Genomic DNA, 72089 nt, shown 5'->3' with positions numbered 1-72089 from the left:
GTCTTCTTTATGTTGCATACTTTATATTTTAAATACACCAACATTTGGGGCATAAATATTTACTATTGTTATATCTTCTTGTTGGGTTGTTCCCTTTATCTTCATGAAGTGACCTTCTTTGTCTCTTGTAATTGATTTTGGCTTGAAGTCCTCTCTTTTGGATATGAGAATCAGTATTCCTGCTTCTTTTGGGGCTCCATGAGTAGCTATTCCTGCTTGTTGGGGGCTCCATTTGATTGGCCTATTAATTTCTATTCTTTCACTTTGAGCCTTATGATGTTTATACCTCTGAGGTAATTTTGTGAAAACAAAATATAGCTGGCTCTTATTTTTTAGTTCATTTTTGGAGCCTATGTCTCTTAATTGAAGGATTGATAACATTTATATTTATTATGAAAGAGAGAATTTTATGAATTTGTGCCATTTTGATTATGTTTAATTTGGTCCTATTTCTCATTTGCTTAGCTACCCTTCAAATGAGATTTTTTCCACTTGTGAGCTCTGGAGTTTGCTTTTGATTTCTTCTGTTTGTACTATTTCTTCAGTATCGTTCATGAATTCTTTCAGTTTCTGCTTATCTTGGAAGGTTTTATTTCATGTTCAAATCTGAAGATAGCTTCACTAAATGTAGCAATCTTGGTCAACAGCTATTTTCTTTCAGGGCTTGAAACACATCCTTCCAAGTCCAACTGGATTTTAGGGTTTGAGATGAATAATCACAAGTGATTCTGATTGGTCTGCAAATTGAGGCACATTTGGAAGGACACAGTTCTGAGGTTAGGTAAGAAACAAAATGGAGTTGAGAATAGAAAAAGAAAAGAAATGGATACTATTGAAACTAGCAAAATCTGATAAGAGCATCTTGGCTTTGATGAAAAATATAACATTTTTATGTGTAGTCCTAGGGAGGGAACCATGGGAAGTCTACTACTCAGCTATAGACCTAGTCATTTTTATCTTTTATCATGAGACAGGGTCTCACTGAGTTACCCATGTCAACTGGGACCTCAGAAGCCTCAGACTCCTCTGGGTTTTTGGGATTACAGGTGTGTGTCACCACACTTGATTTAAAAATAATATTTCTTGAGCATGTAATGTTTTCTAGGCACTGTGCTATGAGCTCTAAGTGAATTATTTGATTGAGTATAATTATTAGAAAAATTATTAGAAAAATTATTAGAAATATTAATATTTCTAATATTAAAAATTATTAGAAAAATTATAGGCAGAGTGGAACAATTAAATTTAGAGAGGTAGTGTAGCTTGCTTAAAGTCAAAAAGCTTGAAAACAGAACTAGAGTTAAAACTCAGTGTGACTCCAGATGCTATATTATTACTACTAATAATAATAACATTATATTATTATTATTATAAATGCTGTATATTCATTTCAACTTTTGGGGAAGACCTCTTATTTTAGTCAGCTTTTGCACTACAGAAACTAAAGGATGTGGCCAGAACAATTGTAGAGGATGAAAAGTTTATTTGAGTGTTTCAGAGATCTTAGTTCATACAAGGTCAGCTCTATTCCTCAGGACTCTAGCTGAGGTAGAACATCATGGCAGAAGAGTATGGCAGAGAGCACCAGTCCAAGCAGAATGAGACTCCACTTGCCAAATACAAATATATGACCAAAATCACACCCCAATTCCCACCTCCTCCAACCATACCCTACCACTTCAGTTACCACTCAGCTAATCCCTATCAGGGGATTAAATCACTGATTGAATTAAGACTCTTACAACCCAATCATTTCTCCTCTTAACTTTCTTGCATTGTCTCACATGTGTACTTTTGGGGGACACCTCACAGCCAAACCATAATGCTTCTCAACTTCTGCTAAGTGGTCAATCATGTACACATTCTATACAAAATCAGGAAGCTGTGATCCATCCTAATGCTTTATAAGATTCATGACTGACATTTCAATAACAAAAGACAGGTGAACAAAGAAATGCATGACAAATTTGACTTAAAGTTTTGTATTTCACAGAAATCTTTAGCTAATGATCCAAAAACCCATTTTTACCCTTAGTTTCAATGAGCATCGACAGGTGTGTTGGAATGTGATTGTAAAAAGGACATGACACAATGGTAATCCACCCAGTGGGGAATTCCAGCAAGGCCTGTTGTTAGGTCCATTTGGGAGGCAGCAGAGAGTCCCTATGTAGGAAAAGAGGTGAGCCTTCTAGATAATTCTCTTTTCTGTTTTGAAAAGTTCCCATATAGTCTTTCTGTGATGGACTGACAGATCTGACTCCATGAGAATGTTATAGGCCAGACTCTAAGGGAAATGACTACACAGCTCCATTTTGCTCTGAGACTCCATGTTATGTAGGAAATAAGCTTCTCCCATGGGAACACCCACCTCTGTGCCCATAATCAGTTATTTGGTGTGACATGTTTAATAATATACAATGGCAACTCCTATGTAGTAAAGAATTGCTCTCTTTTGATTCCTATTGCTCCTAAACAATGTACCAGGTGAACAGTGATTGTGTGGATGTTATCGACCATTCTTTAGTTTGTACCTAGGTAAGGGTCATTTTGACCCACTTCCCCCTCTGTCGATGATCTCATGATGTTAATGTGTAATTTCAAATCATAGCATCAGACACTTATGATTAATGTAATTTTTGGTATAAGAACCCCTACAACCCTGTGGTTGGGGCTGTTTTCCCAATAGCCATATCTTGGGGCATTGTGTGAGACAGACAGACGGCCAGCTTAATAAAGACTCTCAAATTTGGACTTCTCAGTGGTGATCAGTCTGTTCTTAATTGCACCCCATAACACTTTATTATGGATGTTAGGGCTCAGAAAATGAATCCCAAAGTAAGCTGTGTTGGTATGCTGAGTACTTTGAAGAACAGGAAACCAGAAAGCCCTCAGGAGCAAGATCTTTCTGACCTCTCTCACCCTCCTATCCCTACTTCCCTTCCCCACTGCAAAGTCAGTTATAAAAATGAAAACTCCTTTTCCTCAAAATTTAGGCATCCACCATGGAAATATTACTCTAACCTTTAGAACTTAGGTCACTTGCAATTCTCCTGGGAGGTGATTAAGGTAGATCTCCTGCTACCCTAATTTAGTTATGAGAGAGCATTATTCTGAAATTGAAGCTCAGTCCCTCCTGCTTCCTCTGGTTTCCTTTCTCAGTACCTCAGTCTATGGGTTTCATTTGTTATGTGGGACTGGGGATGGAACCCAGACCTTGCATGCATTAGGCAGGTGCTGTACCACAGAGCCACATCCCCAGCCTGCCTCACGGTATGATTTCTCCCACTTATGTGTGCTCCCATCATGCTGTTGCTATCCACCATGAGGACTTAACTACTCTCCAGATCTTACATGTCCCCAAAGATTTTGATGGACTCCTCACATCCAAAACACACTAGGTCATCATTTAAGACACCATCCCCCTTTCCTGGGTGCTTTTCTCTTCCTGTGCTTGGGAGGATGCCAGGGCAAGTCCTTCAGTCCTCATGATCCCAAAGTTATTTCAGAATTGCCAGTCGGAGGGAGACATATCACAGGCATGACCAGGTTTACCACTGCTATTACCCAGAGGTGAATATTACAGCTACTATGTACTAGATGTACACAGGACAAGTCACTAGCACATGTGGGGCCTAGGTTACCTCTTAAAGCCTCCTATGTCTCAGTGAGACACACATATCAGTGAGGAAACTGAAATGATTGGAGGTTCAGAGACTTGCTTGTGGTTGTACAAAGGGGGATCAGGGAAAGCAGAATTATAAATTCAGTCTTTTTGAAGTCCATGTTGTTTGACTCCAGATGATGTTGTTGTTGTTATTCGAGGTGGTGGTGGTCACCCTCAACTTTATTGGAAGTAATGCTAAGAGAAGCAACTGTGATTCCAGTCTGTTTCCATGAATAGACTGAAATCAACTTAAAGTATATGTCCATGGAAAAAGTTTGGTTTGGGACTCAGAGAAGCTCAGCAGCAAATGCTGTTCTGCTGCACCATGTGAGTTATTGGCTAGTTTTCTCATTTATAAAATGGTTCCAATTTTGATATCCTTCCAAGTTTGTCACCAAGAAAATAAGATGTCTTTTGAAAATACAATAAGCACTGTGCTTGGTGCATAGTTCTTCTGCCTTTGGGGAATATTCCCCTAGTAACATGGGATGCCAGGAACCAGGATTGTATCTTTTCTCAGTCCTAGAAATGTCTCATAGTGCCAGCCTGTTGAATGCACTCAGTAAATGTTTATTGGTTTCACCAGTCCTGAAAAACTTGTCAGCCTACTCCTGGGCTGCTTGTGACTGATTTGGTGCCCACGAGATGGGAGGCACTGTGGCAGAATGTGTGAATACAGGGGGTGACTTCATGGTAAAGTGCCTTCCATGGGGTACGTGACTGTGGAGACAGGGACAGGAAGAGAACCTGGACCCTGGGTCCCTGGGCTTCACTTCACACCACTTAGGTCATAAGGGGAAACACAAAGTGAGGATTTGGACAAGTAATAAAGCTGGAAATGTGAGCAAAAGTCAAGCCAACAGGAGACTTTGAAAGTTGTTTTCTAAAAAAAATCAGTCTTTTCTAAAGCATATATTATTGTAAAGATAAGAAAATTTAAATCCAGCTAGGTCCAGTGATGCACACATGTAATCCCTGCAACTTGGGACACTGAGGCAGGAGGATCCCAAGTCCAAAGCCAGCCTCAGACTTAGTGAGGCTCTGTCTCAAAACAAAGCTAAAGAAAACAAAACAAAAACAATGAAGTTAAATCAATGGAAAACTGAAAACAACTTCACTTAGTAACTCATTTGAAATGAATGGAAGCTGAAAGTTTGCAGATAAGACAAGTGACAGTTTTAGTAAGAACTGAAGAACTTTACTTAGGAACAGAAATTGGAAGTGTCCCAATTTCCTTCTTGCCTTTGGTATTTCATTCTCAAAATACTCAGTTTTTCTCACCCATTTCTAGGTCCTTTTGATTTTTCCTGCTTTGTCAAAGGGCAAGGGGCAGGAGATGATGTGCAGAGGGGACTGAAATGGGCAGGTCCACCTGATGGAGGGGACCTGACCCAGGGCTTTGGGTATAGGAAAGGGGTCCCAACCCAGTACCACTCTTCAATACAAGCAAGATCACAAAGATAGCATTGTAGTGCACTGCACTTCCTTTCTATGAAAAGCATGAATTTTTCCCTTCAATGTCATAATTAGTATTTTTTTCTTATTTATTTGAAAATTTATTTTTATTACACAAATGTGTTGGGTAGTGTATTACAATGTGATGCATGTACACATTATGTAATGATCAAATCCCCTTAAACATTTTAAATGAATTTAATCAACAAGTAATAATTGTAGGGATTTCAAGATGGCAGACTAGAGGGTGGATGCATTTCATGTTGCTCCAGGACACAGGATTCAAAAGAGGAGATATTGAGAGACTTGGGACCAACACAAAGCTGCCAGGTGAGTCTCTCCCATTGGGGAGGCGTCCTGGATGGGGCGGCAGCCCCGGAACGCAGGAAATTGTGTGAAGTAGAGTTGCCCAGCAAGACACCCCTCCCCTGCTGGAGCAGTAAACACGGACAACTAGAATCATCGTAGAGGTGGCTGCTTAGCACAGCGCTTGGACTTGGAGCAACCACTGGGGCTCCGGGCGGCTGCCTGAGGAGGAGCCGCATGGCAAGCTGTTTGGACTCAGAGTGATCGCTTCTGAACACCGGGGGGCTGCTCCGAGGAACAGGAAGAATGTGGTGGGTCGCTTGGTCTAGGAGTGACTGCATCAGAGCTACAGGCAGTTGCCAGAGGAGGAGCTGTGTGGCAAGCTGTTTGGACTCAGAATGACCACTTCTGAACACTGGGGGGCTGGCCTGACGAAGAGGAGGAGAGCGGCGGGTCGCTTGGTCTGGGAGTGACTGCATCAGAGCTATAGGTGGTTGCCAGAGGAGGAGGCGAGTGGTGAGATGTTTGGACTCAAAGTGACCACTCCTGAACACCGGTGGCCTGTCTGGAGGAGGAACGCGGTGGGTCACTTGGTCTCGGAGCGACTGCTCCTGAACACCCAGAGGGCTACCCAGAGGAGGAGGAGGAGCAGGGCGGGTCACTTGGACTTGGAGTAACTGCCTAGGGCTACGAGCGATTGGCGGGAGGAGGAGACACAAAGTGAGTTGCTTGGATTCCTAGAGACTGTGTTGGAACACCTGGCGGCTGTCCAGAGGAAGAGGCGTGTGGCGGATCATTGGGTCTCGAAGCAACTGTACGGCGCTCCAGGTGGTGGCTCAGAGGAGGGGCCCAATAGCCAGGCGATTAGGTGCAGAGCAGGGTCCCAGGGCCTAGGCGGCTTCTTGGTGGAAGAGCCGCACAGAGACATGCTTAGGGCGGAGCGAAGTTTCCAGGACTGCAGGCAGATTCTCTGAGGAGAGGCAGCCTAAGGAAACTCGGCTGCAAAGGGTGAGGCTCCCAGGCCCAGGAGGTAGGTCTGGGCCCTTGGGAACATTGCAGAGGAAGACAGCCCAGCCCAGGTGGTAGTTGTAGATTGAGGGGAACCTCTAGGAGGGGAACTGACCAGCGAGACCTCCCCACCGGGTGAGTCTTCCCTGCCGGGTGAGGTTTTCCCACAAGGATGGTAAAATCAGAGACACAGGCACAAACAGGTCTTGCCTCAGCCCGCAGCCTACTACCCGTTAGATGACCATTGGTCAACAAGTGGAGGCACCTCTGCCCACTATCAGGGAATATACCACACCTGAGTGTCACCACCCCTTAGAGAGGCAGCTTTCTTGTGGAGCACTGCATTATCAACTTCCTCCAAGACTTCAGTCTACTGAAGGATAAGAGGGGATATACTAGTAATCTTCAGGGACATTATAAGTCAATAGAGAAAATCTGCAATATCTTAATGATCCACTGATTCCTGAACAATATGAGAAAACAAGAGAAGAAAATGCCCCAAACAAATCTAGATGTTACATCAATAAAATCCAATGACAGCATGGCAGAAAAATGACAGAGAGTTCAGAATGTACATAATTAAAATGATCAGGGAAGCAAATGATGAGATGAAAGAGCAAATGCAGGCACTGAATGATGAGTTGAAAGAGCACATGCAGGCAATGAATGATCGCACCAATCGACAGTTAAAAGAGCAAGTACAGGAAGCAAAAGATCATTTCAATAAAGAGTTAGAGATATTGAAAAAAAAACAAACAGAAATCCTTGAAATGAAGGAAACAATAAACCAAATTAAGAACTCCATAGAAAGCATAACCAATAGGATAGAACACCTGGAAGACAGAACCTCAGATATTGAAGACAAAATATTTAACCTTGAAAACAAAGTTGAACAAACAGAGAAGATGGTAAGAAATCATGAACAGAATCTGCAAGAACTATGGGATATCATGAAAAGGCCAAATTTGAGAACTATTGGGATTGAGGAAGGCTCAGAGAAACAAACCAAAGGAATGAACAATCTATTCAATGAAATAATATCAGAAAATTTCCCAAATCTGAAAAATGAAATGGAAAATCAAGTTCAAGAAGCTTATAGAACTCCAAATACACAAATTACAACAGATCCACACCAAGGCACATTATAATGAAAATACCTAACATACAAAATAAAGACAGAATTTTAAAGGCTGTGAGAGAAAAGAACCAAATTACATTCAGGGGGAAACCAATACGCATATCAGCAGATTTTTCAATCCAGACCCTAAAAGCTAGAAGGGCCTGGAACAACATTTTTCAAGCTCTGAAAGAAAATGGATGCCAACCAAGAATCTTATACCCAGCAAAACTTACCTTCAAATTTGACGATGAAATAAGATCATTCCATGATAAACAAAAGCTAAAAGAATTTACAAAAAGAAAGCCAGCATTACAGAACATTCTCAGCAAAATATTTCATGAGGAAGAGATAAAAAACAAAGAAGCAAATCAGCAAAGGGAGGAATTATCCTAAAGGAACTGTCAAATAAAGGAGGAATCAAGTTGTGTCAAAAAATAAATAAATAAATAAATAAAATTTAAAAAATGAACCAAATGACTGGGAATACAAATCATATCTCAATAATAACCCTGAATGTTAATGGCCTGAATTCATCAATCAAAACACAAAGACGGGCAGATTGGATTAAAAAGAAAGATCCAACCATATGTTGCCTGCAAGAGACTCACCTCATAGAAAGAGATACCCATAGACTAAAGGTGAAAGGATGGGGAAAAACAAACCATGCACATGGACTCAGCAAAAAAGCTGGAGTATCCATCCTCATTTCAGATAATGTGGACTTCAAGCCAAAGTTAGTCAGAAGGGATAAAGAAGGACATTTCATACTGCTTAAGAGAAGCATCAATCAGCAAGATATAACAGTCATAAACATCTATGCCCCAAACAGTGGCTCATCCATGTATGTCAAACAAATCCTTCTGAATTTTGGAAACCAAAAGACCATAACACAATAATACTAGGTGATTTTAACACGCCTCTCTCACCACTGGACAGATCTTCCAAACAAAAATTGAACAAAGAAACCAGAGATCTCAGTAACACAATCAATAATTTAGACTTAACAGACATTTATAGAATATACAATCCAACCAAGAGCGAATACACTTTCTTCTCAGCAGCACATGGATCCTTCTCTAAAATAGACCATATATTATGCCACAAAGCTAATGTCAGCAAATACAAGAAGATAGAGACACTACCTTGTATTCCATCAGATCATAATGGATTGAAGTTACAAATAAACTAAAGAGTAAAAAACAGAAAGTACTGCAAACCTGGAGGTTAAACAATATGCTATTATATGATGAATGGATAACAGAAGATATTAGGAAAGAAATTAAAAAATTCTTAGAGGTAAATGAGAACAATGAAAAATCATATCAAAATCTCTGGGACACTATGAAAGCAGTACTTAGAGGAAAATTTATTTCATGGAGCACATTTAATAAAAGAAGTAAAACTCAACAAATAAATGACCTAACACTACAGCTCAAAGCCCTAGAAAAAGAAGAAGAGTCCAGCACCAAAAGTAGTGGAAGACAGGTAATAGTTAAACTCAGAGCTGAAATCAACAAAATTGAAACAAAAGAAATAATACAAAAAATTGACAAATAAATAGTTGGTTCTTCAAAAAAATAAACAAAATTGATATACCTTTAGCCACACTAACAAAGAGAAGACAAGAGAAAACCCAAATCACTAAAATTCAGAATGAACAAGGAAATACCACAACAGACACGACTGAAATACAAAACATAATTAGAAGCTATTTTGAAAATCTATACTTCAACAAAATAGAAAATTTCGAAGACATCAACAGGTTTCTAGAGACATACGAATTGCCTAAACTGAACGAGGAGGACATACACATTTTAAAAGGACCAATTTCAAGTAATGAAATAGAAGAAGTCATCAAAAGCCTACCAACAAAGAAAAGTCCGGAACCAGATGGGTTCTCAGCCAAGTTCTACAAAACCTTTAAATAAGAGCTCATTCCAATACTTCTCAAAGTATTCCATAAAATAGAAGAGGAGGGAACCCTCGCAAACTCATTCTACGAAGCCAATATTACCCTGATACCTAAACTAGACAGAGACACATCGAGGAAAGAAAATTTCAGACCAATATCCTTAATGAATATCGATGCAAAAATTCTAAAAAAAATTTTAGGAAGTCGCATCCAAAAACATATTAAAAAGATAGTGCACCATGATCAAGTGGGTTTCAACCAGGGATGCAAGGTTGGTTCAACATCCAGAAATCAATAAATGTAATTCACCATATCAATAGATTTAAAGTCAAGAATTACATGATTATTTCAATAGATGCAGAAAAAGCATTTGATAAAATACAGCACCCCTTCATGCTCAAAACACTAGAAAAAATAGGGATAGTGGGAACATTCCTTAACATTGTAAAGGCCATCTATGCTAAGCCCATGGCTACTATCATTCTAAATGGTGAAAATCTGAAAGCATTCCCCCTAAAAACTGGAACAAGGCAGGAATGCCCTCCTTCTCCACTTGTATTCAATATCATCCTTGAAACTCTAGCCAGAGCAATTAGACAGACCAAAGAAATTAAAGGGATTCGAATAGGAAAAGAAGAACTCAAACTATCCCTATTTGCTGATGATATGATTATATACTTAGAGGAACCAGGAAGTTCCAACAGAAAACTTTTAGAACTCATAAGTGAATTCAGCATTGTAGCAGGATATAAGATCAATGCACTTAAATCTAATGCATTTTTATACATAAGTGATGAATCTTCAGAAAGAGAAATTACGAAAACTACCCCATTCTCAATAGCCTTGGAGAAAATAAAATACTTGGGAATCAATCTCACAAAAGAGGTGAAAGACCTCTACAATGAGAACTACAGAACACTGAAGAAAGATATTAAAGAAAACCTTAGAAGATGAAAAGATCTCCCATGTTCTTGGATAGGAAGAATTAATATTGTCAAAATGGCCATACTACCTAAAGTGCTATACAGATTCAATGCAATTCCAAATAAAATCCCAATGACGTAGCTTACAGAAATAGAGTAAGCAATTATGAAATTAATCTGGAAGAAAAAGAAACCCAGAATAGATAAAGCAATCATTAGCAGAAAGAGTGAAGCAGGGGGTATCGCAATACCAGATCTTCAACTCTAATACAAAGCAATAGTAACAAAAACGGCATGGTATTGGTACCAAAATAGAAAGGTTGATCAATGGTACAGAATAGAGGACATGGACACAAACCCAAATAAATACAATTTTCTCATACTAGACAAAGGGGCCAAAAATATGCAATGGAGAATATATAGCCTCTTCAACAAATGGAGCTGGGAGAATTGGAAATCCATAGGCAAGAGAGTGAAACTAAAACCCTATCTCTCACCATGCATGAAACTAAACTCAAAATGGATTAAGGGCCTCGGAATCAGACCAGAGACCCTGCATCTTACAGGAGAAAAGTAGGTTCAGATTTTCAACACGTCGGCTTAGGACTAGAGTTCCTCAACAGGACTCCCATAGCACAAGAAATAAAAGCAAGAATCAATAACTGGGATAGATTCAAACTAAAAAGCTTTCTCTCAGCAAAGAAAACTATCAGCAATGCGAAGAAAGAGCCTACAGAGTGGCAGAAAATCTTTGCCAATCATACTTCAGATAGAGCACTAATCTCCAGAATCTATAAAGATCTCAAAAAACTCTACATCAAGAATGCAAATAATCCAATTGACAAATGGGCTAAGGATATAAATAGACACTTCACAGAGGAAGATCTACAAGCAATCAACAAACATATGGAAAAATGTTCAACATCTCTAGTAATAAGAGAATTGCAAATCAAAACCACCCTAATATTCCATCTCACTCCAATTAGAATGGCGATTATCAAAAATACAAGCAACAATAGGTTGTGGCGAGGATGTGGGGAGAAAGGTACACTCATACATTGCTGGTGGGGTTGCAAATTAGTGCAGCCACTCTGGAAAGCAGTGTGGAGATTCCTTAGAAAACTTGGAATGGAACTACCATTTGACCTAGCTATCCCACTCCTTGGCCTATACCCAAAGGACTTAAAGTCAGCATACTACAGAGATACAACCACATCAATGTTCATAGCTGCTCAATTCACAATAGGCAGACTGTGGAATCAACCTAGATGTCCTTCAATTGATGAATGGATAAAGAAATTGTGATATATATATATATATATATATATATATATATATATACAATGGAATATTACTCAGCCATAAAGAATGATAAAATGATGGCATTTACAGGCAAATGAATGAAATTGGAGGATATCATGCTATGTGAGATAAGCCAATCTCAAAAAAAAACAAGGACAAATGATATTGCTAATAAGTGGATGATGACCCATAATGGGTGTTGGGAGGGTCAGTTTTAGGGTTAGAGTTAGGGTTAGAAAGGGGGGCAAGAAGGGAGGAAGGAAGGACTGTATAGATGGAAAAGAGGGGTGGGAGGGGTGGGGGGAATGGAAAAAATAACAGAATGAATCAAACAACATTGCCATATGTAAATTTATGATTACACACATCGTATGCATTTATGCCATGTACAAACAGAGAAACAACATGTATCCCATTTGTTTACAATAAAAAAAAATAGAAAAAGAAAATGTGACATATAAGAGCAACAAAGATTTATCCAGCCAAAAATAAAATGAAAAATATCATAGATGAATCTAGAGACCGGTATGTAAACAGAAATAAGCCAACTTAGAAGGTCAAGGGTCATATGTTTTCTCTCATATGTGGAAATTAAAGAGGAAAAAGGAAAAGAAAGGTGTGTGTGTAGCAGGGTGGACTCTTGAAAATCAAAGTAAGATCAGCAGAGGAAAGAGATCAGTGCGTGGAAGGAGAGTGGAAGGGTGGAGAGCCTGGGAGTGATATTGCTCAAATCATGGTGTTATGGTTTAGCTACTAAGTGACTCCCAAAAGTTTATCTGTGAGTCAGGGCAAGTTATGAGAGCCTTAACCTAACTAGTGCATCAATCCACTGATAGGGATTAACTGGCTGGCAACTGTAGGCAGGTAGGTTGTGGCTGGAGGAGGTGGCTCCCTCGGAGTTTGCCCTTAGGGTTTATATTCTGTCTTGATGAAGGGGGTTCTCTCTCTCTCTCTCTCTCTGCTTCCCTCCTCCATATCCTTCTGTGGTGATGTTCTCCACTCTGATGAGTTGTTAAAAATCAACTCAAATAGGCAATTAATTGCCTCTGTTATCTCGTGGTCTATGTACCTTGCTCAAGCAGCTGATCACTAATAGCAGACTCCCACAAAGAGTTCATCTCCTCTCAGCTGCAGCCTGAGTAATGATCAGGATGATCACTTTGGCAGTTTCTTAATAAAACCAAACATATACTCATCATTGAAACCAACAAATCTCACTCCTAGCTAATTATCCTAGAGAAATAAGAACTTAGGCTCACACAAAAGCTTACACATGAATGTTCAGACAGCTGTCTTCATAATCACCCAAAATGGAAACAAATTCCCAAGTCTTCAACTGTTGAATGGGAAAACAAATGATGATACATTCATATGAGTAACAGGCAGCAATAAAAAGGAACAAATTACTGATAAGTGTAACATCTTGAATAAATCCTAAAGGCACTGTGCTGCATGAAAGAAAACAATCTCAAGAGTTTACATGCTGTTTTTATTAATGTCTGTTCAAAACTTTTGTAAAGAAGAAAAATCATGTTTGCCAGGGATTATGCAAGCAGCAGGCTTACTGCTAAAATGCTGGATTGTGGTGGAGTTTGGGTAATAACAACTTTTTCTGTAACCTTATTGTGCTGCTCTTGCATGCATCTCAATGTACATTGGAATTCAAAGAACTGTAAGCCAAAAGGAAAGTTCATTTACAGTAGGTCACAGGGGCAAAAAAAAAGGTGAAGAGGAAAATAGCTGTCAAAAGTGTTAATTTTATAAAAGACCAAGAAAGGCTGTGGAAAGGTCCAGGTAAAGGAGCCTGAAGAGACATGACTAATGCAAAGGGGAAAACCCACAGTGAAGGGAAACAATGACATATGTCCTTTATATGAACAGATAGAAATATAGCCCTGACGTTTCAGTTCTAACCTTTCTCAAAACCCGGAAAATGTTGACTAGTGATCTTGACTTCTGTTCTGATTATCCTTTTTTACATTAATTAGTTGATTCCATTAAGTATCCATGTATAGATAAATTATGACCTCTCATATTAAACGCAATGTATTTGTGCACATAAGGCAGAAGACATTCCTCTGTTCCTTTAAGACTGTTGAATACTTCATGCAAACCATTTATCCACTCTTTTTAAGACTACTTATTATCGTAAAAGTATGAAAAATTTTGGTTGCTCTTCGTTTTCTAAATAATCGTTTGAGATTATTTTTCTAATCCCACAGGGAAGTTCACAGAGTGCAGAATGTCCAGCTTTGTGAACATTTTTTCAAACAGTCTCACTATTAAGAGATCTTTGTTTTGCAAGTTGGAAAACTCTTCTTCCCACAACCTTCTATACACTGACCAAGTAACAGAAAATCCCACTGCTAATTGAGTCACTTACCAAAAGGAATTTATTGACTCACTGATCATAGTGGACATGGACTCCACCTTCACACCTCTGTGGTAGTCTTTTCCCTGCCTTATTTCTCTTAGAAATTTTGTCTTCAGTCTGTCTTCTACTGTAGTGGCAAATGTACGCTAGTGCAATCAGAGCTGCTGTGTTTCTTCAACCATATCCAAAGGGCAAAAAACATTATGTCTAAATCTAAACAGTAAAAGAAGTCCTGCACCTCACTGTCTGTATACCTTACAGCATGTGTTATCCCTGAACCAACAACAGCCAAACACACACCGTAGAAGACAAAAGACGATATCAGGGAGGGCACCATCATATCTCTCTGCAGGAATAATACTTTCTCTTAGTTGACACTTCCGTTTCCTGGAAAAGGAATCAGCTACCATTTATTTGATCCCTACTCTGTGCTGCCTCTTTGCATCCTTTGGGCCATTTCAAAAAACGGGGAACTGAGTTGTCTTTCCGGGTTCCCTTAGTTGATGGGAGTGTAAGGGAAACATCAGTGGAAGGTCAGGGTGACAGCCAAGCCTTGAGCAGTAGAGCAGGTGGGCTTCTGGGGAACTGGAGGCCCACCAGGGCACAGCAGCAGCTCTGATGGCTCCAAGGCCAATCTCATGGTGTGCCTGGGGAGTGAGAGTCCTGGCTGTCTCTTGGTGCAGGTTCTCTAGGTGCTTAGTGCCAGCACCCTGGAACAGTGTCTGTTTTCTACCACATGCTTGTCAGTACAGGGCCACCGCTGGGCAGTGCTACCCAGAGAGAGGTGCCTGCTTGAGGGAAGGTCCCACTTCTGTCCTGAGGTTGGGGCTGAGCTGACAACATATGCCCAAGAAAGCCCTTCCAGCACCTGACTGTGCCACAGGCCTTGGAGGCGGTCCCCGCACAGCCAGCAGATTGGCAGGCGCCCTTCGAGGCACTTGTCGCGTGCAGTCGTCTCACCACCCTGACTGACAAGCTGCTCCAATGGGAACCCGAGCATGGGGTGTCCACAGGATCGTGGCCACGATGAGGCAGCCACAGGACTCACACCGACTGAGTTTGTGTCCAGGCAGGAGGCCTGATCCTGCCGCACCCTGAGTCCGCTGGCTGAGCTGACAGCTAGGCAGGCGGGGCACCCCGGGGAACCGCCTCCAAGGCAGAGGCGGAAGTGGAAGCGCGCGGGCCGTTGCACGGAGATGGGAGGGGCGGGGCCTAACCCAGGGCGCGAACTTTGACCCGCAGTGGAGCCTGCTGGAGCCCAGGCGGTGGGTCTGCAGGCGGCTCGCAGGTCCCGAAGGGCAGCGTGGAAGGTGAGCGGGCGGGAGCGGCCACGGACTCGTCGCCGAGAACCCCGCTCCAGGCCTGGGGACGGGTGGGACCCCGGAGGTAGCTGCCACCGCCCTCGCAGACTCCGTAGGGGCTGCCTGTCCCTCAGGCCCGCCTGGTGGCCTCCGCACTGAAGGCAGCCCAGTCCCGTGCTTCCTCGTTGTCCCGAGGGCGGGTCCTCCGTGGGGACTCCAGTCACAGCCGGGTGTGATCTCGGCTCCAGGGTCCTGTCCAGGGTGGCCCGTGGCCGCAGCAGCCTCGCCTGGGACCCGGACTCCATGTGAAGAGGATGCCCGGCCAGCAGGCGCCCTGGAGAGTGGAGGGCGACAGAGGAGGACCCTCCGCTAGGGTGAGGGAGGCCGCGTGGGGAGGAGCCGCCTCCAGGTACTTCGGTGTCCACTGAGGCCACCGGCAACCCGCCACCTTGTTTCTCTCACGCGACTCTCTTTCTTCCCCAACTTCCAGCCTCGAAACCCCTGCTGCTTTCTTCCTGCTCCTGGCTGACAGCCCCAGGAGACCCTCCCGTGTTGCAAGCATTAAGTGAAGCAGTGTAACATAGGAAGGTGTCTCTAGTGGAGCAGTGGGGAGAGCAGTGACTTAGGGAGGCAGAAAGGCGCTCGGTCCTGTGGGCTCCAGGTTCCACACTGGGAGAGAGTTGGATCAGATCGCTTTTGGCCCCATGCGATATGTAACATGGACTGATTCCCAGTGACTGGGCCTTATCGCTAAAATGTATTGTTTGCATGCCACCTTTCAGGCTTGCCTGAACACTCGGTTCCTTTATTAGACTTCAGGAAACCATGAGATAGTCCTGTTGCACTTTTTGTTTTACAGATGAGAAAACTGTGCCCACAGGGGGTAAGCAGTTTCCAAAATGGCGACGCCTAAGTTTTTATTGAAAACCTAAATGTTTGCTGATGCATGGTGTGTGTGGAAATATGCTCACATTGCCATGTGAGCAGGGATGTGTATTCAGCTTGGATGAGAATGAATTTGACAGCTCTAAGGAATGTGAAGTAGCATGTGTTAAAGAAATGAGGATCTAGGAAATGTCAGTCCTAGATTACAACAGGATGTGTAAGAGGTTATGCTTGCTTTTTCCCTAATAACGAATACTTTTTGAGTTGAAATTGCTTTTGCTAATTTTGAGATATGGAACAAAGTATGGTGTTTGGTCCAGTTCAAGGTTTATTCAGTAGAATATCAGACACTTTTTTTTTTTTTTTTTTTTTTTTTTTTTTTTTTTTGCGGCAGTGTGGAAATGTGAGAGCAAGTTGATGACATCTTTCAGCTGGATACATTGCCCAAAGAAAACCTCAAATGTGTGCCAAGAAGCCAGTGATTCTATTGCAGAGAACTCCACGGAAATGTACAGGTATTGTGTTGAAAATATTCATCTTGGTTAAAAATGAGGTACTTTAAAATAGTATATTGTCCTTCTTTTTTTTGTTGTTTTCCAGTGACTCTGGATGCATCTTGGTAACTGTGGTGGAATCTCACTACTTTATTTTCTGTTTACCTCTGTGTTGTTTTGTGTGTCTGTGTGTTTTAAATTTTATATGTCTAAATTGCAGTTACCTTTATGTTGAGAGAATAAAATCAGGGAGACCTATTTAAAATTTTTTTGTAAAATTAAGCATTTTCCCCTGTTCATATAGATTGTAGATTGTTTTAAGTGTTGTCTCTAGCGGAGTCGAGTTGAAATGTTACAAAGTTGTATGCCCAACGACATTAGAGTCTTGCAGTAGAGTAATAAAAGGATACCATTCCTGAAAATCAGAAGTGTATACATTTTCCTGAGTTGGTTGATTATTGCATTTCGAGTTCTTTCTATCTATCTATCCTTTTTTCTTTCTTTCTTTCTTTCTTTCGTTTAACCTAGAGGAAATAAATGATAGTGCTTTATACTAGTGTAACTGGGTTATCTATTTTGGGGACTGGGGTGCATACCACGAATTGAACTCAGAGGCACTCAATCAGTGACCCACATCTCCAGCCCTGGTTTGTACTTTATTTAGAGATAGTTTCTCACTGAGTTGCTCAGCTCTTCGCTTTTGGTGAGGCTGGCTTAAAACTTGCAATCCTCCAGCCTCAGCCTTCTAAACCACTGGGATTACAGGCAAGGGTCAGCATGCCTGTTTGTGGATAAGCTCTTGAAGAAAAGAAGATAAGAAAACATTTTCCTGTGATAGAGGAATAAAGTAGACCATGATTCCAGGAGGACGTGATGCATAATTTGCCATGGATACTGCTTCCCAACATCCAATGTGGTGTAATGGATACCTTTTTCTAGCACCGTGTCATCAAATTTCTTTCCAATCAGTTCTGCCATATTTCTGCCAGCTTCTGAATTTCATTGTCTGCACTCTATGATGAGAGTCAAGAGAAAAGTAAAGATGTGATATAAATTGGTGAGTGTGGAAAGAATATTGAAATGGATTAATGACAATCACTGGTAATGTATCATGTGTTAGGAATACAGAGCACTTATCTCACAAATGGTCAACTTTCTATTTCTCTTTTGATACTGGAAATTGAAAACAGAGGGGCCTTTAAGACTGAGCATATCTCCAGTCCCACCCCCTTTTTTTTTTCAAGAAAGGGTGTCAAATTTCTTAGAAACTTGCTAAGTTTTTGAGGTGGACGTGGAACTTGTGTCTCATTTTTAACATGTCATTGGATGCTATTTTGTTTTTATTAATTGGGAGTAAGTACCTTTTCTTCTTAGTTGGAAGCATTAAGCAGGTAGGGTCATTGAAATGTTCACCAGACTTTGCTCTACAGTGCCCGGTGAATGTTTCTCTATGAAATTGTGTCCAGATGCCCTGCTCTGGCCAGGGCATCTAGGTCAGCTCTGCATCTAAGGGGGAGATCCCTTTGACTGACTCAAAGGAGGTTGTTATGTGTTTCTCACATTGATAGAAATGTCCACATACCACAGAAGTAGTCATGTCTTGTGGTGTCAGGAGGCAGGGGGAGATTTTCATGTCTCACAAGACACCCCTGGTTAGAGACTCTGGAGCCCAGCTTGATGTGGTGTTGAGGTGTTGTGTGGGAGTTAGTTCCACCATAACCACTACTGGGTCCTCAGAGGGACACACAACTGTGTGACACAATGTGGCTCTCGGAATTCCCTGAGGAAAGAGAATGTAGGAAGGCTCAGCCTGAGCACTGTGTCTGGTGTGGGCTTCTGCTCTAAACTGTGAATATCAAATGTGCTTAATTTCACTGGGCTCCCAGAATGAGAATCAAAATGAGTAGTGTCACCTGTGAGCCATGTGTGAACTATCATCAAGGTACATTTTAGATGTGATCACAACAAGAGTTTGAAAGGTGTTAGGGAGTCAGAGTTTAGGTTTCCTATTGTAATAAAAGTTTCTTTTTGTTACTCATAGTGAGTTGCATATATTCCTAAATACATACCCTCTCTCTGGCACTGCTCTGGTGCACAAGGGAATGTGGACATTAACTACAAATAGTTTTCTTATTCTAATTTTCATATGTAGACTTTCCTTGCTGACATCATTGATCTGGGACATCTAGTCGTAGAAGAAGAAAGTGTGGTAGCATCTTATAAGTTGCCAACAAAGTAGTCTTTAATCTGGAACCTAAGCTGTGATGCTTATTCAAATCCCTGAGAATGTATACAACTCCAGATTCTGACTTACCAGGGCTGGATTGGTGCCAACCGCCCATTCAGCCATTGTTTGAAGCACCTGTAGACTGTGAAGACTTTTGATGATGAGTTCATGTATGGAGGCTGAAATTCTTCATAGGTCTTTGCATTTGGCAAGTCACGGACAGTATCTCAGAAGGTAATCATTTACAACCATGTCCACAAAAGTCTCCTGTAGTGGGCATAACAGCTCCTGGATGGGTAAAGATTATATTTCCTGTTTTTGTACTTCAGAAAGCTAATAATGACATAGTATTATATCCTTTTTTCTTCCTTTTTTTTTTTTTTTTTTTTTTCTGTGCTGGGGATTGAACCCAGGGCCTTGTACTCTACCGACTGAGCTATCCCCCAGCCCTGAATTCAGGAATTTTACTGGTATCTTTTAATTTCCTGTTTCTCAATGATTATTTTAACATATGAAGATTTGCCTCCACTACAGTTTTAGCTCTTGACTTTCCCAGCAGCGGGCATCCAGGTCATCCTCAACTTCCAGTGAGCTAGGTGAGGGTACTGCAGGGAACATGAGCATAAATATCCCTCTGCATGTTTCCTTCTGAAGCTGCTTAAGCCTCATTAGGTTGTGTACCCACAGGTGGAATTTCTTGGTCAAAGAATGTATGTTTACTTTTTTTTTTTAAATGAATAACAAATTTTATTCTAAAAATAGGTCTCAGTAACAATGAAATACCAAAAGCTGGTCATTATAAAAGGAAAAAAGGTAACAGGAATTAAAAAAAAAAACTTCCAAGAATACAAATTTTATTACTGTAATATACTGCCAACTTTCTATCTGAATTATTCCTTTTATGGATCATCCAAGGAGGTTTTAGAAATCAAAGCATGGGCAAACAGCTTCTGCCTGACTGATATTTAAACATTTAAGTAAATACATTTTAAAGGAATGCAAAGAAAGTCAAACATTTGCTTAACAGAAGATAAATTTGTTCTTGAAATATATTTCAAAATAATAGTTTTGTATCATTGATTTTTTTCAATTTCTGCAGATTAAAAAAAAAAACAAAAAGTTTTACTGAAAGTACTGATATTTGAAGGTAACAAATTATACTGCTTACATACAGAGAAAGAACATAACTACATTCCAACCTAAAAAGCAGAGTAAACTCTCAAGGCAAAGTTTAAACAGTATTTTAAAAGTGGTTTTATATCTTCAAAGAGCTAAAGAAATAAGTATTCAAGAAAAACTTCAGACTGGTACTGAAATATCAAAAATGCAGGAGATAAAACAAGTTCAACTGAAAAGGCCCTCATCACTATAAAGTATTTAACTATAATATGTTGTAAAGATATGAATGCAGTGTTGTGCACATCCAATTAAGGCCTATTAATAACATACAACTTACCCATAAGCCCACAGTTCAAACTAATCTAACCATATGTTTCATAAAATTTCCTCCATATTGCATGTGTTGTGTAGATCCAATAATTTCCATATTTTGGATCATTTTTATCCATATCATCACATTAGTTGGCCAAAATGCACAGTAAGTAAACATGATTCTTGACATTTGTTTACTTTTTTTTAATTTGTTTTTCTTGTACACAAATGGAATACATACTTATTCTCTACATATGAAGTAAAGTCCTACCATTTGTGTAGTCATATTTTTACATAGAATAATAGTGTTTGACTCATTCTGTTATGTTTTTCTTCACCCCCACCCCTCCCAAATCTCTTTTCCTTCTATATTATCCCTCCTTCCTCCATACTTACCTCCCTACACCCCCACTTTGTGTCATCATTCATTGATCAGGGAGATCATTTGTCCTTTGGTTTTTTGAGATTGACTTATCTCATTTAGTATGATATTCTCCAATTTCATCCATTTGCCTGCAAATGCCATAATTTTATTCTTCTTTATGGCTGAGTAATATTCCATTGTATATATATACCACAGTTTCTCTATCCATTCATCAATTGAAGGACATCTAGGTTGGTTCCACAGTCTGCCTATTGTGAATTGAGCAGCTATGAACATTGATGTGGCTGCATCTCTGTAGTATGCTGATTTTAAGTCCCTTGGGTATAGGCCAAGGAGTGGGATAGCTGGGTCAAATGGTAGGTCCATTCCAAGTTTTCTATGGAATCTCCACACTGCTTTCCAGAGTGGCTGCACTAATTTGCAACCCCACCAGTAATGTATGAGTGTACCTTTTCCCCCATGTCCTCACCAAAACCTGTTGTTGCTTTTATTCTTGATAATCACCATTCTAATTGGGGTGAGATGGAATCTTAGGGTGGTTTTGATTTGCATTTCTCTTATTACTAGAGATGTCGCACATTTTTTTATAAATCTGTTGATTGTGTGTAGATCTTCTTCTGTGAAGTGTCTGTTCATTTCCTTAGCCCATTTGTTGATTGGGTTATTTGTGTTCTTGGTGTAGAGTTTTTTGAGTCCTTTATAGATTCTGGAGATTAGTGCTCTATCTGAAGTATAAGTGGCAAAGATTTTCTCCCACACTGTAGGCTCTTTCTTCACATTGCTCCTAGTTTCCTTTGCTGAGAGAAAGCTTTTTAGTTTGAATCTATCCCAGTTATTGATTCTTGCTTTTGTATATTTACTTTTTTGACTAAGTACTTCCAGGTGACTCTTCTGAATATTTCAAACTGTCCACATGTCACCTGCATTCTATCATCTAGCTTTCTACCTTTTGATGTGTAATGGATACAAAGTGACAGCACACTGTTTTCACTGGTATTTTTTCTTAACATGTCTCAAATGCTTTTCACTTTGGGGGGATTTTCTCTTGTGAAAATGAGGTTCCTCTTGATCCCCATGTCCATTCCTCTACTTGACTACTTTTTTCTTTTTGCTCATGAACGTTGTGTGGAGTATGTGGGATAGTTTGTCCATTACAAGCCCTATCAGGTCCTCTAGAACTTTCCTTTAGTAAAATTCCTAAACAGTAAGTAAGCACAGTAATTGGTGTACCAATATTAGAAGAAAAGTGTTGGATGATAGATTCAAAACACAAAGTTATACCTTATTATTTACAAAATAATAACAGTATTTACAAAATAATAAAAGAATGAAGCCATGACATAGACTGACATAAAATATATCTTCAGGACCTTAGATATTCTGTAATAAATCTGTATCTCTTGAAGTGTGGAATTGATCGTCTTTTGGTAATGAAAGGAAGCAAAGGTAGCAAAGCAAATGATAATCTGTTTACAATTTTCTGTGATTTGGTTGAAGTGGTAAAGTTGTATGTATTGATTAATAGGTCAAATAAGTTGATAATTGTTTTAGGTGCCATCAAACTGAGGTTTGTTGGCTGTGCATCAGGTTTCTGAGGAAAGCTAGGACTGTTCAGTGACATGGAGTCATCACTGTTGGGATAGCCATTTCAGACTCCTGCAGCCTGAGTGCAATCTTCAACAGGCAATGTATTCATTCCTTTTCCTAAACTTCAGGCTATATGTGCACATTTAAGAATGATTCCTAGCCATTTTCTCATCCTTTGGGTCATTCCTGCCATATATTTTGTGAGGCATTTTATGTGTGAGGCTTAAAAAATAGCAGAATATTTTCTAAAGAAAAACCTTGTGACTGTTATCATATAATATTTAATAGGTTTGTTCAGAAATCATAAATTATATTCAGAGTTATTTGCATCTGAGCCAGTTAAACATATTTGTAGGCATCCTGCAGAAGTGGAAGGTTTTATCTTTACATCTGTCATCGTGTTTTTTTTTTTTAATTCACAAATTGGCAGACCATTATATCAGATATGTAATTGGATGCCATTTAAATGACCCACTTTTAGATTTTAGGTATTTTTCCATTAATGCTGCATTTTTCACCACTTTGAAAAGCAGAAGGTCTAGGGTCAGCCTTCCAATGGTTAGGTGGAACCTGGTCTTCAGTTTGGCATATCCCTCCCTCAGTATCCCAGAGGTCATCTGCCTAGTCAGCGTCCTTACTCCTATTACTTCCCCGGCTTCCATAGTTACCACATGCCATATGTGAATCGGGGATCCACGTGTTACAACATTGCATTCTCTGATTATCACAAGTCCACCTTTCACTTAGCCATGCCTGACACAGCCGGTAATATTTACAAGCAAATGTTAGATTTTAAAAGATTCTATTTTATGTGCTCCTTTCTAAAAGAGAATTAGCACACATAATTATTTGTTAAAGTACACTGTATTGATTGTCGCCCTCTTGCTCCAGTCTTCAGGTGGATGCTCAGGGGCCCCTTGGCTCCGCCTGCAGGCGAGATGCTCCTGGGGAGCTGGCTCGGCTCCCAAGTGCCCAGAAATGCCACAACTTCTCATCATCATACCCATGAATCTCCACCAGAGCAGGGAATAAAATATTTATTTCAAAAAGTGATGAAAGGAAGGTATGGAAATTGGAACTTTGACTATTTACAACTAAGAAAAATACAGGAAATTTTAAGTGTGAGTGAAGATTAAAAATCATATTACAGGGACAAAACCAATTAGCAGTGACTATTCATAATGAAAACTTCATTGCCAGCAGACATGAAGACAATTTAATTCTCAGAACAGAGTTCAATTTATGCCAGTTACTTTTGAGGACCTATTTATGTCTTTAATTATATATCCACAGCACTTTTTGAAACATATCCTCTGAAAGGAAATGTGGAAATTTGAAAAGATATCTAGTCCATGTTTCAATTTTTAACTTGACCAATTTCAAATGTAGCATTGAATTAAACTTCTGGTCAAAAATTTGTATAGATAAGACATTTAAAATTAAAGGACAAGTTTCTAAAAGTGCTCCATTTGAGAGTGTCTTTACAAAATGTCTATTATTCTTAAATTAAAAAATATTTCTTCTTGTGCCCAAACATAAAATGTTAATGATTGTGGGGAGGTTCTTACCCACTATTGCTTAATAAATATTTGGATATAGGTTTCTGGGAAGTATGCTACATGTGTAATTAAACTTCTCTAGCCAGGTCTCTACCCTGATTAGTTACCAGTGTGTTTATATTGGTGGTAAAAATATGAATATAGTGAAACTCATCAAAACTTTAGTATTGGTTGCAATGCCAGAAATCATCAATATGCTCCTTTTTCAAAGAACCCTTACAAAGATGAACAATGGGGGAAAGTGCTATTATAATGCTCTAAGCTTAACTACCATCCAAATAATTCATAGGCAAAACAAGCCTTGCAAGTATAAATTATGTAAAGGAGCACTTAATCAAATTGCAAAACTTACTCAATAGAAGAGAATTCATAGTGGAAGGGAGCCCTATGAATTTAAAAAATGTATTACAGCATTTCATTGTTCAAACCTTTCTAAACCTCATAGATACCATGATAGTGATAAGCCCTACAAATCTGAAGAATGTGGCAGAATTTTTAAACAATGATCATCCCCTGTTAAGCATCAGAGGATTCGTGTTTGGGTGAAGCTCTGCAAGAGTAAAGAATGTGACAAAGCCATTAACAATTGCTCAACCCTTTCTAAACATCTCAGGTGGCATAGCAGTGACAATAAAAAAAGCTCATGTGATACTCAACACCAGATACTTTGTACTGGAGACAGATCCTACAAATGTACACTATGTGCCAAAGCCTTAAAGAATTTTTCAGTCCTTACTCAACGCCAGAGTACTCATGCTGGAAAGAAGAAGTACAACTGTGAAGAATGTGGCAAAGTTTTTCATATAAGATCATTGCTTACTGCACACCAGAGAATTCGTATAGGAGAGAGGCCCTACAAATGTGAAGAATGTGGAAAAAGTTTTTTTCAAAGCTCAAAGCTTACTCTGCATGAGAGAATTCATACTCGAGAGAACTCCTACAACTGTGAAGCATGTGGCAAAGGTTTTCGTTACAGATCAAACCTTTTGATACACAAGAGATTTTATACTGGAGAAAAACCCTACAAATGCAAAGAATGTGGCAAAGCTTTTAGTCAAAGAGCAGGCATTGCTGTACACCAGGGAATTCGTACTGGAGAGAAGCCCTACACATGTGAGGAATGTGGCAATGGTTTTAACCAAAGATCATCTTTTAAGGAACACCAGAAGATTCATACAGGAGAGAGGCTCTACACATATGAAGAATGTGGCAAAGGTTTTAAATGTAGATCATATATTAAGAAACACCAGACAATTCATACTGCAGAGAAGCCCTACAACTGTGAAGCATGTGGCAAAGGTTTTTGATACAGATCAAACCTTTGGATACACAAGAGATTTCACACTGGAAAAAAACCCTACAAATGCGAAGAATGTGGCAAAGGATTTAAGCAAGGAGCACATCTTAAAGAACACCAGAAAATTTGTTCTAGAGAGAAGTCCTACAAATCTTAAAAATGTAACAAAATTTTAATGAAATGCAAAAACGTATTCATACTGGAGAGAAACCCTACCAATGTGGAGGATGTGGCAAAGCTTTTAATCAAGAATCCTACCTTATTTACTACCAGGGAATTCATACAGGAAATAATCCCCTAACATGTGGAGAATGTGGCAAAGGCTTTCATTACAGATCAAACCTTACTGTACACCAGAGAATTCATACTGGAGAGAAGCCCTACAAATGTGGAGAATGTGGCAAAGGTTTTTGTCGAAAAGCAAACCGTAATAGCCACCAAAGAATTCATACTGGAGAGAAGCCTTACAGATGTAAAAAATGTGGTAAATGTTTTTCTCAAACATGGCAACTTAAAGTACACCAGAGGACTCATACTGCAGAGAAGCCATAGAACTGTAAAGAATGTGGCAAAGCTTTTAATCAAAGATCAAAGCTTGCTGAACATGAGAGGATTCATACTGGACACTGGTCCTACACATGTGAAGAATGTGGCAAAGATTTTTGTTACAGATCAAACTTTATTCAACACCAGAAAATTCATACTGGAGAGAAGCCCTAGCAATGTGAAGAATGTGGGAAAGGTTTGAAATAAAGAGCACATCTTGAAGATCACCAGAAAATTCATACTGGAGAGAAGCCCTGCATATGTGAAGAATGTGGCAAAGGTTTTAAAGGTCATATTTTGAGAAACATAAGAGAATTTATACTGGAGAGCAGCCCTTCAAATGTGAAGAATGTGACAAAACTTTTTGTTGTAGGTCAGTACTTGCTCAAAACCAGAAAGTTCATACTGGAGAGAAACCTTTCAAATGTGAAGAATGTGGCAAAGGTTTAATCCAAAGCTTATACTTTATTGATCACCGGAGAATTCATACTGGAGAGAAGACATAGCATTGTAAAGAAAATGGCAAAGATTTTGATTGAAGTTCATGCTTTACATCAAAAAATTCATACTGGAGAAGACCTTTGTAAATGAAACATTGTGCCAGTGACTCTAAGGATGTTTAAACCATTATTCCACACCAGAGGAATTATAGCAAGTAGAAATAGAAATGTTAAAAAAAGTGACAAAGTTCCCCACAGTTGTTTATTCACACCTTATTTCACCCCTGAAAATTCATACTTTGAAAGTGTAAGTGGAAAAATTATCACCAAACTTTTAGTCATCATTCAAGCATTACTAATAATTCAAATTCATAGTGCATAGAAACCCTAAAATTGTAAGTAATGTGTCCAAGCAATTAATCAAATATCAAACATTCTTCAAAATATGAAATTTCATACCTGTAGTGAACGTGGAATAACATTTGTCCAAAATATATACCATTGATACAAAATACTTAAAATAAAAATCCTTTTCAAACATAAAAAAAAATTAAAAATAAAAAAAAAAGAACACTGTGTTTTAAGTGTCCTCCATTGAAAAGTTGACACGTCTCTGACACACTTTTTATTTGGGGGGTATTATTTATAGGGAATTACAGCAGGTATGTGATAGTGAAATAAGAAGTCTTCTATCCATTTTATTCTTTTCCTCATCATTTTTGTGAATGATGTTTCCCACTTGTATGAAGCAGCTGGTGTCGCCTGCTGCTTGCATGTGTGCATATTATGCTTGACACTATTATTGTACTTGGTGAGTGGCAGGAAGTCAGTACTGAAGTTGAGCTCTTATTTTCTAGCAGCTGTGCTCAAGATCTTTGGTGTGCCTTCTGCAGTTTTGGCCGTGCTCTTCAAGTTCTTCAAGGTGAATGCCTGGTCCTCAGAATCATGGCGTCTGCCCTTAGAGCATGTAAAGCATTGTTTCATGAGTGTGCGAAATGATCATGTGCAAGGTTCCTGAGAGGAGAGATCATTGATAATGGACTCTGTGTGCCTCACCAATGAACTGTTTTTTCTTCTTTGGTTTTCAGGAAGAAAGTGCCTTCAAACACCTGTGCACCTGGGAATCCAGGCATCTGCTTCACTTCAGAAGAAGCATTCATGATTCATTTCAAGAAGACTTGAGCAGGAAGAACTGAGCTTCAGGTATACCGCAGGTACCTTGCATTGCAGATGGGTTAGAAGAGAGAAGAGCTGCTTCATGGGATTTTATCACATTTTTCCTGAAAGTCCCACACACAGGTGAGTCCCCAACATATTTAGAAGCCATTTCCCAACCTTTTTAATGGAATTGAATCAGAACCCCTGATGCTGTGTAAGAGCCATAATTAGTTTGGATGTTAATTATGTATTTCATTCCTGAGCTCATTGCTCAATCCAGCCTTTTTGCCTTGAGTACGTGAGCTTCTACTCAAATCACAGGCAGTGCTCTTGCTTTGTGAGAATATCACCCTGATTCAGTGAGCCCAATGCAGGCTGCAGCCACTCAGTGTTCTTGTGAAGGCCTATTTGTGTGGCTGGTCTCTGGCATCCTCGTCCAGCCCTGCTTAGAGTCGGGGGTTAAGGGTCCAGGCAGGTACCTTGTTACTCTTGACCTACCTTGCCATTGGGCTTCTCCAGTGTCCCTGGACTTTAGCCTGCCCTTGTGACCTGGGCTCAGTGAATCTGAGGTTTGGAATCCCACTGTGTGTCCAGATTCTAGGCACTCCAGCAGCCTCATAACTGGTACAACCTTTCCTAATTTTGTTTGAGTGTGAGAATTCTCCCACCCATCCTCCTCCATACTTATCACACATTTTATAACTTCACACATGAGGACCTTTATTCATTGACTTAGGTTTTTTTTTTTTTTTTTTTTTTTTTTTTTTGCGGTGCTGGGGATTGAACCCAGAGCCTTGTGCTTGCAAGGCAAGCACTCTAACAACTGAGCTATAGCCCCAGCCCTGTCTTATTTCTTAGTGATGATGGTTTCTAAGACTTTGTCACTAATTCAAGGTCATACCACTTGCATGGTAGGTCTAGAGCACTGATCTTCCTAATATAGTTTGCATGACTCTCTCATTTAGACTATGACTACCTCTGAAACACACACTACATTTGGAGTGTCAAAACTCTTGACACTGCTTCTTTGGCAAGTATGCATTCTCTTCCAATTTGGAATGTCTTAAACATTGCTGTTTGGATGTTTGTGTAGGTAATGCAGAAGAAATTTCATTTAAAATATAGAAAACACAACAAATAACAGTCCTATTTTTTACACTAAGCACCTGTACTTAATATCCCTTTCTTTTTGCTTCTATGAGTTGCTCCTTTGAACTTTTGAAGAAAAATTTGCTGGAGAGCAAGGTCTCAAGAAGTAAAAGTCAAGTCATTCTCAGTGTTTTGAAGTGAAGAATGTGTTCAGGATGTGAATGCTTTCCAGCCAATACCCATCTATGGCTTCATCACAGATCAATTAGAGGGTTCTCTTGGGTAAACTGTTCGATCCCAGTAACAAAGGCACCAGCCCCTGTAGTGTGTGCCTAGCTGTTTCCCCACATTGGCTGACTTGGCACTTTTCATGCCTCATGACTGACACTGTGTAGTCATTAGAGTGTCTGTGGCCCAGATGTGATCTGCATGGCCAACATGCCACAGGCCTGGTGCAGGCAGGTCCTCGGCTGCTCCAACAAACCCTGCAAACTAGGTGCCATACAGCAGAAGAGAGGCCTTCTGTCCAGTTCCAGACGCTCCAGGCAAGAAATGTGGGCTCTCCCAGTACCACAGTCCCTCACAGGGTTCCCAGGTAGTGTCCTCCCCAACTCTCCCAGCTCTTTCCCACTCTCCTGCTACTGCCCACAATTTGTTTTCCTTTCTGGGCTGTCTAATCTCTGCCTCAAACCTCACATACCCTGTTTACCCGAGCCTCCCTGGGTCTCTTCATCCAAACTCCCATTTCTACAAGAATTGCAGACATTGGATTTGGGACCTGTTTAAACTGTGTTCCTTCATATGAACTCTCCTTAGCTTGATCAGTGTGCAAAGACTGTTTCCCCACAAGCTTGCACCCACTTTTGGGCAAATGAGAACTTTCAGGGGACACTCTTCTCTCAAGTACACTGGCCTTATTTCAGAGCTCTCCCCAATGAGGCTTCCTAGTATCCCTTGTCCTAATTGGTGTCATGGTAGGTTTCGTCTTCCTGACTGAGAGGATATAGTGACCTGGCAATTCACTCTCTCTGAAAACAGCAGCTCTCTGCAGTGTTCCCCAAGGGCTCTGCAGAGCTTTGCATTTGAGCTATTCTCTGACATGTGCAACGTATCCTAGAAAGTGGACTCACCCCCTCCTTCCTGAAAGCCCAATGCTTGATACTCTTTGAAGTAAGTTGTTATTTTGGATTCTTTCTTTAATGGGCAAGTGCTTAAATCCTCTCCTTGAAAGTTTGCAGGCCTAAAGACCAGATGTGTCCGGAATTTGACTTGAAGGATATCAGCTCCTCTAAGCCCTCATCTTGGTGGTAGTTGTTCCTCCCCTGGATGCAAAGCAAGAAAATGCAGTTGGTCCTGTGTCCATCCTCCTCCTTCCACAGACCCAGCAGCTGCAAATCAAAAGTATCAGGAAAGAAATTGTATCTCTGTGGACATTTACTTGTCATTGTTTCCTAGATCATACAGGGTTATGGAGAATTACATAGTGGTTTTACTGTATTAGGTGCGAGAAACATCATTATGGGTAGAAGATATGGAAATACTCTGGCATTTTTAAAAGAAACTTGAGCATGTGAGGACTGTGGCATTCTCTGTGTACTTGGAACAGACCTCCCATGTATTTCCTGTGATGTTTCTGATTTCCAGACTTGAGAACCTTTAGGGCTTCACTGTGAGTCAGCCCCATTGAAACGCAGTATGTGGGCAGTCAGAGGTGATGTGCAGAACCTCAGTAAGGGCTTGAAAGGCCACATCCCACACCGTGACCAGGAACAGAGAAGGGAGCCCTCTCCCCATGTTGTAAGTTTATCTATTGTTTAATAACAAGATCATGTCTTGGGAAATTTTGAACACATTCTGAATAATTCCCATTCATTTGGATGATCTGGGAAGCATAGGTTTCATTGCTTTTTCTCCCGTATGATGTGTTACCAGGTGGGAACTTGAAGACATGATCAGGCCATGGAGTCTTCTCATTTGGGATGGGGTTACTCAAAGAAATCCTTGTTCCTGTTTTACCTTCTGCCACAGGAGGACACAAGAAGGTTTTCAGATGTGGGTACCTGACTTGCAGCCTGCAGAATTTGAGAAATAAACCTTGTGGTATAAATTACGCAGTTTTCTGTATTCTGCCATCTTAACCCACACAGTTCTTTGAGAGTCGATCAGCAATTCCCTTATTTTTAAATTCTGGTAAAATACACCAAACATCCCTTTTTAATTCAGAGGCTTTAAGCATAGGCATGTTGCTGTCTAGACATCACCACCGTCGCTCTCCAGAACTCAGGTGGACATACTGACCAGACTGACTTCGAGTCCCTTCCACAGGCCCAAGAAAGGAACATTCTTCTTTATGTTTTTATGAACAGGATTATTGGGAATCTGAGTTAAATCCTACAAAATTTGTCTTTCTTGAACAATGTCATTTTCAAAAGGGTATGGCTCACCCCCTCTCCTGGGGATCCAGGTCCACTACCAATTCTGCAGGTGTGTCAATCTCGGTCTCAGTGTCAGGCAGTGGTCATTTTGCATATGAGCTGTGTGAACAAGTCAGTGGGCAGCTGTGACCCCAGGATCTAGGCTATTGGATCCCAGTCTGTGGGTTTCCCCATCCTCCAGGTCTTTGCAGACTGATGTGCACCAAGGTCGTGTGCAGGGTGGGTTCAGGAGGTTCTTGTAGGATGTGTCCTGAGATGGTAGGAGGGGCCATCCCAGTGGTGGAGAGGACGCTTTTTTCTAGCCAGGTGTTGTGTCATGGGTCATGTTAGACTAGAAGTATGAGCAATGCCTAGATTGTCCTGGTCTCTGTGGGCCCAGCCTAGGAGCTGACAACTGGTGTGGCCTCCTAAATACTAAGACTCAGGAATCCCAGAGTAAAGGGTAGTCCAGAGCCAGTGGAACCTGAGCGTCTTTAAGAGGACTTTTGTGCTGGGAGGCAGGTTAACATTGTTGTGATGATACCTGAGGCAGATATGCGTGCTTCAAGGCCAGGTGGAGTTGCTGAGGAGCAGTCTGGGATGGCATGTGGCTTCCCCACCTCCACACACCTGGGGCATCCCGGGGCTCTGAGAAGCACAGCAGCAGGATGAGTACTGAGGGAGTCCACTGTCTCTGCAGAGTGAATGGGCTGTATTCAGGGCCCCCAGCAATTCCATGTCACACCATCTGATCCCAGAGTCCTGAGCATCTTGTTGAGGCTCAGTCTCTTGCCACATTTCTCTACCTTGCAGAACCCTCTTGGCTCCCTCTGCACTCATTTCCTTGAAAATCAAACTGTGTACAGTGGGCTACACATCATCCAGAGCTACCCAGACATATTCCACAGTGCCACCATCTCTTTGTGGGACATGGACAGTTGAACATAGCAGATTGGTGGGTGGGCCACAAACACCCGGGGATCCATGTTCAAATCACATCAGGAGAATCAAGAAACTGAGGAAGCAGAGAGGGAGGATTGATCAAGGCAGATGGCTCGGGAGGTCAGAGTACAGAGTGCAATGGAGAGTTCTGTTAGGGGCGGTTTTGTGATTTGGAAATAGTGTGCTGGTGGTGGCTGGGGTGTCTCCATGCTTCCCAAAGCCTTCACACGTGGAAGATGCCCCAGAGTGTTCATGAACAGATACAGTGGGAGGTCCATCGGTCACCTTTTTCCTGTTGAAGTATGATGCCCCCTTTGTGTTTAGGAGCATTCTAAGGGAAAGCCTCACTTCTGTTTAAAAAAAAAATTGTGGGGAGAAAAAAGGTGCAAGGACCTGTGACCCAAGGACAAACATGTTCCCAGAATTTTCTGGTGGACGTAGTTGTCCATTCGTCCATCCATCCATCACCACTAATCTTCTTGGGTATTTCAAAAGTGCTCTCCTTTTCCTGGGTTTCCTGAAGAGAAATCATCTTGGGGTCTCAGTGGAATAGGGACGTGTTCAGCAGAGGGCGTTGGTACACTGAGTATCTCAGAGGCAGTCCTTTTTGGAACCCAATGGTCCTCATTTTGAAATGGGCTAGGGTACTAACCATGGTTAGGGTGAGGACACCCTGGGACCTGCAGAGGGAAAGAGGGACAGTAGAGACTGATATTGCCCCTGGATTTGAGAGGACTTAATTTTGCGCCTGGGAACCTGAAACCTCATTACCTTAGGACACACACACTCAGGTCAAGGTTTTGAGAGCAGTGTCCTTTCTGGGGTACAGGGCTGGTTTTAGCACCAGGAATTTCACTGCTCTCCATTGTAGTGGAGCAACTGGACCCAGGGAAGAGAGCCTGTGGTCTTGCTTTGTCCACAGCAACCCATGTCATGGGTCCTCTCATCACCAGCATTTCTGGATAAAAGAAGCCACTCAGACAGGGCTTTCCAATGAATTCTCTTCTGTTCACTCATTAATGTGGTCTGGCAGTTACCCATCCAAGGGTCCTGTCTGCATGGACATGACTCAGTCACCACCATGAGTTCTACCCTACAGTGGCTGCACATATGCAACATCTGAAAGCAAATGCACATGAAAGAAAAGAGCAATATCCAAGGCCAAAAGAGGATCAGGTGTGACAAGGAAAGCAGGATTCACTGGGGTGTGGGGGATGGGCTCAGTGTGGTGGCATTGCCTCTGGAACCAGAATGATATGAGGTGGTCAACCCTGCACATTGTGGGAGCAGTGTGTTGGGGAAGGTGTAGCCATACAGAAATTGGGAAACAGGATTGAATTTGGCCATAGGAGGAGGTTGGATTCATGGCCAATGTGGCTTGGAGGGCACAGGCAGACAGGGATAGGCTAGTGCACACCCCAAAGCATGGAGGCTGCCTTGATGTTCACGGTTCTGAAACACCAGCCCTCTAAGCCATGACTAACAACTACAGGCATCGATGAGGTCAGTTTCTGTGCACCTGCATCCAAGGGTCTCAGCTGGATACCTGTTTTCAGGAGGCTGGAACTAAAGCCTCCTTTGAGGCTCAGCTGGGAGGATCTGCCTCTGGGCTCATGCCTGTGTTCCTCAGAGGATCCCATTTGGCTGAGACTTAGTGGTTCTCTGAAGGGAGGATGGGACACTGTCATGTCTTTCTTATAGGACGGTGTCCACAGGACAGCTCATGATGGATAAATGTTGACTGCCTGGATCAAGAATGAAAATGAGACTGGGAAGCAATACTGGAGATAGGGTTCCAGACAGAAGCCATAGGCTTCCCATTCTCCCATCCTGGAGATGATATGCCATCACCATTTCCTGCTTCTAGTCCAATGGATCCAGAGACAGAGTCTGATCCACCTCCAGGAGAGGATGTTCTGGCTTTGGGCAGCAGGGTGCTGTGGTACCACAGAGTATCTGTGAGGCCCCCCCCCCTCATAGCCTGAAAAGAGGCACTTGGGCAATTTGAAGTCTCATGAGAGGCCTTGGGTGGTCTGTGTCAGAGAGGTCCGCCTCTGAATCTCCATCCACTCCAGCTTGTCATGGTGTAGAGTGGGAACAGCAGCCAAAAGGGACTAACCTTGTCCAGAATTCTATGTGGGACACAAGCCTGATTGAGTTGGGGTGCATTCTTTGTCCAGTTCTTGTGGTTGTACCATTTCTAAGTTTGTGCCTTCATAACCTACGATTCCTGTCTATTGTTTTCAGAGATAGTACAGTTATTTATAGGCAAATATATCCAATGACAACCTAGAAATAGAAGGCTACATCCATACCCTGAAATGTTGGGGACACTGGGGAACCCAAGAGAGGCACAAAGTTTGGTCCAGCATCACAGAACTGGTGAGAAGAAGAGTCTGCTCGTGAATTCAGATTTGAATCCTCACACTGGAACTCTATTGGGAGCCAAGGTGGGTAGTGTCTGGTGGGTGTAGTTGTTGGTGAACATGTGTTCAGTTGTGCACTTGATGTGGTTTGAGGTGGGAGCAATCAGCAGCCCTTGTGGTTTTGGGAGTATTCTTGTGTCAATAAGAGGATCAGGTAGAGGCAGCACAGGACGTGACCTCAGTGCCTTGACAATGGATCAAATGGAACATGGAACCCAGGTAAACAGGCACCCACTTCACTGAGCAACCCGTCCCAGCTCAGTGTGTTGGAGACACTGGAGTGAGAGGGATGTTCTCTTGTTGTTTCAAAAAATGTTGAGCCTTAGGCCCCCAGGAATCTCACGGGGACCACCGTGCTCTTGTGTGGGAAGAGGGGGTGAGGTTTCGTTTTAGACGCCAGAGTCTGGGGACACTTTCCCAGAGAAGCTCAACAGCAACACTGAGCAGCACAGGACAGGTGAGCAGAGCAGGCCCTCATTTAGGATCCCTCATGAATGGCCCACCACTCACACTCTGGCTCTGTGTGTGTGTGTGTGTGTGTGTGTGTGTGTGTGTGTGTGCCAATGAGAACTGTCCCATTCTGATGTTACTTCATTATATTGGGATAAAGCATTTTTCTGTTTGCTACCATTTCCATTTTTGATCCCACCATTCTTGGTCCCAAACCAGGGTGAAAATGATCTGGTTCCGAACACGGATGAGCCCTGTGGGATAGAGACCCTTGAAGGTAACAGAGAGGCAGAGCTCATGAACCAGCTGGTGCCTGTCTTTTTTGGTAGGAACCCAGACTGGGGCAGCACCTTCAGGTCTATTTACTCAGGTTTCATCACCAGCCAGCAGGTGCTGGAGCTGCTCTTCCCAAGGTAAGACCGTACCTCCGAGACCAAGTGTACCATCACCTCATGCTTGGGTCTTGAGGAAGCCATGTATCTCTCAGAGAACCAAATGCTTTGTGAGACCTAGAAGGATCAGAGGACCAAGCTCATAGTATACTGTCGGCACCAAATGGGTGGCGGTGGGGAGTGACCTTGCCTTCTCAGGCAGACGAAAGCACCCTCTCTCGCCACCTGGTCCACAGAGGTGTGTGGAGCAGCCTACACACATTGGGCTCTACTGTTTGAGGCTGTGTACTCAGCTCAATTCCAGGTGGGCTCAGTGAGCCCTGGGGTTTCTTTCTGGCTGCTTGTTCCCTTCTTGCATGGAGAAGCTCTGTGCTAGGGGCCTGACTTTCTTTAGGCCTTTGGGAAAGCACTTTTGCATTAGAAAAGATGTTCCAGATTCCATAGTGCTGCAGAACTTCCCTTCTTAGTTACAGCCAGACAGGAGTTGGGGGCTGGAAGCTCCCATGCCCAGTGAGATATGTGTGAAGTAGATGTTTGGTCTCCCTCTTGAATGAACATACAGAAAGCACCCACTGTGGGAAGACATGTTGAAAGGCATTATGACAATTCAGTTGAAAATGTGGTAAAAATCTGCTATCTTGTCTCTTTTGATGGTATCAGAAGTAGGCTATCTGCATGTGTCACCATCCGTTCCTCCTTTAGACAGGACTGCATCTTGTCCTACCCCAATGAACATAGTAGACCAAGAGACCATCGTCAACATGAGGTGGAATGTGGCCAAAAGTGAGGGCTGCTGTTTCCAGATTAGTAAGCTGCCAGGTTGTAAGTTTTTTGTACAGAGAGTTGTCCTGTCACTGTGTACAGCCACCGTGTCTTGGCTGTGGTGGACTGGCCTGTGCAGAGACAGTAAGGCAGAGGCTGCCAAGGCCAGTTTTCGTGGTGGGGACTGTGGGGAAGAGCGTCCAGGCTTCTGCTGACTGCAGACCTGCTTGTTCACAGTGCCGTGCCCATCAACCCGGGTACCTGGATGGAGCAGTACAGCGAGGCTTTCCATCAGCCTCCAGGCCTCATGATTCTCCAGCTGCTGCTGCCTTACCTTCAACTGTACATGGGTGGCTTGAATCTGGAGCGCCAAGCACACCACCTGCTGGCACAGCTGGAGGATGGCAAGTCCAGTGAGGCAGAGCCTGAGTGCCAGGAGGCCCAGGGTGTGTACATAAGGGTGTAGAGAGGTCAGAGTTTGGTCCCAGAGGGGGGAATGCATATGGTTGCTGTTGGGCTTGGAACAAGGAGAAGCCATTGCCCACTCAGGCCATGCCCCTGTCTGGGAAGAGGACCAGCGTGGGCTCAGGGGCTGAGGTCTTCATGGCAGACAGTGTGGATTATCTGTTTTTGCAAAGCTCAAGGCTAGCCTGTCATGTTGGAATCTTTTCTCCTCTAGTGACAGGCTCACTTCCAATGCCCAACCCAGGGCTAGAGCCTCATCAAGGAGCTGCTCTGGTGGCCAGTGAAGGAGCAGCACCATCACCAGAGGCAGAGCTCTAGTCCAGTTCCTCTGAGGTCTCTGCTCCGAGCTCCACAGTACCTCTGTACAACCAGCGAGTGGGAGACAGCTGCTCCATTCATGTCCATCTAGAATATCAAAGACAAATGGAGTATAAGAACATCGTGGTGAGCCATTCAGCAGGGGATCCCCTGGGCTCCCTCCCTGGGGAAGGCAGAGAACATAGCTTGGACTAGGCCTGCCTTCATGAATTAGAGCTTCTGGAAGGTAAATAAGATTGAAGAGGATGAAGAAGACAGAGCTCAGTGTTAAGAAGCTGACCTGAGATGAGGGAGAGCAGCAGCATGCCCCAGCTCCAGGTGTGAGTGGGCCTGCAGGGTGTGGGATTTGCAGTATGGAAGTGCAGGAGTAAGTGCTTGCTCAGATGAGGTCAGAGGAATGCATAGGGTGCAGGCTGCACTCTGAAGCCTGGTGTCTAGAGTGAGTTGGACACTTGGAGGTTTGTGCAGAGGATGCAGCAGTCATAACTCCTGTGTGCTGGAAGGCATATGTGGAATGGAAGGGATCCTCCTTAGCATAATGAGATTAGGTTATTGCAGGTCACAGACAACTGGGGATTTTCAATAAAACATGAGTGTCATACTTTGCACAGACCTAAATAGGGAGCTAGCAGCTCCCTTTGCACAATTTTTCTGGATGTGGGGTTTAAGCCCTAACTCTCCATGTGTCCAGTGACAGAGAAGCCCTCAGTGGCATCCATACCACATTACAACACATCGAGGAATGAGGCCATGGAGCCCAAAAGTCTCCTGGCTATCATAAAAGAGTCACAAGCATACTCTAGTTGCTGTCTGTTTTATATCCTGTCTGTCAGGACTAAGGGGTCTAGGGTCCTGCCTGGACCACCCACAAAGGTATCATGATTCTCAGAGCAGAGATGGGATACAGGAGCATACTGAACCATTCCTCCCATCTTGTTGGGCCAAGTGTGTCTTTAGAAAGGCTGTTAGGTATTTGCACCCTTTTATCAGAAGGACATAGCAGGGAAACCTGACTGTTGTACCATGATGGGGCTAGAAGCACATAGGAAGGTCCCACATGAACTCTCGAAGGCCCCACGTAGCATGATAACACATGGCGCCCTTGTCTTAAGAGTTAAGCTGTCTCCTGAATGACTTTGACCATTGTGCTCTGGGTGGCTACTCCAAAACTCATTCTCTGATGTGTTTCTCCAACCCTGATCAGGTGACCTGCCAGGATAAGGCTCCTGCGGTCATACGCAGGGCCTTACAAGAACACTTGCTTAATGAGGAGGATCCGGAGGACTTTGAGCTGCTTCAGATTGTGTCAGAGCATAAGAGTAAGTGGGTCCACCCGATGGTGGGGAGAAGTGACTTCCTGTGGGCTCAGGACAACTCAGCAGCCAAAGAAAGTGTGCTGTGGCCTGAAAAGTAACCAGAGTATGGTGAACCATTTGTAGAAACAAAGTGCAATGATGGGAGTGTAAATCAGTCCACCCTGGGACTGCTGGGCCTCCCTATCCAGTGTCCTCCCCTGGACCTCATCAGGCTTTGTAAACTTCATATCCATGAGGGGCAGAGGAGATAAGCAATGCCTGGCTGTCTATTTAGGCAGCCTTTCAGGACAGTGACACGTAATTGAGAAAAGTTCTTGAATGAAGAATTCTTGCTTTAGGCACCTCACTTCCAATCTTTCCGTTCGTGTGAATGGACACCATTTAAGTGTTTTGGGACAGAGGTCATATCTGGCAGAAACGTGTGAAGCAATAGAACACTTCACAGATTGGCAAAAGGGCCTTGGAGAGAGATAAAGGAAGGATGAGAAGCAAGAAGAAGAGGAGTAGGTGGACATAAAGGAAAAGGAGTTAAAGGAGGAAAAAATGAAGACGAAGAACATGAAGAAAACCACACCGAGATGTAGAAGATGAAGAACAAGAACATCATTAAGTAGAAGAAGAAGAAGAACAACAACAACATAAGATTGAGAAACACAAAAAGAACAAGAATATAACAAGAAACAGATTGAATATATGCATTGTTCTGCTCTCTGAAGGAGCCTATATTGATGGTATGAACTCCTGTACATTTCTCACTTCTGTACATTACCAAACAGGATCTGTACAATTTTATTTTCCTTTCACCTTCCTGATATCAGTTGCCCAAAAGTAGTTAGTAATCTCATGAAGACTTGTTGTAAGTCATCACAATTGAAAATTTCTCAAGTGTTTCCTTTCTTTTTCATTGTAAAATTAACTATTTGGGGTAATTGTATGCTAGCAAGAAGCTATTTTGGGTGTTTGTCAGAGGAGTCCTCTTCATTTGTGTTAAGTAATGTTTACAAGAGCAAGAGGTGCTGATAGAATAATTGTGTTATTCTTCCCACTTCATGATTTCTCTATTATAAACATTGTTTTGCATTATTGGGCTCCACGTTTCTTTTTCTCATCAGATATTTTAAATATATTTGTCTAATTGCCTGAGACACTGTGCTCCCATAAATTTAAATTGAGTTTGGTTTGAATAAACTCTGAATGCAAAGGAGAATGATGAGGAGGAAATGAAGAATCAGGTGATTCAAAAAATAAAAAATAAAAAAATGGTTCCTGAAGGCACAAGCTTCCTGTAGACATCCTTCATCCACGCCCAACACACCTCAAATTTATACCACCTCCCATTAGTGTCTTCACATATGACTGGATTATTTCACTGCAAGGTCAAAGCATCCACCATCACATGATTTTCTGATCCCCGTATGTGATCACTGCAGCTCCAACACAGGAGCGACTGATGGTAAATCATGATGCAAACTCCAGCATGGTCTCCGTGGTAGGTTCTAACTGAACAGAGAGGTCCTGGGGTCCAGGGTGCTTTCTGTTGGAAGCCGGTAGTTTGGTTTAGATCCTGTGCATACTCTTTCCTCAGGGAAAGTCCCTGAGGATTCCTTCGGTGCAACATTATCTAGATTGGAAGGTCCTCAGGACTAGAGCTCAAGCCTGACCTGCCAGAGGCTGTCAGTCTTGGGCCATGTTCTGTTGTGTACTCCTTGAGTGTCACTCACCTTCCAACCTCTGCCCCACCCTCTCCAGTGCTGAGGATCCCTGCTGATGACAATGTGTTCTATGCCATCAATCCCCACGTGGACTTTGATTTTGTCCTCAGGAAAAGACTCACCAGGAAGTGGGCCAACAGAAAGACAAAGGAGGTAAACACCCACCTTACTTGCTCTTTACCCCTGGTGCTTCTTCACATCCACCAGGGTGACAAAAAGCCTCAGCTCCTGGACATATGTTGTAGAATGCCCATAGAGCACCCTGACAGGTGGGGGTGGCTGAGAGTTTCTGGGCTCTGCTGATGTTTCCATCCCCCACAGTTCTTGGACTCCACTTCTTCAGTGACTCCCAGGATCCCACGAGCTGTGAGCAGCAGCTCTTCAGTGGCAGCCAGACCACTGCCCCAGACCACTGAAAGCAAGAACTCCGGTACCAATAGTGTCACCAACAGCAGTTCCCTACTGCCTCGTTACAACGAGCAGGCAGAAGACAGCAGCTTCGTACAGGTCCACCTGGAGGAGCACACCAGGAGGGATTCACAGCGCATACTGATAAGCCTGCTGGCAGTGCTGTCTCCTGCATGAGCACAGGTGGGGGTGGTCATCAGTTTCTGGTCTTTGCTGATATTCCATCCCCCACAGTTGTCAGAATCAACTTCTGAGGCCTCAGCCATGGAGTGTAACATCAGCCCAGCCTCCAGTCACATCTCTTCTCAAAAAGCTAAACCCAAGCCAACGGCCACAAAACACATGAAGAAATCCAGGGCCATCGGATACATAACGGGCAGATCCTCATGGCCCTGGTCCAAGAAACAGGTGAAAGACAGCTGCCTCATAAACATCAGGCTAGAGCACCAGAGTGCAAAGGATGGCAAGACTGTCCTGGTAAGACTGGCGAAAGAGGTGTCCCCTGGTGCTATCCCAGGTCAGGGAGCAAACACAAATCGCATACCATGGGCCACTCTTGCCCTCTTGAATTGGGAGTCAATGGTCAGGAAAAAGAGGTGGAAATAAAGAAGAGAGAGGTCACTGTTAAGGGCTTGACCTGAATTGAGGGAGAGCGTGACCATTTCCACCCCCATTTGTGAGGGAGTCTGTGTGTTAGATGGCAGTGTGCAGACCAGAAGTGCAGGGGCACGTCTTGGTGCGAGATGAGAAAAGGACAGCATGCAGGATGCAGGCTGCAGGCTGCACTGTGTGGGATGGAGAATGCCGGTGCACATGGAGGAGGAGAGCAACACGAGATTCTTCCTACCCCTTGAACAGGGCGATGAGGGTCTCGCTGTAGAAAGGATATTCATGTGGATGGAGCACACTCCACCTCCAGGGAGGTGCTGTACAGGGGTCCATTCCCATGCCACTCTGGCTGAGTGAGGTGTCCTCCTCCATCCCAGGCAGTACTGAGCCTCTGGAGGCCAGGAGCTCTCACGGCTATCATTGGTCTTCCCTCTGAGTGTGTTCTGTGCCCTGGCAATCACAACCAAAGTCTCTTGGGTTTCTGCCTGGGCCACCCCCAAATTCACCCTGCCTTCTGCAACAGCCCTGGGAGAGAGGAGGTCACTGGTCCATTCCTTCCATCATGGTGGCATGAGAGTTTTTCTCTACCCAGGCTGTGGTGTCCTTAGACCCTGAGTGAAATGTGGCTCCACAAAGGGCAATGGCAGGGCCAGGCATACCTTTGTAGGAGGATTGGTGTCATAGCCCTGAGGAAGGCTCCAGACAATTACCAGGAGGCTACCCTCAGGTAGTGGAGTAGTGAGTAATGATGGTGCCCCTGTATTTAGAGCTGAACTTCCCCCTGAATGTCCCTGACACTGTTCTTAGGTAGCCACCCCAAGGCTCATTTCCTCAAGACCTATCTCCCACGTTGATGCAGGTGACATGCAACGACAGGGCTCCTGCCATCATTCGCAGGGCCGTGGAACATCACTTGCTAATGGAGGAGGAGCAAGAAGACTATGAACTGGGACAACTCATCTCCCAACAGCACAGTAAGTGGGACAATCAGATGGTGGGGAGCCATATTGAAGAAGTGCACTCAGGTCAACTCGTAGCCCAAAAGAGTAGAATCTGACCAAGAAGAACACTCAAACAGGTATGATGGGCCTGGTGCACAAAGAAAAACACACTGGCACTGCTGGGAAGGTCTCTAGGTTCTCTGATCAGTCCCAGGGGCTAGTGTACTTCCCCACCAGGTGTCCAACCCTGGACAGCAACAGGCATTCAATGCTGATATCACTGAGGAGTGAGGAAGAAAACATTCTTGCAGGGGTCATGTGGCCCCCAGGGCTCACTGAGAGGATGTTTGCAGAGGAAGATGGGAACACAGGGCCTAAGGATGCAGTTGGTGCATTTGTGGACTGAAGCAGTACTGTTGAAAGCCTTCTCCATGACCAGAAATCCACTCCCTGTGCAGAGCATTGTCAGTATTCTAGCAAGCAGGAACAGGACTAAATGTGAAAAAAGAACAGACTGGGAGACAGCCTCAACAGTCTGACACTGCATAAATGACCAAGCCTTCTGTGCCTGAGTCCACTTTCCTAGATGGAATCAGTAGAGTCAGGTTATTTTCCCTCACTAAACTCAGATGAGGGCTTCCTAGGCACGTGTGCCACAAAGCTGACCTGTAATTAATGCCATTGCTGTTTTCCTTTCTGTAAGTCAAAACCCTTCAGCAGCCATGATCCCCTTTCTGTCCACACTGAAAACCGCATCCAAAACCAGCCTATGAAACATTCTCTCATATCCGAATCCACTAATACTGTTAAGTGAGTGGAGTTCTTGGAAGTAGAAGGCTAAACCTTGGTGGGCTCGGATATTCATAGCACAGGTACACCCATCCGAATCCAAATAGAGAACAGGCACTTTTTAGAGGAGGGCGGCAGGAGACAGGTGTTCATACCAGGGACTCGCTGGCCATCTGAAACCCACTGGGGGTTGTTGCATCCCTGGACCATAGGAAAATGTGGAAGTGAAGCTGTTCCTTTCCTGGTCTTTGGAATGATTGATCTCAGTAGTGCAGCATTTGGAATGTGGCCTCCCTTGTAGGATGCCTGGTCCACGTGGAGCTGGCTAGCAACAATGGCAGAACATGGTTAACACGAGGTGTCTCAGTTGGTCATACTTTCCTCCCTGTCATATACTTGGGGAAAATAAATTAGCAGGGGACTCCTGTTTTGGCTCTGGGTTTCATAGCATTCCTTTTGGTTCTGAACTGAGGCTGTGCATTATGGCAGAGGGTGTGGCACCTGCAACCTATGGAGCAGTTGCCAACCAGGTGATATAATGGGATATAAGGAAACTGAGAAAGGGAAGGAGAGAAAGATGGGAAGAAGAGGAGGACTACTACTAGGAGAATGAGGATTAAGAGGAGCCCCCAGGGCTGGGGATATAGCTCAGGTGGTAGAGTGCTTGCCTCCCAAGCACAAGGCCCTGTATTCAATCTCTGGTACAGCAAAAAAAAAAAAAAAAAAAAAAAGGGGGGGAGCCCCCAGCAAAAATATATGTGTGCTGAGGGCTTTTCCCTCTTCAATTCTTCCTCCATCCATGCCCAACTTTCTTCCACTTTCTCCCACTGCTTAGTGTTTTCTTCATCTTGACTGAGTATTTCATGATCACATCAGAGCACTCAACATGGAGTGCTTCACCCAAAACCCACCAGAAAACATTGCTGAACTGGGTGGGGGCGAAACATTGAGCACATGAGTCATCTGTGTAAGATTTTAGATGTAATCCCTAGGGGTATACTTTGGCAAAATCAAGATGAACTGTGATCTTCTGGAGCCCAAAGCCTTTGGAGGCAACAGGCATTAGTCCTGGTGAAGTCCTAGACATAGTTTTTCCTCCTGGAAGATTGTTGAGGATGTGTCTGGCGGTATTGGAGCTGATCTGGACAGCTCTCAGGTCTGTGGCTCAGGCCTTGCTGGCAGAGGCTGTCAGATGTTGGGGTGTCCTGCTCTGCACGTCTCGAGTACCACCTATCCAACCTGTACCCCTCTCTCCCCAGAAATGAAGATTCCAAAGAACGCCAACGTCTTTTATGCAATGAAGCCACATATCAGGAGAGACTTTATCCTGAGGAAGAGGACCTACCCTCAGGATGAATATGATGACTGGATCCCTCCCCAACCTCCCTCTTATGAGGCAACTCAGGTGTGACATCACCGCTGGAACCTGTGGACAAGAATCTGCTCCTGTCTCTCTGGGCAGTGCTAAAGCATTTCATCATGGATGATCAATGAGATTGATTTCTAAAATGTTTACTCATCAATTCCATACATAATTAGACCTTAAGTCTTTGTTATTTAAAATATGTTTGTGTATTCTGATCCACTTTCATGATTTGAATCTATTCATTTTACCAGTAATTCCTAGTGGAAACATTCAACCCTAGATGAAAGAATGTTTCATTTGATCAAAATGACATTTTGGTATTGGGAGTATGGCAGATTGCATTTCCTGACTCAATTTCCAATGGAAAATATTGGATATTATGATACTCACATGCACGAAGGCACACACACGCACACACTCAACAGACATACAAGCACACATGCTCAGAGAGAGTTTGAGTTGGTTATGGTGAATTTTTTTTTTTATTGTAAACAAATGGGATACATGTTGCTTCTCTGTCTGTACATGGCTTAAAGGCATACCATTTGTGTAATCATAAATTTACATAGGGTAATGTTGTTTGATTCATTCTGCCATTTTTCCCTTCCCCCCCACCCCTCCCACCCCTCCCCTCCCTCTATACAGTCCTTCCTTCCTCCATTCCTGCCCCCCTCCCTAAACCCAACTCCAACCCAACACTAACCCTTCCCACCCCCCGTTATGTGTCATCATCCACTTATTAGCGATATCATCCTTCCTTTGGTTTTTTGAGATTGCCTTATCTCACTTAGCATAATATTCTCCAGTTTCATCCATTTGCCTGCAAATGCCATAATTTTATTATTCTTTATGGCTGAGTAATATTCCATTGTATATATATATATACCACAGTTTCTTTATCCATTCATCAATTGAAGGACATCTAGGTTGGTTCCACACTCTGGCTATTGTGAACTGAGCAGCTATGAACATTCATGTGGCTGTATCTCTGTAATATGCTGATTTTAAGTCCTTTGGGTATAGGCCAAGGTGTGGGATAGCTGGGTCAAATAGTGGGTCCATTCCAAGTTTTCTAAGGAATCTCCACACTGCTTTCCAGAGTGGCTGCACTAATTTGCAGCCCCACCAGCAATGTAAGAGTGTACCTTTCTCCCCACATCCTCGCCAACACCTGTTGCTGCTTGTATTCGTGATAATCGCCATTCTAATTGGGGTGAGATGGAATCTTAGGGTGGTTTTGATTTGCATTTCTCTTATTACTAGAGATGTTTATTTTGTCAATTTTTTGTATTGTTTCTTTCGTTTCCATTTCGTTGATTTCAGCTCTCCGTTTAACTATTTCCTGTCTTCTACTACTTTTGGTGTTGGTCTGTTCTTCTTTTTCTAGGGCTTTGAGCTGTAGTGTTAGGTCATTTATTTTTTGAGTTTTACTTCTTTTATTAAATGCGCTCCATGAAATAAATCTTCCTCTAAGTACTGCTTTCATAGTGTCCCAGAGATTTTGATATGATGTTTCTTTGTTCTCGTTTACCTCTAAGAATTTTTTAATTTCCTTCCTAATATCTTCTGTTATCCATTCATCATATAGTAGCATATTGTTTAATCTCCAGGTGTTGGAGTAGTTTCTGTTTTTTACTCTTTCATTAATTTGTAACTTCAATCCATTATGATCTGATAGAATACAAGGTAGTGTCTCTATCTTCTTGTATTTGCTGACATTAGCTTTGTGGCATAATATATGGTCTATTTTAGAGAAGGATCCATGTGCTGCTGAGAAGAAAGTGTATTCGCTCTTGGTTGGATGGTATATTCTATAAGTGTCTGTTAAGTCTAAATTATTGATTGTGTTATTGAGATCTATGGTTTCTTTGTTCGATTTTTGTTTGGAAGATCTGTCCAGTGGTGAAAGAGGTGTGTTAAAATCACCTAGAATTATTGTTTTATGGTCTATTTGGTTTCTAATATTGAGAAAGGTTTGTTTAACATACATGGATGAGCCACTGTTTGGGGCATAGATTGTTTATGATTGTTATATCTTGCTGATTTATGCTTCCCATAAGCAGTATGAAATGTCCTTCCTTATCCCTTCTGACTAACATTGGCTTGAAGTCCACATTATCTGAAATGAGGATGGATAGTCCAGCTTTTTTGCTGAGCCCATGCGCATGGTATGTTTTTCCCCATCCTTTCACCTTTAGTCTATGGGTATCTCTTTCTATGAGGTGAGTCTCTTGCAGGCAACATATTGTTGGATCTTTCTTTTTAATCCAATCTGCCAGTCTGTGTCTTTTGATTGATGAATTCAGGCCATTAACATTCAGGGTTATTATTGAGATATGATTTGTATTCCCGGTCATTTGGTTAATATTTAAAATTTTTGACACATCTTGGTTCCTCCTTTATTTGACAGTTCCTTTAGGATAATTCCTCCCTTTGCTGATTTGCTTCTTTGTTTTTTATCTCTTCCTCATGAAATATTTTGCTGAGAATGTTTTGTAATGCTGGCTTTCTTTTTGTAAATTCTTTTAGCTTTTGTTTATTATGGAAAGATTTTATTTCATTGTCAAATTTGAAGGTAAGTTTTGCTGGGTATAAGATTCTTGGTTGGCATCCATTTTCTTTCAGAGCTTGAAAAATGTTGTTCCAGGCCCTTCTAGCTTTTAGGGTCTGGATTGAAAAATCTGCTGATATCTGTATTGGCTTCCCCCTGAATGTAATTTGGTTCTTTTCTCTCACAGTCTTTAAAATTCTGTCTTTATTTTGTATGTTAGGTATTTTCATTATAATGTGCCTTGGTGTGGGTCTGTTGTAATTTTGTGTATTTGGAGTCCTATAAGCCTCTTGGACTTGATTTTCCATTTCATTCTTCAGATTTCGGAAATTTTCTGATATTATTTCTTCAAATAGATTGTTCATTCCTTTGGTTTGTTTCTCTAAGCCTTCCTCAATCCCAATAATTCTCAAATTTGTCCTTTTCATGATATCCCATAGTTCTTGGAGATTCTGTTCATGATTTCTTACCATCTTCTCTGTTTGTTCAACTTTGTTTTTGAGGTTAAATATTTTGTCTTCAATATCTGAAGTTGTGTCTTCCAGCTGTTCTATCCTATTGGTTATGCTTTCTATGGAGTTCTTAATTTGGTTTATTGTTTCCTTCATTTCAAGGATTTCTGTTTGGTTTTTTTTTCAATGTCTCTAACTCTTTATTGAAATGATCTTTTGCTTCCTGAATTTCCTCTGTTAACTGTCGATTGGTGCGATCGTTCAATGCCTGCATTTGCTCTTTCATCTCATCGTTTGCTTCCCTAATCATTTTAATTATGTACATTCTGAACTCCCTTTCTGTCATTTCTTCTGCCATGCTGTCGTTGGATTTTATTGATGTAACATCTACATTTGTTTGGGACATTTTCTTCCCTTGTTTTCTCATATTGTTCAGGAGTCAGTGGGTCATTAAGGTATTGCAGATTTCCTCTATCAACTTATAATGTCCCTGAAGATTGCTAGTATATCCCCTCTTATCCTTCAGTAGCCTGAAGTCTTGGAGGAGGTTGATAATGCAGAGCTCCATGAAGAAGCTGCCTCTCTAGGGGTGGTGACCCTCAGGTGCTGTATATTCTCTGCTAGTGGTCAGAGGTGTCTCCACTTGTTGACCAATGGTCATCCAATGGGGAACTAGACTGCGGGCTGAGGCAAGGCCTGTTTGTGCCTGTGTCTCTGGTTTTACCATCCCTGTGGGAAAACCTCCCCCAGCCAGGAAGACTCACTCGGTGGGGACGTCTTGCTGGTCAGTTGCCCTCCTAGCGGTTCCCCTCAATCTACAGCTACTGCCTGGGCTGGGCTGTCTTCCTCTGCAACGATCCCAGGGGCCCAGACCTACGTCCTGGGCCTGGGAGCCTCACCCTTCGCAGGCAAGTCTCCTTAGGCTGCCTCTCCCAGAGAATCTGCCCGCAGCCCTGGAAACTTCCCTCCGCCCCTAGGCGTGTCTCTGTGCGGCTCTTCCAGCAAGAAGTCACCTAGCTCCTGGGACCCTGCTCTGCACCAATCGCCTGGCTATGCAGCCCCTCCTCTGAGCCACCACCTGGAGCCCCGTACAATATCTCTGAGACTCAGAGACCCACCACACACCTCCTCCTCCGGACAGCCGCCCGGTTTCCGACGCAGTCACTAGGAGTCCAAACAACTCACTTCGGGTCTCCTCCTCCCGCCAACCACCCGAAGCCCTAGGCAGTCACTCCAAGTCCAAGTGACCCGCCCTGTTCCTCCTCCTCCTCCTTGGGGTAGCCCCCCGGCTGTTCAGGACCGGTGGCTCCGAGACCAAGTGACCCACCACGCTCCTCCTCCAGGCAGGCCACCGGTGTTCAGGAGCAGTCACTTTTAGTCCAATCAACTCACCACTCGCCTCCTCCTCTGGCAACCACCTGTGGCTCTGATGCAGTCACTCCTAGACCAAGCGTCCCACAGCTCTACTCCTCCAGGCAGGCCACCAGTGTTCTGGAGCAGTCGTTCTGAGTTCAAACAGCTCACCACGCAGCTCCTCCTCTGGCAACTTCCTGTGGCTCTGATGCAGTCACTCCTAGGTCAAGCAACCTGCCGCACTCCTCCTCTTCCTCCAGGCAACCTCCCGGTGTTCAGGAGCACTTGCTCTGAGTTCAAAAAGCTCACCACGCAGCTCTTCCTCTGGCAACTGCCTGTGGCTCTGATGCAATCACTCCTAGACCAAGCATCCTGCTGCGCTCCTCCTCTTCCTCTGGGCAGTCCCCCGATGTTCAGAAGCGGTTGTTCTGGGTCTAAACAGCTCGCCATGCAGCTCCTCCTCAGGCAGCCGCCCGGAGCCCCAGTGGTTGTCCGAGTCCAAGCGCTGTGCTGAGCCGCCTCCTCTATGTTGATCCCACTTGTCCGTGTTTACCGCTCCAGTGGGGGGAGGGGAGGGGCGTCTCGCCAAGCAACTCTACTTCACAAAGTTCCCTGTGTTCTGGGGCTACTGCCCCATCCGGGATGCCTCCCCAATGGGAGAGACTCCCCCGGCGGCTTTGAGTTGGTCCCAAGTCTCTCACTTTCTCCTCTTTTGAATCTTGCATCCTGGAGCAACGTGAAATGCAGCCGCCCTCTATTCCACCATCTTGGCCCCTCTCCTGGTGAAATGTTTTTAATAACCTGCATTCTCCAGCAATGGGAGGATACATGTATGCTCAATACTTAGGAAATTATAGATTAAGGAAATAATTATATATATATTATATATATATATATACACATATGTATATATATGTACACATAATGAATACACACACACACATATATATATATCCATATCTCCCATGTGTGTGTGTTTGCATGCATCACATCTGAAAAGAAAGGTTCAGTCTGAATCACTAAAAGTAACAACTGATGCTGCAGGAGCTGCAGTAACTTAGAAGGAGTGTGGGGTAATAAGGTCTGCAGCCACACCTGGTCCCCAAGGGAGTGACAAGGTCAAAACTAGTCTCTTCACTGCCACTTAGAGTCTACTTACAAAATTGGAGTCTATTCACCTCAAATTTTCCATATAAAGAAAAAGTATGAATGTAGCAAAAGTATTTTTAATTCATAAAATTAGAGGACAGGCAGCCCTTCCCAGGACACACACGTGGGAAACTGACACTGAGATGCTCACAGACGCCACCGGCCAGTGGGAGGAACACTTGGTTGACACCTGAAAACCCACAGGGCCGGCACCGCCCGCTGCCCAAGTCACACAGCAGGAATGACACGAGAACCACTAATAGACAGGGGAAAGCCCAGCTCCCCCTCTGCTGTCTGAGTCCTCAATAGAGCCCTTGCTGCCCAAGATCCACGGCCACCTCTCCACCCAGGTGGAGGAGCTGGTGCTCAGGTGCCACACCTTCCATGGTCATTGCCCAGCCTCCAGTGCCCATGGCACGCCAGGGAAGGTAGCTTCAACAACCAGGTCGGAGTCAGGGTTCTGGCTGCCCAAAGGCTGGAGGACAATGATCAGGGGTCCAAGGTGCAGAGTGGGCTCTTGTCTTCACGCTCCTTGCTGCTGTGACAAGACACCATTTCAAGATCCCCAAACTTGTGGTCACTGCACATGCTTGTCAAGTACAAAACAGGTGATGTGTGTCCAGCCCTCAAAAGAAAACAAAAAAAAAAAAGTAAGAGGGTGGCCGCTGTGGCCTCAACTCCTGGCAGGCCGGGTACGGAGAGTCCAGACCGCGTCCAGGGCGAGTGCTCCTGATTGTGACATCTGATTATGACATTACATCCATCCCTTGGCGATGGAGTTTGTCACTAGGAAAGAAGACTCAGTTGGAAAATAGCCAACAAGATGGGTTACTTGGAGCATCTCCTGAGTGGCACTGAGTGGAGGCATCAGGGGGTTGGAGCCTTGTGAACAGGGAACCTGCCCCCCAACACTGGAAAGGATCTGGGTTTCAGTGATGAGACATGGGGTATGATGTAACCCGGTTCCAGGGGGATGTGATGAAGACCTTATCTGTCCTATTTGCAGTGGAGTATTGGAGGAGCCAGTACAGGCACCTCACTGTGAGCATGCTTTCTGCAATGCCTGCATCACCCAGTGGTTCTCTCAGCCGCAGATGTGTCCAGTGGACCGTAGCGTTGTGACGGTTGCCCACCTGCGCCCATTACCTCGGATCATGCGGAACATGTTGTCAAAGCTGCAGATTGCCTGTGACAACGCTGTGTTTGGCTGTAGTGCTGTTGTCCATCTTGCCAACCTCATGTCTCACCTCAGTGACTGTGAGCACAACCCGAAGCGGCCTGTGACCTGTGAACAGGGCTGCGGCCTGGAGATGCCCAAAGATGAGCTGCCAAACCACAACTGCATTAAGCACCTGCGCTCCGTGGTACAGCAGCAGCAGACATGTATTGCAGAGCTGGAGAAGACATCAGCTGAACATAAACACCAGCTGTCAGAGCAGAAGCGAGACATCCAGCTGTTAAAGGCATACATGCGTGCAATCCGCAGTGTCAACCCCAACCTTCAGAACCTGGAAGAGACGATTGAATACAACGAGATTCTAGAGTGGGTGAACTCCCTGCAGCCAGCCAGAGTGACCCGCTGGGGAGTGATGATCTCGACCCCAGATGGTGTGCTCCAGGCTGTAATCAAGCGCTCCCTGGTGGAGAGTGGCTGCCCTGCCTCTATTGTCAATGAGCTGATTGAAAATGCCCATGAACGTAGCTGGCCCCAGGGTCTGGCCACACTAGAGACAAGACAGATGAACCGGCGCTACTATGAGAACTACATGGCCAAGCGCATCCCTGGCAAGCAGGCTGTTGTCGTGATGGCCTGTGAAAATCAGCATATGGGTGATGACATGGTGCAGGAGCCAGGGCTTGTCATGATATTTGCGCATGGCGTGGAGGAGATATAGGAGAGCTCAACCAGCTATGAGGAAGAAATGGAAATTGGAAGAGCCCCATCACTCCAGCAGCTGGGCCTTGCGTCCTCCCCACTATTCTTAATGCCTCGGCTTACACTTGAGCCACACATCTCCCTGCTGTTCTGGCACTGAAGGGCCCTGAAGCACTTCGCTCAGCCTTTCAAGGGAGAAACCCAGATTCCTGCCTTTTGCCATATTCTTCCCCTAAAATGTCTGTAAATTCTAAGTGTGGGTGGGAAAGTCCCCACCTATGTATTTTCCTATATAGGGTCCCTGGTTCTAGGTATTTTCAGAAAGCACAAAGAGATTTATTTTCCCTAGAGGATCAGGATGGAATGAGGAATCACTAATCATCCCTGTCCTCTAAAACCAGGGAATCAAAGCAGGCTGGTCTGTTAATTCTAAGCGGCATTTATAGGACAGCTCTGAGGAGCAGACATCCAGAAGAAATGGTAAGGGTGGAACCAAAACCCTAGAAGTAAATAAGCCAGTAATTGGCCATCACTGATAGCCCTTAGGGAAAGACTGGACCTCTGTGCCAAGCACATCCCTATTCAGCCCACCTTAAAGGTGCAGGCTCCTGCTGGGTCTGCAGGTGCACAGGTTGGAATGCTGAAAATTTCCAGATGAGCTCTGTTTTCCACTTTTTCATAATGAGGGAATGACAGGGTTTGGGGTAAGAGGTAGACTGTTGGGGTTCATATGCTCAGCAAGAAGCTGCCCTTTGGCTTTTGCTGAAGTAGGGTAGATACTGCCTCTGTGTCAGGCCCACAATAGTTCCATATACCCCTCTCCAACCCTGTGATTGTAGTTAGTTATTTTGATAAATTTCCTTGGCTGTTGTTTGTTTATATTTCACAAATCACTCTGATCCCCAATTTTTTTTTTTTTTTTTTTTTTTTTTTTTTTTTTTTTTTTTAGAATTGACCTGGTTATGACTACCCCACTTGCTAGTCCAACCACATTGTTGGCAATTTAATTTATTTACTTTTTTTTAAGAAAGGAAAAAAATATCAACAAAACTTTAAACTTCAAAAAAAAAGTAAGAGGAAAATATGCACCATTAATAAATATTAGTTTAAAATGTGGTTTTAAAAGTATATGTCAATGAAAGTTCTAGAAGGTGAGACTCTGGCAGACCCAGGTCCTTTTCTGCAGTCATCCAACCCTAAGAATGAGGGAGGATCTCTCTCAGCGGGTTTTGTCTGTTCCAAAGGGTATCAACCCCTGCAACCTTGGAGTGTGGCAGCACCCAGCCTGTGAGGAAGGTGGGGGTGCCTGACAATCCCTCTGGATGTGGAGGGGTGTGTCTGCTCCACAACCACCCAGGGAGAACACGACCAGCCCCCCGAACCTGGGGGACACCAGATCCACCACTACAAGCAGTGGTGTGATTCCTGACCAGCCCCTCTATCGCGTTCAATGCCCACTCGGGACACCAAGCCCATCAGAGGTGACACAGGACTCACACCCCCGACTACTGGAGGCCCAATCATCTCTAGCACATTGTGTGTTCACACCCAAGGGGGTCACCTTCCTACACATGCCCTCTGGAGCCCACTGACACAGAGGTGGTGAGAAGGGTACTGTCATGTCACAGAAAACCACCATACTGCAGGCTCCTTCCATGTCCTTGTCATTGGTTGAGGTGTCATAGTGTACAGGATGGTTGGCATGGACCTGCTTCAGTCTCTCAAGCTGGGTCTCCACTAGGGTCTCTCTATCCTTGAGCTCAATGAACTGGAAGGCCATCTTGCTCCTGATGCTGATGAGGATGGGGCTGGGCAGCAGACTGGTGTCCTCCATCTTCTCCATGCTCACTACCTGATGCAAAAGACGACACATGAAGGGGAGGTGCTGGAGAATGGAACTGACCAATTATGTTCTGTGCATGTTCCAATATGGAACAATGAATCCCACTGTTATGTATAATTGCAAGGCACTAATAAAAAGATTTGAATCACAGTAAGTACTGCAAAAAAGAAGGAAGGCAGGCCTCCATGAAATGCTCAGAAGTTAATCTAACATGGAATAATGGCAACAAGAATGTGATATAAAGGTTGAAAAGTGTGCAAGGGAGCATCCATCACAATCACCAAAAGATAGAAGTAACCCAAGCTTCCATGCACAGATGAATGGATAAGGGAACTGTGGTTTAGGTCACCATGGAATATTACTCAGACTTCCAAAGGAAGGGAATTCTAACAGATAAGAGGTGGATCAACATTAAGGACATTGTGTAGTGGAAGAAACAACTCACAAAATGACTATGTTGTAGCATTCCACTTACAAATTGGTTACAAGGTAAATTTGATGCTATGCATAACTCAAAAATCAATTTTTAGGTATGTAGGTCATCATGTCAATTTCTTTCTCCACTGATAATAATGCTTGCAAAATGAAGATCTCTTTTGGAGGAGCGGATAGATCTGGGAAATCATATGAGGAAAAACACTGAGTTTCTAAACAATCAGGCTCAGGACCTGTGCTATGAGAAATGAGACCCCAGAGGTCTTGATGTGTAACAGCTGTGGTACCCCCTCAGCAGAGATGCCTGAGATCAAGGACAGAGCTGCTTGCATTCAGAAGCAAACTCAGGTTGCCCACACTCCCGTTTCCAATGAGAGAATCACAGAGTTATAGGAGGGACCTGATCCTAACACAAGGAGGCATTTTTAAATCTTTCACAAGTTCCACGAGAGTATAAATGCCAATTTGCCCCCTATTTTCTAAAGGTGAAGCTTTTTATAGTTTGTCTTTTTTTTTGTCTTTTTTTTGGCAACAAAAGGGGAGGATCCCTTCCTAAAGAGCTGTAGGAAAAGCTTGAATTGCGAGGCATGTACTTTTGAATGACAGCTTTATCAACAGTGTGGGGCTAGGGTATGTTGTTCTTACCATCACTTCTAGGCAACCTTTGGTTGCCATAGCAACAAGAAAAAAAAGGAAGGCTGAAGGGGTAATGGCGTAATTCAGTCCACACTTCCCTCCTGGAGCCTGGCCATCAGATGGCCCAAGTTGCTCTGGTTGGGATATAGTTGGAGTGTGTCCCCCGAAAGTTCTTGTGTTGAAAGCTTAATCCACAATGGGGCAGCATTAAAGGGTGGTGGAACCTTAAGAGGTGAGGTCTAATAGGGGATGCATGGGTCACTGGAAGAATAGCCCTCAGTAGGGATTATGGGACCTGGTTCGTATCCACAACAGGGATTTGAATGGTCCCTCCCCATTCTCTGGCTTCCTGTCTTCACACATGATGTTTCCATCTACTCATGCTCCTGACATGGGGGCACTGTCCACCACAATGCCCTCACTGGTGCTCACGCAACACCATGTTCTTGAGCCTCAGGACTGGGACTTAATTAAGCCTTTTCTTCCTTTTTTTGGTTAATAAGTAAACCTGGCATCATGGATTTTGTTGTAGTAACAGAAAATGGACTCAACCACATGGGTTAAAAGATGAAACGGTGCATCAAAGTGTGCACGGTAGGTCAAGCAGAGGGGAGAGGCAGGGTGTACCTCTCTGAGCAGAAGGACAACATTGTGGCAGCCATCTTCTATGCTGGCAAAGCAGGTGGAGCTGTCAGAGGAAATCATGCATCCAGCAGTGTGGAACCGACTGAAGGGCGTCCAGAGGAGCAGTCCACCACAGTGTGTAGCTTTTCCTTTCTTGGTAGCCTGAAAAAGATTCAAAACAGCTCCTTCTGTCCTTGGGTTTCAAGGTCCCTGGTGAGAGGTGGGGGGAATTCAAGATACGGAAAGGTCAACAGACACGAGATTGAAAAGAAAACACTTTTGAACTGGCTGGCACAATGTGATAGTTTAGTGACTGAAATAAAAAAAAAGTCATGCCCCTCCAGAGCCTGTGAGCCCCACGGTCCATCCAGACATTCAGTTGACCTTCCGAGCAAGTGCAAGGAGCAGAGCCCGCTGTCCCCACCAGCAAGAAATTCATAAACTCATGAACTCAAATAAGTATTAGATCCTGGTTTCAATAACTGAGAAGTACTCCAAAAATGGCAGCAAAGGCCATGTGTGGAGAAGTTAGATGATAAGCGGGGTGAGCATCGGTGAGACATGGGGAAGGTGGAGCCCTCGCACGCTGCTCGTGGAAGGCTAACTGACACTGTCACATTGGCAAACAGCCAGAAGCCCTGAAATGTTGAAAGTGGACCTAGTGTTTACCCAGACATTCCCTCCCAGGTGAATGTGCCCAACAGACTTGAGAACTGACATCCACTAACTGGCACACAAACACAGCAACAGATTCAGTCGAAGGTGGAAACTACCCCATGTCCACCAGTTGATCAATGGACACAGCAAATGTGGCACATGCCCTCAAGCAGGGAAGATAGTACTCAGCCATCAACAGAAAGTGTGTGCATGGACAGAGCTTGGATACCTCAGGCTGAGTGAAAGAAGCCAGACACAAAGACCACAAGGTGCCAGTTTCATTTACATGAAATGTCCGCACAGGAGGCTGACAGAGAGAAATAAGGAGTGGCTGCTCATTAATGTGAGGCTTCATTGGAGGGTAATAAAAGGTTCCGTGGCTGTAGTGATGATTGTGTGGTCCTGTGAATATTGTAAAACCTCAACTACCCATTGAAAGGCTTAACTGTTCAGATGTGAATAACCAAAAAGGAGCCTGACTTTTCTCCAGAGGAGCACCAGGGAGCCGGGGGAAGGCAAGTGCACTGTGCAAGTTCACACACTGAATCACACACAATTTACTACGTTCGTACAGGAGTATACGCCTGGTGTAGCTCCACATCTTGTACAACCACAAGAAGGGAAGCTGTAATCCATGGATGTAGGACATGTCAAAGTACACATGACAGTCAAGTGTATCTACAAAGAACAAAGAAAAAGAAGATCACATAGTGCAAGAATGGAAGGTGAGGTCCCTCAGGGGGATCACAAGGTCCCTGAGAGTCAACAATGCCCAACACACTTATATTTGACTCTAAAAATGTTGCTGTCAAAATGCTGAGAGTAGAATGGTGGAAACCAGAGGCCAGAGAGATTGGCTCAGGGGCTCTGAGCCAGTGAGAGAAGGAGCAGGAAGTTCCAGGGTGCTGCCACAGAGCAAGTGACTACAGATGCCAATCCCACATGGAATGATTAGGCCTGCTAGATAAAATGATTTAGGGACCAGGTAACAAAAACAATGATCAGCACCCCAAGAGTCTCTTTTGTAAGGAAGAGATAAGCGCCATCCATCTTCCAAAAGAACTATCACACATCAGAGGTGACCCAATGCCACATGGAGTTGAATTTTGGAAAAAAGAAAAAAGGAAACCTATAAAGAGCATTTCTTTTGTGCCTTTTGTGGCAACATGTGACCAGTTTGAACTACATGCACACAGCTGGAAGAGATGGGAAGTCATTCTGAATACATGAAAACCCCAAACATGCTGCTGTTCAAGGACCATCACTGAGAAAGATGCACCCCCACCAGACAGTGAGAAGAAAGAGCATGTCTTAAGGAGGAAGAGTTCTGCTGTTTTCAAGATGACTTTCTTTGTATTAGCACTGAACACTAGACCTCATGGCTTTGAATGAATTCACTACAGGTTGAGTCAGCCTTATTCAAAATGCTTGGGACCAGAAGAGTTAAAATTATCAGAGTTTTTCAGATTTTACAAGATCTATGCAAACTTTAGCAGTTGAGCATCCCTAATTCAAAAAATCTAAATAAACACTGATCCAAAATTCGGTTACAAAACAAGAGTTTCAGATGCTGAGGTACTAAACTGCCTCATGAGCAAAGGCATTATAGCTATGGTTTACTCATCTCCTTGGATATTTTAAAGAAATGTCAATCGAAAAACAAAATACAGGAATGTTAAAACAGATAAACAATTTTGCAGTAAAAGACTAAGGCTGTTTTTAAGATTAAACATAGGATTATATGATTTGGCTATTCCATTTCTGGGTAAAAATACTTGATAGAATCGAAAGCAGGTGTCAGAGAAATTAGTGTGCCCAGTTCACGACAGCATTGTTCACAATAGCCAGAAGGTGAAAGCAAAATAAGCGTGCATGGACGGACGAGTGGATAAACACAGTGGGGTATGTACATACGAGGAATTATGATTCAACCCTTAAAAGGAAGGACATTCTGACACATGCTGTGACAGAGATGAACCTTGAGGGCATTATATTAAGTGAAATAAGCCCAAAGCAAAACATTGAGTGTTGTGTACTTACATGAGGGATGCAGCTGATTCCACAGAGACAGCAGAATGGCGGTTCTCAGGCAAGGTTGAACAGGGTGGTAGTGTCGAGTAGGTAGACTTTTAGTTTAATCAAGTCAGAAGAGGTCTGAAATGGGCAGTGAGGATGGTCATGTATCAGTGTGAACATAATTAATGCCACTGAACTGCATGCCTGAAAATGGGGAGGTCTGTGTTATATGAATTTCACAGTAAAGAAAAAAAAAACTCTGTTTAATGACTAGTAGTATTTGATCAGTCCTGATTCTGTAACTATGTCAAAAATTGAATCCAGGACAGTACTCTCTGGTCTCTCATAGGATCTTTCATAACGGTTTACCTTGACATCAAAGCTGTGGTTAGTTACCCAGTTAAGATCTGCAAACCTGATATCAAAGTCCAGCTCAAACACCGTGTTTGAACTTCAGATGATAAAGCTGAATTCCTTAGTGACACTGCAAGCAACTAGCATGAGAGTCTCCATGACTGGTGTCACCATGGGCCAAATTATACAAAATACTGACTTACTCTATTGATGACAAAGATATCGAAATCACTTCAGCTGCCCTGAAAACATTTTCTACCATGTGATTTAAGATGAAAAGATGAGGACTTGGTGTAGCTCGGTGGTAGAGCCCTGGTCTCGCATGAATAAGGACCTGGGTTCAACCCCAGCACCACCAGAAAACCAAAAAAAGATTTCTATACAAATACCATGCCATTTTATGAAAGAAACGTGAGCATTCATGGGGTTTGCTATGCACACAGGCCCTCAAACCAGTGCCCAGGGACACAGCGAAGACCTCACAACCAAAAGGTGCTAAGCAAAGCACATGAAAAGGTCAAGCAGCTGAGGGACACCATGGGACTGAAGCTCTACCTCTTGGTGATCTGGCTTGGCTCCTGCACATCTGGCTCCAGACCTCATTATCCAGCAGCCTCTGCAGCATCACATCTACCAGCTGCTCCATGATCTTCAAGACCGCATCCAGGATGAGAAACATGGAGGAGTCACGCTCCTTATTCTGTGTGGTGATCCGGATGGTGTCTGCCACAAAGACATTGGATGTCCTTTCCAATGTCTGGATATCAACCCAAGGGATTACAAGTTGAACTGAAAGTGAAAAGATGCAAAATCAGATCCCCCATAAAGTGGGAGCCAAACTTCAAGCATTGGCAAATAATAATCCAACGTTCTATTTGTTTCTTTTAAGCTAAAATGCAAAAGTCTCAAAGCCTGTGCAGGGGAAGAGTACACAACTGCCTGACAGCTGCTGGTGAAACCCAACTCATGGGTCAAGGGTTTTCTTAAAGATTGAAGTGTCATCTCCCAGGTCGCTGGCTACTGCATACTTTCAAGGACCATCATTTTGCAATCCAACAGCATACATCTTCAAGAATATTTCAACACTCATGCAAAAGTTTCTGAATCACACAATCTACTTTCAAAAATAGCACTCACACATCAAGGTAGAAGAAAAAGGAGTGTGCAAGAGGGTTATTCATTTCTCGTTCACAGAAGTGGGCTGAGCATCGAGTCTGTGTCACATGACTCTTATTGTGCTTAGAAGACACTACAAGCAGATTCTATGAAATGCTAAGGTAATACAGTACAGTCAGGCACAGTGTATGTGCACCTCCCAGCTACCTGCAAGCCTGAGGCAGGTGGGTGTCTTGATCCCAGGATTTTAGGTCCAGCCTGGCAACAAAGCAAGACTTTCACTTTAGAAAAAGAAAGCAGGTGCTGGAACATAGCTCAGTAGCAGAGCACTTGCCTAGCATGTGTGAAGCCCTGGGTTTGATTCCCAGCACTGCCAGAAAGACAGGCAGGTGTTGTGGCACACGACTTTAGTGCCAGTGACCTAGGAGGCTGGAGGATCCCTCCTTGCTAGGGAGGCAACTTAGCTAGTCCTTGCCTCAAAAATCAAGGTTGGGATGGGGGCCAGGGCTCAACAGTTAAGTGCTCTGGCTTCAATCCTCAGTAATACTGCTACTAATAAAGATAATGTAAAATAGTGCAGGTGATACATTTTTAAACAAACATGCTAGTCCCAGATTTTTTTGGGGGGGGGTGTACCAGGGATTAAAGTCAGGGGCACGTGGCTACTGAGCCACATCCCCAGCCTAATTTTCTATTTTATTTAGAGATAGGTCTCACTGAGTTGCGTAGTGCCTCGCCTTTGCTGAGGCTACCTTTGAACTTGCTATCCTTCTGTCTCAGTCTCCTGAGATGCTGGAATTACAGGCATGCGCCACTATACGCATCTGACAATTAGTGTGGGTACAATGATAGGCAGTAGGCTAATGCAGAAGAAAACCGGAGAAGATAAAATTATATCTGTTAGCCGATTCCTCATACAGATAACAAGTGGAAAAACATGATCGAATATTAGCAATAATTAATTTTTTCCAAATATCCTCATCCTAACACAGTTAGGTTTAGTGACAATCCTTAGTGTTCCAAATGAAATCATTTCCTTTTCACCTCAGAGAATGAATGTCATATTGTAACATTTCCTTCCACTTGTTTGCCATAGCATTTTCGATGACTTTAGAATTGTAAACAGCCTCATTTCTATGTCAGGCCTGGGACTACTCTTTTCCAGCTATGCCAGCTCTTCTGCCCACAACAGTTTCATCTACACTGCCTACTTGAGTTCATTAAGTGACTGCTCTGTGGAACACCCTGCACTTAAGCAGCACAAATAGGAAAAACTAAACTACAAGCAAATAAGCAACACCAACTTGGCAGAACCCAGCCCAGAAACAGACATCGTGTACATTATAAGGAGACAAGGAAGGCATGGTGGATGTGACCAATCTGAACTGGGTTTTGAAGAACAAACAGGAGTTTCTAAAAAGGCTAAGGACAGAAGGAAAAGCATTTGGAAAAGTGTTCATTTGGGAAAGCATTTCAGAAAGAAGGATGGCCAAGGTTAGGCTGGGGCCCATACCAAGCAAGGTCAGGAGAGTACTGGGCACACAGGGCAGCATACTGAGGCATCAGAAGGGAGTCTGGTGAGACTGAAAGAGAAAACAGCATGTGCAGGAGGCTGGCCACAGCAGATGTTCAGGAGGAGGCCTCCCACTGGCTGCATTTGGAGAATAAATGAAGAAAACCACACATACGTGTGCATCTCCCATGCCACCCAGCATGGGCTCTTGAAATGGCTTCTGAAAGTGCTTTCAATGGCAATGGCTTTTGAAACCTCGAACACACAACTGACACCTGTGGCCTTGCCTTTTCCTGTGGGAATGCCAGTACTGAGGACAGTGCCCACTGCTGGTGCGATGTCATAAAATCTTTCTGGATTTGAAGTGGACCCAGGTAAAGTGTTGTGCATATACAACAGTCATGATGTTCAAGGACGGGTGTTTTAAAAGATGTCCTTCTGCATTAAGAAGCAGAAGTACATGCTACTCCTAAAGAAATATTCACCTATCAGATATGATACTGTATCTTCAACATAATCTATGGTAGTAAAAGGTTTTGAGTAGCTATTTAAATAAGTTACACAGATATGCTCCTGAAGGTAGCAGAAAAATGACTTGTCTCCAGAAAACAAGCAAAAAAAAAAAAAAATCAAGTTCCTTCATTGTAGCATGTATACTTCAACTTAATTATCTGCACAAATCATTTGGAAACTAATCCAGTATCACCTGCTGTCATCTCAACCACCCACTTAAATCTTTTGCTGTGGGATTTAACCTTTAATGGCTTCTCTAGGGAGCCATGCCAATCAATCCCAGGGCCAAATTTATCTTGAAGGACCAAATACTGCAGATGCTGGCACTGGTCTCACATGACTTCATTGACCAGGAGAAGGGGTAGATGCAGGGGTGGTTGATGCTGATGTACAGACAGCCTTGGTGCGGCACCCAGCCCTTACAGCAGCAGCAAGAGCAGTAGGTGACCACCTTCTCTGCCTCGAGGAGGACGAACCTGGCCTCCAAGGTCACCACCGCTTCTCAGAACTTCCTGGGCTCCCCTTTCTGGTCAGCAAGCCTGCTGCTGCTCTCTTAAGCAATCAGACTCTGATGCACAAGAGACAGGACTTTCATCCAGGGAGCTGGGCAAAGGGAAGGAAGAGAGCACAAGGGACAGGAAGCAGGAAGGACAGATGCACCCAGGCACCTGAGGAATCTCTGTTGTTTCCACAACAACCACTCCTGTCCACTACCCTGAAACAGCCACAGCCAGAGGGAGAAAAAAAAAGGCAGAGATCGATTAACCATCACAAGGTTGCAAAACACAAAGAAAATCTCTCAGTCACTTACTGACCATGAAGCTCTGGCTGGATCAGCTGACTTCTAAGGTTTTGAGAATTTAATTCACAATTATTTCCCAAATCCTCCCTACACTCATGCTGCAGTTTGGATCTTCAATGCCTCCCCAAGGTCCATGTGTTAAAGGCCTGATTCCCAGCTAGTGTATTGGGAGGTGATGGAACTGCACAAGGTGGGTTCTGGCGGGAGGTCCTTGGATGACTGGGGACATGCCCTTGAAGAGGACAGTGGGACCCCAGCCCCTTCCTCTCTGCTCCCTGGCTCGCCATGAGTTGAACACTTTTCCTCTGCCATAAGCCGCTGCCTTGATGTGCTATCCCATCACAGGCTCACAAGCAAGGGGCCCGATCAGTCACGGACTGGAGCCTCCAGAACTGGGAGCCAAACCAACCTTCCCTAAGTCAGTCATCTCAGGTATTTGTGACAGCGATGAAAAGTGAACCAACACAAGAGATACGAAACCCAGTGACTGGCTCTGGTGTGGGAACTCACATCAGCCCCGAAGAACTACGCAACTAGGACCTAAGAGTCTCTTTAAAACATGAACGAATGTCTTCATTAGGTTCAAAAAGGTCAGTGTAAAGCCAACTGCAGGATCTGGAGAAGACTAATGCCGTGCACCACCACCATCCACTCTATACTTGTTCAAGGTGGAAGGGAGGACCCTGGACAAGCTTCTAGAGGGCAGGAGTACTCCTAAATCCCTGGGGAGTGCGGGAAACAGCAGAGGGCACAATCTGACATTGCGACTCTTTTGCCAAACACCACCAACAAGAGGGACCTTTGTGATCTGTGGTGGTGACAGAAGAGACTAGAAAGCTGTGGTCCATTTCTCAAGGCTGACAGTCTGTCGTTACCTGTCCTTTTCTTTTCTTAACATTTTCATTTGTGTTTTATATGACTGTCTTATTAGAGTCTATGTTTCCTAAGATGAGACTGTTTTCTCGGGGGTGTTATCAAATCCTCACTGTATAAGTCCTTTTAGAAATGAAACCTGGGCACTCACATTAAAATAATCTAACCATAATTACTATAAAATAAACCTCAGTGCTGGTGAAGTGTATTGTTTTCTTCATTATTTATCAGGCTCTAGAGCCGACTGGCATGGCCAAGAACAGGATTTAGTGGCTCCAAGCAGACATGATGGTGGACATAGGGCCTCCCAACTGTCATGGCTGCATGTCTGGTCCCAGGAAGAGCTGAAGCAGAGGGATTTTTCAAGTTTTACGGAGCAGCCAAGGGCCCAGGAAAAGTCCAACTCTCACACCCTGTGGATCTGGCCGGAGGAGTGGGGAGAACAAAGGCCATGATGTGCTCTCGCTCCCCAGCACTGCCTCCTCAGCTTTCCTTTCTTCCTTCCTTTATTTATTTAGGGCATACTAGCTTTGAAGTGTCACGGATCAAAACTGTCACCCCCAAACATGCCACTTCAGCATAAGGATAACTGAGCCAAAGATAACTGAGAAACAAAAAAGACGGGGTACCAGAAAGACTGTCTGCCCTGCCCCATCTGCCTTGAGTCAGGAGGGACTCTCCATCTGCACAGGTGTGTCCCCTCTGTCCTGGGAAGACACCTTTGACCTCTTGATCTCAGCAGCATGAGGGGCTCACACAGCCTCATGGAGAGAGCCCTCCCCTGCCATTAGTTTCCCCCATGTTTACCTCTCTGACCCTGCGCCACCCCAGAAGATGGACCCCTTTTCTTGTCACTTCAGTCCTCAGTCAACTGGTTGCTTTCCATTAAGGTGCTGTGCAAGGTCGATTCTAACCACCCTACCAGTTACACAGCTGAGTTTCTGCCACGTGTATACACTCTGCGTGCATTCAAATCAACTCTTTCTCTCTTGCTCATCTGCTGCATAGCAATGTCATTTCCAGGGCCTCAACTACATAACCTAGGGAGAGGACATTTTTCCTTCTCCTACAGAAGGGTTTCAGGAAGCAGCAAAGCAGAAATCAATTTCCTTCCTCCCAAGCAAGGGAAATACCTCGAGAAAAGAACCACTGCTGTTCACGTTAGGCCAAGAGAAGCAGGTCAAGTGCTGCTGATGCTCAGTCCCATCTGACTAGGGCACAGAGGCACAGTCCATTGGCAAGGATGAGGGGTGTCCCAAGAGCTGTGCGTGTCTTTTACCATAGCGCAGGTCAGCTCTGACCCCACAGGTAAGAGGTCATGCCCTGGCTGCCAAGCACTGGATGGCCTTGGTCACCCCTGCTCTTCACTCATCCTGCTCACATCCCCTAGTCCCCAGATGGAAAAGACTGCTTCTCTTGCTTCCTCTAAAACCAAAAATTCACTTTGACACCCCTTACGAAAAGCTAGAAGTCTTCAGGTTTGTTTTCAAAAAAACAAAATCCATGGTCTGGGAGAATCACAACATTTCTATTAGTGCATTCTGCTTATACACAGCAGTGAGGTTCACTCTGACACCATCATACAGGCATGGAATAGAATGAGCTCCATTTCCCTCCCCTGGGCTGCCTAGTGTAGTGGGCTCTCTACTATGTATTTGGTCTTTAATTAGTGCTTTATAGGTATGCATCAAAGATGGAATTCACTGTCATATATTCATGTATGTATACAGCACTATTTTGACAATTTCTTTCCACACTGGGGGATCCTTTGAAAAGAGGAAATGAAGTGAGGGAGAGGAAGTAGGTACAGGAAGAGGGAGGAAAGATGGATTGCTTTGGGGAGGTTTTATCCCAAGGGAAGAAAACTGTACTGCAGGCTTATGTGTTTAAGTGTGTACGGAGAGTTCACTGTAGAACGAGGAATCACGTCCCTCCCCAACAGGATCTTAAAACACCAATCACCATCATGTCCTTGCAACGACACCAGTTATGTAACAATGTAACTGGCAGCAGGTATGGACAAATACCTCCTAAGATTCCTCTCCTGCCTTCTCACACCTTAACTGGCTGTAACTCCATTTAATTAACATCTGCAGAACAAACATCCACTATTAGTGGGACCAGAGCACTAGGTCCAACGTGGTGACAAATGTTACAGCTAAAGAGAAAATGAGTCAGGAATAACTAATTTGAGGAAGACAAAAACAGAAATCTTAACATTATGGTATCCCATGAGAAAAAAAGGATGATTATATCTGTAAAAGATAACAGGAATTAGGCCTGAGGATGAAGCACCACCCTCTTTTTTTCCTAAATTTCAGATGTATCTTTATGTGCCGCAAAGATTGACAGGTGACGAATTGAACTAATGTGCCTTTGCACATTAATCCAAAAAGTGTAATCGGACTAGTGAAGACTGTGGGTACATGGCAGAGTTCAAAATGTCATGAAGAGTCACCAGAGATGGGGAGAAAGGTCGAGATCAAAGGGCCTACCTTCACCTTCCCCTTGACAAAGCTGGCCATGTCGTCTTTATTTTCAAACACAGAGTATGGAGGAGATTCTGTCCCAGCCAGTTCCAGTGCTGGTTGATTTCCTTTAATGTGGTACCTGGAACAGAATAGAAAGAGAGAGAGTGAAAAACAAGAGTCATCGTTTTGCTAACATTAAGTCCCTGTGTTAATGTTCTGCAAACGTCCTGTGCCAGGGTTCTCACACCCTGAGCCACCGTTTGTCACTGAAACCTGGCACTCTCCACTGGTGCCACAGTCTCTCCCGCCACTGAACTGGGACTTACAAACTTCAGTCCCATGGCCACTTAGGCCAGCTCACCAAGCAGGAAAACCTTGGAACTGTCCTGTGATCACCCTGCACACCCTGATCATGTGCAGAGCACCTACCACTCAAGTGTCAGAAGCATTTGCAATGGTACAGCTGTTCCAGCATGGAACACAGACCAAGTGGCAGACGATTCTCAACAGTCTCACTTAGTGTCTCCTGGGAGAAGAGAGGCCCGTGGAGAAGTACCAAAGTCACATTTAAAGGGGAAGAACCTCCTGGGAAGGTCCTCACAAGGATGTTGTCACTGCAACAGGTACTGGTTGACTGACAAGCAACAGCCAGGAATTTCACAGGTTTACAAATGGACACTTCATACCATTTACAGCAATATTGAGATTGCTATCAAAAAAACCTGTATTTAATACCTAATCCACCAAGTATCACAGCTTAGATGTCAGCAAGCTGCTACCATCGCCTCTGATTGGCTGAAGACCCTTGTGGCAACCTGCAGAATAACGGCCAGGCCCAGCCTGCCCTGTCCAGGGAGTCATGGGGATGTGCAGGGTGAGGGGAAGAGAAGAGAGCCCTCCGGATCCCCAGCCTCCCAGCCCCAGCATCATTATCAATTTTCTGACTCCTGCTAGAGAAGGCAACCGTAGAAGACCAGGATGGTGTCTTGTGTTTTATTTAATTTATTTTATTTGAGGTTCCGGGCAGCCAGGGAGGTGGAAGGAGAGAGGATCCATCCAAACAACCATTTAGGCTTGTCAGAGTTCATTTACTGAATTAGCAAGGTGACCGCTCACGGCTACTGGCTGTGTGGCTGCAGCCCCCAGGGCGGGAGCAGGGCACCAGAGAAGGAGCTCAGATGCAGGAGCTGGGTGCCCTCATCGGTGGTGCAGGCTGGGGGGCCTGGTGCCCCCATCCGTGGCGCAGGCCCCGGGAGCAGGGTGCCCTCATCGGTGGCGCAGGTCCTGGGAGTCTGGTGCCCTCATCAGTTATGGCCCCTCCCTCTCTCCCTCCTCCCCGCTCCTCTCTCTCCTCCTCTACCTAATTGCAGTGCAACGGGAACCCGAGTTCCCCTCCTTCCTTGAAGATCCATCTCTATTCATAGTATCAGCCGTTACCCATGCGTTTTTCCAGATGCTGTGAATCTGGGCAGGTGCCTGAAGAAGGCTGGGAATCGCTGCCTTTCACCTAAGCACTTGAAATTCCTTGTTTGTTTGGTTGGTTTTGTTTTGTTTTGAAGTATGAAAAAACTCAGTGTCACCAGAGGCAGATGTTTGGTGATGGGGAAGCAGGCACACTCTGCCTTACATGGAGGGCCCGTGGGGGTGCTCCCAAATGCACAGCACTGCTGGAGAATGTCATCATCATGCCCACAGGAGAGAGGCCACGTGTTGCTCTTGTTTCCACCCAGAAATTCCCAGAGCAGCTCACCTTCCACCATGGGTCTGACTCCCCCTCCTGTGTTGCAGATGGGGCCTGAATCTTCCTTGCCTGTCGGTACCAGAGAGCTGAAGAGGGCAGTGGTCTCGGGACACAGCAGTCAAACAGGGACCCTTGTCTTGTCAGGGCACACACGGCGATGGTCTAGAGTCACATAGGGTTGTCAGGACGTGGGGTGCTGCCTGCCTCTGGGGTGAATGTCCCTCGAAGTACAGGACAGCTGAGGTTGAAACTCAGATATGTGAGAAGGGGCCTAGTCAGTGACGGAGGCAGCAGTGAGCTCAGAGTCTCCAGTGTCCTAAGCAGGGTGTGGATGGCATGAGCAGGAGCCTCAGGGCATCTCACAGGGGAGGCTGCTGCCCAGTAAATCCAGTAGTAGTCCTGGTCATTGCAGTCACGAAAAATGGCCCCACAGAGCCCTCAGGCGGTGCCACCCAGGAAGATCATCCACTGTTTATTTCTTTTTCCAGGATGACCCTGTGCCAAATGCCTTGCTAAGTTCCCACAAATCCCTTTTGATGTTCAAGTGACAGTTCCACCAGGTGGAAGTTTGCCTCCACTTAGAGGCAGGGCAGAGAAGAGGAGCTTACAGATGTGCTGCTCCTGCAGCTGAAGAAGGGGAAGGTGGAGTCCCTGCTGGTCGCAGATCCCCCGGAACCTCAGTTTCCTTATCTGTCAAATGGGGCATTGATGCCTATGTGCCTGCTCCACATACATCTCTTGAGAACCCTGTGCATATGAAGGACCTTTGAAAAGATGAGGCATCAGCAGGAGGAAATCATGACAGTATCATACCTGGAAGAACTGAAACCCACGTGCATGGTGAAAAGCTTGGCAGCCACCGGAACAGGACATGGTAGATCAAGGTTTAAAGCCTGGCTGGGTTTGGGCTACAGTCTAGTGATGCACAGCAGAGGCAGATATGCTTGGACTGGCACAGAAGCAGATATGCTTGGACTGCAGAAGAGGCTCCACCTCCCATTTCTCTTCCCTCCTCCCTTAGACCAGAGCTTGGCACATAGTAGGCACACATGGTAGGCACCCAGGAAGCATCAACAAAGAAGCAGAGAAGCACAACAGAGTCCGTCACCTCAGGATTCGGTGTCAAAGCCACCCCATGGGGCCTCTCCAGTGGTCCTGGGGCTCCATCAGAGGAGCATGGCAGTTGTGCCTGGCCTGAGACAAGGACAGATTTTTGGCAAAACAAGTAAACGTGCCAAGGCCTGGGGAACTGCCCCTGCGAGGCCCTGGTGTTCTGCTCGGAGCCGTTGGTGTTGGGGACAGCGAGGTGCTGGGGACAGTGAGGCTTCAGTGTGGCTCTTCATGAGGTGCTTTTGATTTTCAAAACCCCTGAAGGACTCTGTGCATACCTGAATGTGCCCAGGTCTGTCCCAGGTTCAAATGGCAGAGCCAGGGATGGTGACAGAACATTTGGTGGTAAATAGTTTTTAAAATCCCCAAAAAGAGAAAAGTTGCAAAGAAAACTAAGAAGCCATGTCTGGCCCCAAATGTGCCTGTCTTCCTGTTCTGGGTTTCGCACACACATGTTGGGTTCTTCTGAACCATGGAGCCAAGACCTGCTATGTGGGGGTAAATTTGGTGTTGCTTCACCCCTAACTATTGAAGAATTAAAAAAAAAAGAAAAAACATTTTTAAACCCACAGTTCCATCGTGAGAGCCCAGCGGTTTCAATCCAGTGTTATCATCTCACCTGCAGACCTTCCTCAGAATTTTGCCCATTATCCAGAAAATGTCTTCTTTAGAGAATGAGAGGCGAATCCCATGAGGCGTCTCATGGGATGCCTGTCTGTGCAGTGTCCTTGCATTCTGGAAGCCTCAGCTGGTATTTCTGTGTGCATCATGACCCTGACACTCTCAAGAAGTGCTGGCCACTGTCTCATCCATAGTCTGGTCTCGGTGGGTGGTGACTCTTGGGCCACATGCTAGCTTGCCCGCTGATGACAGTGTCATCTTCCATCTTCCCTGAGCCATGCAGGGCAGGTTTCTCCACTAAGCTGCTGTCCCTCATTTTGCCATTAGGGAACTGGAGACCTCCCTGCCTGCCTGGGACACTTCCTCAGTGTGAGCGTCTGCTGGTGGTTCTTGTCCGAATCCCGCATCACCAGGCTGGCTGCCTAGGGCAATGGTCGTTCCACAGTCCCCCTCACTGCAGAGTCACTGCTCTGCTCCCGGGAGGGGCTGTTCTCCATGCCACACACCTGCGGCCTGGGCACATACACACGCACACACATGCACACACACACAGCATTTGTTTTCTTATTTCTCAGTGTGGACTCGGGTTATCTTATTCAGCAGGTTATAAACCCTCCTAGTGCACATGTGTTGTGACTGAAGTCCTCCCGTCTGGCCTGTGGGGCCTTCAAGATCAAGCGTGTCTCCAGTTGGACTCCATGACTACTTTTTAAAGCACTTCCTTGAGTTCATTCTTCCAGTCAGAAGAAACCTGCTGCCGGGGTGCTGGGTGAAGTGTCTCAGTACCTGCGTGGACCCAGTGGTACCTGGTGACAGAACTGTCCTTCATGTGGTAGAATGTGGTGCAACAGCCCTGGCCTCTGTCCTCTGAATGTCACTGGCACCTCCTACTGAGTCCTGATGACCAAAAACATGCCAGGTGTTCTGGGGGTTGGAGAGGGGATGGGGGCAGAATCGCCCTTATTGAGAACCAGACCCTCTTCGTAGACAACCCCAGGGGAGACAAGTCCCTGTGTGCACACGTGTGCAGTGTGTGCATGTCTGTGGACAAACACAGGCAAACACACGGTGCCTGTTTCTCCGTGTTCAAGCCCTGAGTTCCACTGCTTCCTCCAGCTGCAGCCCAGGGTTGCTCAGGGGTCCCATGCCCCATGTCTGTCATCCATCCCTGTGGGAGAGTCCTGTCCCTGTGGCTCAGTCTGGCGAGGACACGTCCTAGCTTCAGACTGGACACAGCTGCCAGTAGACTTCTACAGCTCACCTGCTTCCTTTCCACACCGCCTCCGTAAAAACGTGAGCTGCCGACGCAAAACACCAGGCCGTGGGTTCCACCAAGAGTGGTTGCCGCGCTCCCTGCCCGCAGAGAGACACAACACCTGGTTCTTTTCAGCTCTTTATTGCGCGCGTCTGCCGTGGTTTGTTTCTCGCTTCTTCTTCCTCTTTTGGGGGAAGCTACACCTCGATATATGCCCCCAAGCGACCAATCATCATACAGAGCACGAGGGGAGAGCGTGGACAGATACAGGCAGCATATACAGGCATGCAGTGTCCATGAGGGGGCCTCAACCAATCACTGAAACTTCCTCAAGCGACATCAGTTGTTTGCGCACAAGCTAGCTACACTCAACCACACTGGCATCCTGCCAGGCGCCATCTTGGCCTTGCCACACCTAGGGCCAGGGGTCCGGCCGAAACCCCGACAAGTGGTGACATGTCTGTCCTCTTCACCATCATGACCCAGCACCGTGCCAGCACCTAGTAGGTGTATAATAAAAATGAGTGCTGTGGCTCAGATCCAACATGTCCCCAAAGGTCCCTGTGTTAAGGCCTGGTCCACAGGCCACAGCGCAGAAAGGTGATGGGAATTCTAAGAAGCAGGTCCTCGTGGGAGGTCTTAGGCTATGGGGGGGGGGTGTGCTCTCCAAGGGGACCATGGGATTCTGGTCTCTCTCGCCTGCCTCTCTGTGGGACAACTGGCTCTGTCCACCTTGCATGTCGCCCAAAAGCAACGGGTCTGCCCAGCCTCAGACAGAAGCCTCCACAACCTCGAGCCGAGTCAGCCTCCTTGCTGTGCGATGGCTTCCAGTGTCCCTCATAGCAGCAGCCCCAGGCCTGCCTGTCTACCTGGCCATGCTCCATGGTTTCTCTGCATTCGCTCCAAGCCTGCATGGTGTCCGAGAGCTCATGCCCACCTGGAGAACCTCCGCGGGGCTCGCTTCCAGTCCTGCATCTCATACCATCTCCTGTGGACTCTGGTTCTCCCCATGCAAGGGGGAGGAGGGAGAGTTCTGGAGTAGCTGCTTTGGTGAGCACTGGCCAGGTGTGCTCAGAACCCAGCTGGACCAGAGCCACCCAGAGCAGTGACATGCAAGTTCCCACATCTGACCTGTAGAAAGCAGGATGGCATCCTGGGGAGGGCAGAGACTCAGACCAGACAGTCCTGGGTTCAAATCCCTGCTCAGCCCTCTTGGGCACGACCCTGTCTCTTATCCACCAGGATGTGCTTTATCTCCTCGGGGGTGAAGTGGGAGCACTGATGCTTACCAGCCCCACTCAGCACCGTCCTGGTCGAGGACTTCAGGTGAGGATCAGGCAGGCTGTTTGGAGGGTGGTTCTGCCACTCTCCTGATCTTGACCTTGGGCAAACTTGCGCCTGCCTTGTGTATCTGTTGGGAGAGCCAAGAGGTGTGGTTTTGCCCAGGTGAACCCTGGACAGTGAGGTGGTGGTGTGCACACCACAGACACGGGGACCAGGTTCTGAGGGAGCCTTCTGCTCCCTCTCCTGTGGCAGCTCAGCTGGTTAGGCCTGGCCAGCTCCCTGCCCTGTGTGGCCCACTCTCCTGGGGGCACTGCCTGAGCTGGACGGCCACCCTGTCCTGCTTCCCACCAGGGTTGGCCACCCCCTTCTAGGCTCACTCGGTCCAGAACACCAGGGTCATTTGGTCACATTCTGCCACCGTGTGTTGCTTTAGCAGCCTTGGTGCCTCCTTGAAGCCTCTGGGTTTCTGGGCAGCGTCTTCTTCAGCGAGGATGCCTCGCCTTTGGCATTTCTGACCTGTGAAGTTCTTGCTCGCTCTTCCTCCCCTCCCCTCCCCCCATTTCCTTTTGCCTTTTCCAAAAAAATGTTTAGGCTTAGCGTTTTTCATGTTCCACCTGACTCCCTGCCCAGTGACAAAGGGCGCTGCTTTGGTAGGGTGTGTGACCCCCCAGAGGTCTCAGGCAAGAGTGCAGTGGGTCTTGGATCCCCGTATCGGGACCCTTAGTGTGGTCCCAGGGTGTAACCCGGGGATGTCTGAGGTTCTTCCGGGAGCTGCATTTGACAGTAGGCACGTGCTTCTCCTGAGATGTCAGAGGGCTGGGGGCCTGGTGAGAGTTCCAGGGGGCCCAGGTAACCCAACATGCTCCTGGAGCCCACCCAGCATCAGACTCCCCTCCCCACTGCCTCCATGGTTCCCAGCCCCAGTGCCTTCTTATCCCTGGGGTGCTGATCAGCCACTGTAGACCTTCGTCCTGAGACTCCTTCTAGATGCACCTGGAGCTCCTTTAGAAGGTGCCAGTTCTTTACCTCTGAGGAGGAAGAGTGTTGCCAGAACAGAGTTAGCAGGAATTG

At 44.7% G+C, this 72089-nt stretch overlaps 1 protein-coding gene, 1 long non-coding RNA gene and 1 pseudogene across 2 annotated transcripts; 2 read left to right on the top strand and 1 right to left on the bottom strand.

Moving 5' to 3' along the window:
* The first annotated feature begins 19518 nt into the window (after window positions 1-19518).
* Window positions 19519-36257, top strand: LOC124975144 (uncharacterized). Its single transcript, XR_007106852.1, has 4 exons — window positions 19519-19567; window positions 27305-27515; window positions 34915-35108; window positions 36087-36257. It is a non-coding gene; the product is annotated as an uncharacterized LOC124975144 (long non-coding RNA).
* Window positions 36258-49666: 13409 nt separating this feature from the next.
* Window positions 49667-68795, bottom strand: LOC124975140 (TBC1 domain family member 8-like; annotated as a pseudogene).
* LOC124975143 (E3 ubiquitin-protein ligase NRDP1-like) lies at window positions 50221-51316 on the top strand. The gene is given in 2 exon segments (XM_047538021.1): window positions 50221-50251; window positions 50254-51316. Coding segments are annotated over 2 exon segments (951 nt in total). The 3' UTR covers window positions 51174-51316.
* Window positions 68796-72089: the final 3294 nt, after the last annotated feature.

This window comes from Sciurus carolinensis, unplaced genomic scaffold, assembly GCF_902686445.1.
Source record: "Sciurus carolinensis unplaced genomic scaffold, mSciCar1.2, whole genome shotgun sequence".
Taxonomy (NCBI): Eukaryota; Metazoa; Chordata; class Mammalia; order Rodentia; family Sciuridae; genus Sciurus; species Sciurus carolinensis.
This window is presented reverse-complemented; position numbering and strand designations above follow the sequence as displayed.